Source organism: Abrus precatorius, unplaced genomic scaffold (genome assembly GCF_003935025.1).
Source record: "Abrus precatorius isolate BTA unplaced genomic scaffold, Abrus_2018 Scaffold8, whole genome shotgun sequence".
NCBI classification, from domain to species: Eukaryota; Viridiplantae; Streptophyta; class Magnoliopsida; order Fabales; family Fabaceae; genus Abrus; species Abrus precatorius.
In genome coordinates, this window is record NW_020874428.1 from 13114532 (window position 1) to 13185935 (window position 71404).

Consider the following 71404-nt stretch of genomic DNA (forward strand, 5'->3'; position numbering starts at 1 on the left):
TTGGAATCCAGTGGTCTACCTATAACCTAACAGATAAGCCATTGCCTAGACCCCAACTCAATCCTATATAAAACATAGGCCAAACTAAAATAATGTTTTTCTAAAGGGAGAAGCTTTATTGTAACTCCTCATATCCAGGTTCTGGCTAGTGAAGAATCTATATTTCATACATAACACTTGAGCCCACAGGTTGCTAGGGTCAATATGCAGCCTCCAACACAGTTTCGTAATGTAAGCTTTATTAAGCATGAATAAGTCTCTGAAACCCAGACCCCCTTGATTTTTTGGCTTATAGGTTGTATTTCAGCCTATAAAATGACATTTCCTAGTATCCAAAAATCCCTATATAAATTTTTTTATAGAGGCTATTAATTTCTTCATAGAGAAAATGAGGGATAATATTGGTTTGCATTACATAAAAGGGTATGCTCATGATGTAAAATTGAGCCAAAACCACCCTACTAGCTAGAGAAAGAAACTTTATCTTTCAAAGGGACAATTTCTTCTTCACTTTATCAATAACGTAAGAAAATTGGGACTTGGAGGGTTTGTGGCAGCTAATAGGAATATCTAAATATGTGCCAAAGTGGTTAGTAGGCTTAATGCCTAAAAACTCACCAATCTCTTTTCTAGCATCAAAAGGGGTATTCTTGGAAAAAAAATAACGAAGATTTCCCAATATTGATGGTTACACTAGAGGCTTGGTAGAAGGAATGAAGGATATTTTGAATATTAGAGGCTTGAGAAAAATCAGCCTTAGTTATTAAAATAATATCATCAGCAAAGAGGAGATGAGAAATAGTCACATCCTAGTGCCCAAAATAGTATGGGGCCTAATTCTTTTTGGAAATGTTGTCCTTAATGAGATAGTGAGTCTTTCTATACATAATACAAAGAGATATGGAGATATAGGATCTCCTTGACAAATGTCTCTAGTAGACTTGAAAGTCCTAGTAACACTATTATTCCAATTTATTTCCATAGAAGGGGAAGCAATACAAAAGTTAATAAGAGTAATCAGATCATTGTTAAAACTACCCCTTTCTAAAGTATCCTTGATGAAATTCTACTTAAACTTGTTATAAGCTTTCTCTAAGTCAAGTTTAACAATCATATACTCAGTTTTGCTTTTAAGATTATGAAAAGAGTGAATTATCTCTTGGAGAATTAGTACATTATCTATCCCTTGGCGACCTTGAATAAAACTGCACTAATTAGCAATTATTAAATGAGGGAGAGATGTCCTTAACTTGTTGGCTACTATTTTAGTAATAATCTTATAGCTGACAATACATAGAAATATAAGTCTGAACTCTTTTATTAACACATGGTCATCAATTTTGGGAATTAGGGTTATGCAAGTTTCATTGACATCCCTAATGACCCTAGGATCTTGAAAAACCTTAAGGACAAAATTATAAATATACTAGCCCAAAACATACAATTGGTTTTTTAAAGAAAAGGGCATGAAGCCCATCTAATTTTGGGAGCTTAAAATTGCCAATGCTAAATAGGGCAGCCCTAACTCCTTTAAATGAGACAGGAAGGGATAGGAAGAGTTTATAAAATTCTAAAAGAGGGGAAAAAGAAGTGTGAGAATTCATAATAAACTCAGAAGGATTAGGATCAGAGTAGAGAGTAATAAAATAATTAACCGCTAAATTCTCCAATTAAGAGGGATCATAGACCTACTTTTATGTGTCATCTTTCAGGGCTTCAATTCTATTTCTATTCTTCCTACCTATAACAACTTTATGATAGAATCTGGTATTGCAATCCCCTAAGGACAGCCAGGTGACTCTATAATAATAGTACTAAAAAGTTTTCTTTTAATTAAGAATTAACTGATAATCTTTCCAAAGAGTTAGTGGAATTATGTTCTTAAACACTTAACTTATAATCTCCCATTATGTTAAAATAATTACTATCAATTCCACACAATTCATTTTTTTTCCTATTCTAAAGTCAAATTTCCTAATTTACTAGACTTGCTAATTAGGATAACACAAACACAATTAATAAGCCACTTAAACTGTGTAATTTGAATGAAAATAAAAAAAAAAAATGAAAAATAAGAGAGATGTTATTATTTATTATTAAAATGGATAAAAATATAAAATGGGGGAGAACATAAGAAATGGATCTTACAATTAAAAAAATTCCTCCAAAAAGGCGTAAAATGGGAGAATAAAATACTTTATTTTGTTTTCTTAGTCGTTTAAAAATAAAACTATTTTTTTTATAATTTTAAAATATAAAAAAATAATCTTAAAATTCAAATTTGTTAAGTTAATTTATATTTTATGTACTATAAACGTTTTTAATATTATCTATCTATTTCTTTAAACTCATTTACTCATATAAATAAACAAAAAAATTTATCTATTTATTTTTTTATTTTTTACTTTTATTTATATAAATAATACAGTATTTTAACTTTTTTTATTTACTTATCATCCAAACAAAAAAATGAGATACGAATTTTTATAAATTTATTAACATAATTTGTATTATTTATTAAAATTTTTAAAATTACAATTTATATTTATTAAATGAATATGTTATTAATACTACTTTGATTATTATTATAAAATATAAAAATAGGTTACTGTGATAAATCATAGAGTATGATGATGGATGGTTAGATGAAGTGGATGATGGACCGCAGCGCATGGTGCATGTGCAAAAGGGCGAGAGGGCAAAGGGAAGAATAAGATTTGACTTGATTTTAGACAGTGTGTGCGCAAATATTAGAAAGCGAAAGAAACGGAGAGAGAGAGAAACAGTAGCAAAATTCAATCAGATCGAATATTATCTTGAAGTCCGCAGCAACAGAGGACTCTCTCTCTCTACTTTCTCTCTCTAGAAAACAGGCTAACTCCACGGAACCCAACAGGGCCCCTTCTCTTCCACTGAAGACACAGCAGAAGAAGAAGAAGAAGAAGAAGAAACCCTAGAGAAGAAAGAAGCAACTCAACTCAGCTCCACTCACCAACGCAATTCAAATTCTATTTCCATTCCATTCTGTGTTCTCTTTCTCACCACTGTTTTCTCTTCAATTTCAATTCCTGGTAGGTCTCGCCGAGTCCAACTCGTTCTCACTCTCTGAGTCATGGATCGTTGATTCGCTCCCCATAGGGCTCGATCGACCCTTTTATTTAGCGGCTATTTTGGTGCTTTTAGTTTTGGTTTTGCTTCCAACTTCGTTTAATTAAATTTAATTTCTTATTTGTTTTATTTATATTTTCAATTGAGCTTAAGACTTGGTTGAAAAAGAAGCTAATTTTGAACTGCTAGCTGATTTGGTAGTTTTTTTTTAAGGCTGTGGTAATTAGTGGGATATATTTTAGTTTTTTAATTCTTTAGTTGTTGTATCGGTTTCCTGGGTAGTGTTTTGTGGACTTTTGTTGATGATTTGGATCTGAAAATTCGTGTGTTGTGTAGAGACTCATGCTGAGAGCGTTTGAAGACGGCACATTTCGATGTTTGGGTTTGTTTTGGAGGCACAGTAAAAGCTTGGACTTTTGGGTTGAAATGAAGCATTGTGTGGGTTGAGATTGAGAGAGTTTGTTTGTGGCAATGTTTTATGTACTTGGTTGTTGTGCTTAGTTCAGTGATTGTTTTGAAAGGGCAGTGATAGGGAAAGAATGGTGCCTCCGGGGCCACCCACTCCGATTGGTGGTGCCCAGTCTGTGTCGCCGTCTCTTTTGAGATCAAATTCGGGAATGTTGGGGGGCCAAGGGGGCCCTGTGCCTCCACAGACTTCGTTCCCTTCCCTGGTTTCGCCGCGGAATCAGTTTAACAACATGAACATCCTAGGTAATATGTCTAATGTAACTTCCTTGCTGAATCAGTCTTTCCCAAATGGGATTCCAAATTCTGGGATCTCTGGCCCTGGGAGTAGCCAGCGCAGTGGAGTTGTTGATGCTGTGGCGGAATCGGATCCACTATCTGGGGTTGGCAATGGAATGAGTTTTGGCAATTCTTTGCAATCGAATTTGGTGAACCATGGTTCATCTGGTCAAGGTCAGGGTCAACAATTTTCAAACGCTTCTGGTAACCAGTTGTTGCCAGATCAACAGCATTCCCAGCAACATGAGCCTCTGAATTTCCAACATAGTCAGCAGTCAATGCATCAGTTCTCTGCTCCTCTGAACACTCAGCAGCAGCAGCATTTTCAGTCGATTCGTGGAGGGATGGGTGGTGTTGGACAGGTGAAGTTGGAGCAGCAGGTAAACAATGATCAATTTGGGCAGCAGCAGCAGTTGAGGAGCCTTGCTCAGGTAAAATTGGAACCGCAACAACTACAAACAATGAGAAATATGGCAACGGTAAAAATGGAGCCCCAGCATACTGATCAGCAGTTTTTGCATCAGCAACAACAGCAGCAACAGCAACAGCAACAGCAGCAGCAGCAGCAACAACTCCTTCACATGTCCAGGCAATCCTCTCAGGCTGCTGCTGCACAGATGAATCATCTTTTGCAGCAGCAGAGGCTTGTGCAATTCCAACAACAACAGCAGCAACTCTTGAAGGCAATGCCTCAACAGCGTTCCCAGCTTCCACAGCAGTTTCAACAGCAGAATATGAATAAGAAACCAGCATATGAACCTGGCATGTGTGCTAGGCGGCTAATGCATTACATGTATCAGCAACAGCATAGACCTGAAGTAATAATTATTCTCATTATTGTGTCTGTTTTAAATGTGTAAATCTTCTGTCTTATCATGCATTTGCACTTGATTTTGTGTAGGATAACAACATCGAATTCTGGAGGAAATTTGTTGCTGAGTATTTTGCCCCTAATGCCAAAAAAAAGTGGTGTGTTTCCATGTATGGAAGTGGTAGACAAACTACTGGAGTTTTCCCCCAGGTCTGCTGCTGAGAAAACCTTATAAAATATCTGTGATGCCTAGATAACTTCATCTAAGCTAATCTCTTGGTTATTGAATGATGTCCATACTCAACTCTCTATTGTACTGTATTCATTTATTAGCATCTTGATTTTGTTGTTGTGATTGGCATATTGTTATTTCTCAAGCAACTATTGTATTGAATATTCTATGGGAATCAAGGTGCAGCATGGTGGGTTCACGAAGATGAACCTAAGCATTAGTTTAAGCTAACATAATGATTTTTGAAATATTTTCAGGATGTATGGCACTGTGAAATATGTAACCGCAAACCTGGCCGTGGGTTTGGTAAGTTATTTTTGTAATTTTTCAGTTTAACTAAGTTCATTCTGTTTTGGTTGGTTTCTATGTTGGTGTTGTGAACATTTAAAATTATGATTGTGCTGCACTGTACTTTTGCTGAAGATTTTTATTTGTTTTCAGAAGCGACTGCTGAGGTCCTTCCTAGGCTATTCAAAATAAAGTATGAAAGCGGTACTTTGGAAGAGCTGCTTTATGTTGACATGCCTCGTGAATATCATAATTCCTCTGGCCAGATTGTTCTAGATTATGCAAAAGCTATACAAGAAAGCGTTTTTGAGCAACTTCGTGTTGTTCGTGATGGTCAACTTCGAATAGTTTTCTCTCCTGACCTGAAGGTTGTTAATGGGAATAATTATATATTGCTTTTAATTGAAAATGAGTGCACATTTTTATTAATTTTCTCTTCTATTTTAAAAAAAATTAACTGGCATTCATTTGTTTGTTATTTCTTTTGCAGATATGTTCTTGGGAATTTTGTGCTCGGCGCCATGAAGAGCTCATCCCCAGAAGATTGTTAATACCTCAGGTTGCAGATTAAATAATTAATTTATCAAAAGCCTTTATATCCTGTTCATGCATTGGCATATGCTTATGAGATGTTCGTTTATGATCATTAACTTATATTTTATTGAGAGTTGGACAGACTTCATATGTTTGTTTCATGTGGCTATTGCATGTTTTGATAGTTACTTGGTATGGTAATATGTTTTGCCAAGCACCACTCAGCCTTTTCATTCTTGGTTTTGTTGCTAGTTATGTTCTTTGTAGTATATACTTGCATATATTTTCAGATTATTGTTTCCACTGATAATGACAAGTTGTCATACATTTTAATTATTTATTCTTATATTTACTTTGTTGTGTTCAGGTTGGTCAGCTTGGAGCAGTTGCTCAAAAATACCAGGCATTTACTCAAAATGCAACACCCAATTTATCCGTTCCAGAGTTACAAAACAATTGCAATATGTGAGTCCTTTTTTCTGTTTATTCTTTTTGCTTATTTCTGAGCTGAAGTCTTTTCTTAATTATCTAATTGTGAATTTGTTATAATGTACCTGTGAAATTGTTGCCACACTCCTTTAAAAATTGGACTTTTGTTTGTAATTATATGGTAACTTTCTTCTTCTGGGATCATGCAATTTGCCTTGGCTTATTTTTCTTGAGTTGGGATTTCATATGTTGAAGTGTCACTGTACATATCTTCTGATATGGCTGAGAGCGCTCATCATTATGTCGAGATTTTAAGCTGCAAACAATGGTGCAACTCTTGACATAGAACACCATACATCAAACGTGGGCCCTCCCCTATTTAAGCCATTGGGCACAGGCCACCAGGTTGAACCCAATCAACTAACCTATATGCACCTCTCGTGACCCTATGAGCATATCATCTTCTCTAGTAAATTTTAGTCTGCAATTTATTGATTTTTTCTTTTTGTTCCTTCTTTTTGGCTTACCTGCTGGATCCTCTTCTATATAAATCCCATTCAGATGCCTACATATTGGTTTCTAATGAGATCTTATATTTAATTAGTTTATAATATAGTAAAAGAACATCTTGGCTTATGTCATACTTTTTTGGATTTGGATGCTGCAATCTACATATTCTTGTCTTGTACGCTTATATTAATCGGTGATGGTACAAACATTTGTCTAATCCATGTTATATCAAATTTCTATGGCTAAAATTTTTCATTTGCACTCTTCTGCCCATGATTGTCAAAATTGCACTCTGGGCCGTACAATTCAACATGTTGCTGTTTTTGTCAGAAACAGCAAGTTTTTGGTACTGTGGGCTCTGTTTTGTTGTTAAAAGTGTCCTGTTTCTTTTTGGCTTTAGTTTTTGGACACTTTTGTTTAGTCAAAAATTTATGCTGAGACTTGCAATGATTTTTGAGTTGTATTAAAGACTTCATATCTTTAATTTAAGTTTTATTAAATGTTTGTTATGATTTAAGGGTTATTTTTGTTCTATATGCTATTTTTTATGCATGTATATGTGTGTTTAAATGTAATTTAGTATTTTAGCTGACTCTTACAAGTTGTGTTACGATCCACTGCTCCTACAATCCAACACCCCTATTCTATTCTAACCTTGATTTGACAACCTTGCTTTTGCCATTGTATGTGAAAGAATATAGGAATTGTAGCTATTTTGATTTCATCTACTTGGCCAAACTGTTTTGTGAAAACATACATACATACATACATATCTATTTATCTATCTATCTCTATCTATTTTGCATATTGTTTCTCATTTTCATAGAAAATTTTGTTCCTGGGTCTTATGTAACTTCTAAACTCCGGTGTTCCTGGTGTCAAGAAAATTGGTGTGTCTTTGCATGCAAGGTCTCATCATAGTTGAGCTACAGGATGTGTGTATGACATGCCCATTTCCTATTTCACTTGTGCTACTGCTTTTCTTCTACTTATGGTCACTTAAGAATGTTTGCTTGATTTAATAAGTCTGTTTTCCCTTTCCTAATTTTACATGTTGTGCTGCTGCTTTTCCAGGTTTGTTGCATCAGCCCGTCAGTTGGCAAAGGCCTTAGAAGTTCCATTGGTCAATGATTTAGGATATACAAAGAGATATGTACGGTGCCTCCAGGTAATGCTCTACTTGTCAAGGCACATCCTTTAGAATAGTTGAATGTCATTATGATTTACTATTGTATCTGAACAGACTAATAAATGTTGATTAGGTGTGTGTCCATTTAGTGGTCAGCTAATGTTTTGCTTGAACTACTTCCTAATTTGGAGGGAGTGTATTAGAGTGTTTTATACTGGTTTGATGCTTGACTTTTAAGATGTTTTTGTATTATAATAGTTGAGGAACATATCATGTAGAGCATTTTTTATATGATTATTATAATTAATCTTCCTGCTATTGACATTTAATGTTTCAAATAAGATTACAATGCCTTTATTGTAAGAATTAGTGACATCAGTTAAGCCTTAGATCTTGTGCTTTTCCTCATTCATTGAGTTTAATTGTTGCCTTGTCTGTTGAAATACTATTTTGGAAATAAAAAAATTGTAATCTGAACGCCTATTCTCTCCTCTGGTTGTTTTTTTAGATAATTATTGGTTCAATGCTTTGGTTTGTGCCAATTAGATGCAAAATGTGGCATTTATTCTAGTTTACTGATAAATTCTACATTGATTTCTGAATCACTGTTGACCCAATAATGATTGGCTGATATTTTCATGGTGCTTTTCTTTTTAAATATTTTTTGTAATTTTTGGGAGTGACTTTCACGGCTTTTTCTTTATTTAACTTCTTGTCCTGCTACCTAAGAGAAAGTGAAAAATCCTTTCTTTTAAATTCCCATGGATGCTGTATTGATAAAAAAAAAAAACATAAAGTTATATAAATTACTTGTTATGATTTAAGGGTTATTTTTTGCTGAGTTAGCTTGACAAAACAAATATTTTTTTGTCATTTATATATGTTGCAGATATCAGAAGTAGTAAATAGCATGAAAGATTTGATAGATTATAGCAGAGAAACAGAGACTGGACCTATGGGTAAGTTAATGATCTGTTTACTGGTTGATAACATATTTGTGAATGTGATATGAATATGATTATGAAGTAGTGTCTTGCTTCATTGAAAGGAACCAATTATCTCATCCCCATTGTTGCAATGTTGATTTACTATTTTTAATTTAGCAATTAGCATTTTGGAAAGCTTACTGCATTTTCATTGTCAGTTTATATTATAATTTAAATTATTTATTTAGTCCCAATAATTTCATAATAAATAAACTCACTTTAGTCCTAACCATGGTAGTCTAAATCAAGATTCTACATAGGATCAGAGAGAGGATAAAAGATCATAACTCGTAGGATCGTAAGATCCTACAAAATTGTATAAATGCATGTAAAATAGTATAAATATAAAGATGGGGAAGTTAAACAAAGACAAATGAGGGAAAGGAGCCACCCTCAATTCAAACCAGAGACAGGGACATACTCACTAGAAACAGAGACAGAGAAGAGAAGGAAAAGATGGATCAGGTAAGGTATTCTGATGGAAAGACTATTTTACCCTTAAAGAAGACTTAAACAAAGTCATTTTAAGGGCAAAAAAGGAAAGTCAGATTATTTTTAAAAGATAAGAAGTCTTTTTTACCCTTAAAAAACCTTAAAATTTGCTTCATTCTGGGGATAGAAGGGGAAAGTTGACAACTTATACTCCAGTGGCACTTGCACTGAATGAGGCTATGATGGCTGCAAATACAGCTGGGATGGCCACCACATCAAAATGCTCTGCTTTGACAAGGTTGCCAACGCAAAGGAGAGTCACCAGAGCAGACACAGTCATTGGAGCGAAAGCCATAGGGATCGTAGAACAGAGGAACAAAGTCGCAAATCAGAGGAAAGGTTTAGGGATCACAAAATGAAATCAATTTTAGGGTTTCAAGCAAACTAGGTGACAAAGTGGGTCATTAGGTTAAAAATTGGGTTTCAAAACACGGGGGGTCATCCGAGCTACCAGTTTTACATTCTAGCACGGCAATCCCACTCAATCTTGCTAAATCACGATTCTGGCACCGAGCTAGCATGGAGAGGGGGTTGGAGATCGTAAAATCGTGCAATTTTACGATCTGGCACGCAATTTTGACTACCATGGTCCTAACCATTGTAACTGAATAGACATGTCTATATTCTTTCCAAACTTTGCAAAATGGTCCTCGCCGTCTGATGTCATCATGTCCCTATGATAACTATGTTGATTGTTGACATATAAACAAAAAATACTAGCAAATGGTAATACAACTTGGCAACACTTTTAAATTAATGACATGGCAAACGTGTCACATGTCAGAACATGTGAATCACTAGTGATCATTAGTTTTATTTATTTATTTACATCAATATGAATTGGCACATTGCATGTGCTGAAATTATTGGGGTTTAGACAGAGTGAGGAAAAGGAAATAAAAGAGACTAAATACCAAGGTAGTTAAAATCCCAATTTGAATCATAAAATCCTACGATTTTATGATTTTGGATGCCTTACTGATTTAAATTGTGGGTAAAATCGTGGCTGAGTAAAATTGTTGTAAAATTCCGACTTAAATCGTAAAATCCTCAAACCATGGGATTTTATGATTTCACCTTGACTCTGAAAATTTCTCGAAAAGTCTCATTTGTTGAATCCTAATGTAGTTGACGCCTCTTTCATATATTTCTTTTATTGAACCCAATTTGCCTCTAGCAGCTTTGAACCCTAACGTTGTCGGCAATTCAACAGTCCTCCCAGTGTGTGCAAGCCTGGTCTGCAGCTAAACCCATCAGTGTGCAACTGCTCTGAGTTTGAGTCTAGTGCTGCTATTCTTGCATCTTTTCTGTTCTGGTCTAATTTTTACTCATGCACATTGTTGTGGAATATGGATTATGATTTGAGTGCTACTTTATTTATGTGCTTTCACTAATTTAAAGGTTTTTTTTCCTGTAATTTATGCTATTTTATATGCATAATATGAATTTATAAGCATATATATGAATTTTGTAAAATGTTACAATTTGATTTACAATTTACGATTTTCTCTCCCCTTTATGATTTAAAGTAAAATCCTGATTTTAAGTACCTTGCTAAATACACTAAGATTATTGATATTGACTCGATTAGATATGATGTGTTATGGTATGATGAAAAACATAAAGGAATAACCCTTGTTTATTCTAAGAGTCTAATACTAGATCACGACCTAGCTAAACAGGGAAACAAATCATTAAATATTGAGGAATATAAAAACTATTCATAAGAGATACTCAGATACCCTACATTATTCTTAGACATAGTCAAGATATTATTAGATATTTTTCATTTATTCTAATGCTCTCCCTCTAGTTAAAGCTTATTAAGCTTTAAGCTTCTTACTTATGAACCTTTTAAATATAATATGGACTGTACCAAATGTGACTAAATATAGAAACTAATCCTAAGAGATAATCTAAGACACTAAATTATTCTTGAGTATAATCAAGATATTATTGGATACTTTTCATAAATTCTAATGCTTCCCCTGAAGCTAAAACTTACTATTTACTAAGCTTTAAGCTAAGATATGAACTTTTTACATATAATATGGACTAGTCCAAACATGGCTAAAATAATCATATAATCATGGTGAGCTGATTGGAATTTTGCATTGCAAAGGAAAGAATTCATCACCTCATGACTTATCAATAAGATAGGAGAAATCATGAAAGATCGTACCTTGTAGGATCGTAACACAGATCGCAAGATCCTACAAAATTGTATGAATGCATGTAAAATAGTATAATTATAAAAATGAAGGAAGCTAAACAAAGACAAATGAGGGAAGGAAACCACTCTTAACTCAAAACAGAGACAGGGACATGCCCATTAAAAACAGAGACAGAGAAGAGAATGAAAAGAGGGATTAGGTAATGTATTCTGATAGAAAGACTATTTTACCCTTAAAAAAACTTAAAAGCAGTATCATTTTAAAAAAGGGCAAAAAGGGAAAGTCAGATTATTTCTAAAAGATAATAAGTCTTTTTTACCCTTAAAAAGCCCTAAAATATGCTTCATTTTAGGGATAGAAAGGGAAAATCAACAACTTTTACTCCAGCGGCACTGTTGCATTGCGAATTAGGCTACCATGGCTGCAAATACAGCTGAGATGATCACCGCAGCAAAACGCTTCGCTATGACAAGGTTGTCGGCATAGACAAGGTAACCAAAGCAAACACAGTCACAGTCACTGGAGCGAAAGCTATAGGGATCGCAGATTAGATGAAAGGTTTATGGATGACATAACGAAATCAACTTTAGGGTTCAAGCAAACTGGGTCGCCGGTCATTGGGTTAAAAATTGGGTTTGAAAACATGGGGGATCATGTGAGCTTACCTGTTTTATGTTCTAGCATGGCAATCCCATTGATCTTGCTAAATCACGATCCTGGCCCCGAGCTAGCATGGAGAGTGGGTTGGTGATCATAAAATAGTGTGATTTTACGCAATTTTGACTACCATGGGAGAAATAACCATATAGGTATGTCTAACAGTATTATGTATGGTAGTTAGCTGCACAATATAATTAGCTGAAGTTAGTGCACTCAACAGCTGCCTGTTGCGGTTGGTAAAGCTTGCAGACCAAACTAGCTTGTGTATAACTATAAACTCATACGTTCTGTCAGAATGTAATAAGAAGATTCATTATCAATAACAGAAAATAGATTCAAATTCAAACACTGTAAACTTTAAATCCCTCTCTCTCTTTAGAATTCTATCAAGCTGTAAGAATCACCCTGAGAACATTTAGGGCCTTACTGCCATAGTGCATGGAGATAAACTGGCAGCGTCCTGACTGCATCTAGGACTGAGATTGGGATGGGGCTAGATCACATCTGCAAACAAAGAGCAGTGGGCCAACCATGTCTAGGACTGGGATTGTGGTCGAACCTATCCAGATTTTTCTCTTAAAAAAGTTGTGCTCTAGATTTTACGGAACTCAGGACTGGAGTATTGATAGGACAGCCTGGACAGGTCTCAAAGGATGGTAGATAGTTAAAATTAATTTTTAGGCTTAGAGGGAGGAAAAGGAGATAATGGAGACTGAATACATTGAGATTCATGTTGACATGATTTGGTTTGATATGTTTCAGTATGATGAACATAAAGCGATAACCTATGTTTCTACTAAATACTAGATCATAATTTATAATAAATAAGGGAAAAAATCATAAAATATTAGGAAATATGGAAAATAATCTTGAGACAATCTAATATACACTAAAATATTTTGAAGAAATAATCTAGATACACTTAGTCTCTTACATATTTTTCATATATTATAACAGCATGTATCTCGTTTTGCTTCCATATATTAAAATATGCATGTATTAACTAATCCTTTTCCTTTCTGTGCACTGTTAATTAGGATTATTTTGCTCACTCTGGAAATTATAAGTACTTATGCAATTGGTTTCGAATGGTTGGAACCAAGTTAATTTAGCTTAAAAAAACATAGGGTCTGAATGAATAGATTAGACTATTTTAAAGTTGTTTTGGACATTCATACTTGTTAAGATGTCCCACATTGGCTATGAATAGAGCCAAAATACTCCTTATAAGGGATAGGGTATTCCTCTTCTTATAAGCTAGTTTTTAGGAGTGAGTGAGGCCCAAATTTCTTAACAATAATGATTCCTACTAGAACTCCATTGTTCAACCTTTCAAAGCAACGCTAAGAAAATTAATTCCCGAGAAGAAAAATGTCTATGTTAGTCAACAATAATTTGTTGTAATTGAGTACATTCCAAGGCTATGAAGATATATTCATTCAGCACTGTGAGGCTTCTTACTGCAATAATTTCTTTTTCTTATTCTAGGAAAGTATGTTTGTTTTACTGAGATAAACAGTATGGTTCCAATGACAAGTGGGAAGGGGGATTTTTTTTTTTTTTTGGTTGTTGGGGGGGGGGGGGTGTTGGGTAACGGGTGGGGAATAAACTAAACTCTAAAGATAATTTCGTCAGCTCTTCCATAAACGTAAAGCATTTCCCATCCCCTCAATTGTCCCCAAATATAGGAGGGGAGACAAAAATGTGAGGAAAGGGATTTTAGACCCCTTATTTCCCCTTCCCTCTCTGTTTTCCTTCAACTAAATACATGAAAAGCTGGAAGGTATAACTATGCATCTCTTTTGTCACTTTGCACTTAGTTGGAGAAATGAGTACAAATTCTACAGTGTCATGTCCCTGAAACAGGAAATTTTGGTCAAGATAATTGGAGTTGGAAACTGTTGCAATTTTTTTTAATTAATAATTATTACCAGCTGTTGATTTTTATGATACACTGATAGTAGAATGTTTATTCTTCTTGCTTTCCTTCAGAAAGCTTAGCCAAATTCCCTCGGAGAACAAGTGGTTCATCTGGGCTTCATAGTCAGGCACAGTCTGAAGATCAATTACAGCAGCAGTCACAGCCACAGCAGCATATGGTGGCCCGCACTTCAAATGGTGATCAAAACTCTCTGCAAATTGCTTCAAGCAATGGTGTGGCTAGTGTAAATAACCCTGTCAATTCAGCATCTGCATCAACCACCACAAGTACCATTGTTGGACTTCTTCACCAGAATTCAATGAATTCTAGACAAAGTTCAATGAACAATGCAAGCAGTCCTTATGGAGGTAGTTCTGTTCAGATTCCATCCCCAGGTTCCTCCAGTAATGTGCCACCAGCTCAACCAAATGCATCTCCTTTTCAATCACCAACACTATCGTCATCTAACAACCCACAAACATCTCACCCTGCCTTAATTTCTGCAAATCACATGGGTAGAGCAAACTCACCAGCTAATATTTCCTTGCAACAACAGCAGACATCTCTTTCTGGTGAAGCTGACCCTAGCGATACTCATAGCTCAGTCCAGAAAATCATTCATGAGATGATGTCCTCACAGATGAATGGCACAGGTGGAATGGCAGGTGCTGGTTCTCTTGGAAATGAGATGAAAAATGTAAATGGGATTCTACCAGTGAGTACCAATACAGGGCTCAACAGTGGCAATGGCCTGGTGGGTAATGGGGCAGTGAACAGTAATTCGGGTGTTGGGGTTGGTGGTTATGGCACAATGGGTCTTGGTCCATCTGGTATGACCAATGGAATGAGACCTGTAATAGGACATAGTTCAATCATGCATGGAAGGGGAGGAGGAATGGCATCTATTGCTCGGGATCAAGTTATGAATCATCAACAGGATTTGTCAAGCCAAATACTTAGTGGGCTAGGAGCAGGAAATGGTTTTAATAATCTTCAATTTGATTGGAAACCATCTCCATGAGAGCCTTTGTAATCTTATGGATGTTGTGGTTCTTGGATAGCTGCTTGTGCAGCATGAGAAATGCTTTAATTGCCTTTGGCCCCCTTACGATGGCAGAATGCAGTCGGGTAGTGATAGGTCTTTTGTACTAATCTGTTATTTTATATATATATATATGGAAAATGAAAATTTGTTGGCTGGTTGTTTTGCCGTTGGGGCTGAATTTTCTTTTGAATTCAAAATGTAACTTCTAATTTTTGTACTATTTTAAATATCTTTATTGCGTTCACAAACTTATCCTACAACATGCAAGAAAGCTTTGGGCTGCCAACTGCAACTAAGTAGGAGCAATAGCCGTGTGCGTCAACGGTGGACAAGTCTGGCACCATGTTTGGTTTCAGTCCCAAGTAAAGTTTACATTTCAATTTGAGACCTCACTTGAGTGGCCATGAAGACATTGGAAACTGGGTTTTCTCTCCCGAATGTGTAGCCAAATTAACATGGCGGGACAAATTTTTTGATCAGTAATCTAAATTGGAAAGTAAATTGTAATGGAACATCGGTGAAAAGAAGGGACTGAAGATTTTCCTCCGTGGGGAATTTATACATTGTAATCTTTACAAAATGAAGAAAAAAGATATGGATACAAATACTATTGTTGAAACCGTAAAATGAATGGTCCATAATTTATGATCAAGCTTTCCTTCCTTATAACATTTCGTTTTCCAGCTTATATATCGACATATTTTTCCACTGTTGCGGACAAAGTTGACTTGGGAACTGCACCAATTACGCTTTCTTTCTTTTCTCCATTTTTGAAGAAAAGAACAGTTGGTATGCTTCTGATCCCGTACTGTGTAGCTATGTTGGGACAGTCATCGGTGTTTAGCTTGAAACATACAATCTTTCCAGCATACTCTTTCGCTAACTCATCAATCACGGGGGCTATCATCCTGCATGGACCACACCATGGTGCCCAAAACTCTACCAACACTGGGGTCTCACTAGCAATGACAAGGTTATTCCAGCTTGAATCTGTCACTACTCGCACTGTAAAATTTGTGCATACACATACCATTATAAATGTTTCTTATGGAAAAATAAAATTATAAATTCAATTCAAGGAAGGCAGATTAAGGATACTCATTCAATTAACTAAACACATCCCTCAAGCATGTATTTGGCTGCAAAATACTGATGTTTTCATGCAATGATATTTTTTAATGCTATACTCTTTAATTTTAGGGTTTTGTTAACCAATGTTCTTTATGGTGGTTGATGCAGATGCTGAATTGGCAGGGTTCTTAAAAATATTGGTTAAGAAGTTAATAAATAAATTTATTTTATTTAAATTATGTTAGGATACATTAAAAGATATAACAAGTGTGTTATTAATATGTTTAAATAAAAAACTTTATTTTCCTTAACTATTGCTCGTTAGAATTGCCCATACTTTTGATGCCGTTTTAGAAGAGATGGAAATGTGTAATGGAGATAAACACGAAAACCATGTGATAGAAAGAAGATTGTTCGAGTAAAATATAATGAATTAAAAGGCAACAATCAGCAGAGTGATGTGATGTGTTACCTTCATTTACTGCTTCACGAGCATTGCAGATAAAACGAGATTTTCTGTAGCTAATACCAGGAAGAGAAGAGTAAAGAGGAGATGGGTTTGATAAAGCTGATTTTGACAAGGATTTCTTGAACCCTCTGAAAGTAGGGCAGACAAGTTTTTGTCTAGAACTGAATGGATGAAGACATTGGGGTGTGGTGGCTGTGCCTACTGTGGTTACTCTTAAACAGGTCTCCAAGGCCATTCTGCTTCACACGTAATCAACTTAACTGAGAGAGAGTGGAGAAGGCAATGCAGGTTTCCTTGAGTTATGGATAAGACACTCTCCTTGTTTTCTGCTCGATTTTGATCAAGTGGATATTATTGTTTCAGGATTGTAAGGTTCAGATAGGCTCAAATTCATGTGGATGTCATTCATGTTTTGATACCTTAAATTTTGTCCTCACTAAATATAATCCAATCTGTAGGAACCAGAAAGCAGAGGCGTATATAACTGCACAGAAAGAGTAGGGAGGGGAAAGTCTCCACGTATTTTTGACTCAGAAAGTTTAGCGAAAAATGGAAATATTTTGAAGAGAAGTGTTTTTTTGTACTCCTACCCAGGAATACCTGCAAATGTGTCTTCTTATGTTTTCACGTGTATTTTTAAAATGATTGTACATAAAAATAATAAAAAAAATAAGAGAGAAATAAAATAATTATATAAAATTCACATGTAATATTATTTTTCGGGGATTTAAATAGAAAAATTAATTTTTAAATGTTCCGTTAATTTGAGTAAATTTTTTATACATGTAATATTTTTTTTAACAGTTGATTTACTATTTGTTATATATTAGGGCAAATTACATTCATGCCTTTTGAGATTTGAAAATATTTTGCTTGATACCTGTTCCTTTTTATATATTACTTTAATCTTTCTTCATTCATTTAACTTAGGAGTAATTTTTGTAATAAAAAAGAGTACGTAGTATTATATAATTATATAAGTTAAAGAGATAATTTTGCCTTATAGTTTAAGTAATAGTTGTTGGATTGATTAAACTCTCTTGCATTAGTTATTTACATAATTGTTAAAAATTAACCTATAGAAAATTGAATAAAAGCTTGTTTGATACTAACATTTGAATTTGAATTTCTTTAATTTAAATCAGTGTAGGGAGCTTTAAAAGATGAAAATTAGAATCAAGCGATAAATAAAAAAAATAACACTATTGAAAAAGAATGTGACTTAGGAGATTGTAAAAAGACTAAGAACAAGAAGACACTGAGTGGACTGCAAATAAATCTATACTGTTAAATATTGATAATACTCTTGATCAACAGAAGGTCAAACTAACAATAAAATATATATATATAATAAAATAATAGAACTTACAATATTATTTTTTTTCTGGTGCTATTTTCTTCTCAGATAATTTCATGAGTTTGCTTGAAAATCTCATCAAGCTATGACATTATTGATGGTGAAAACAAAGTGTGAAAAATGAAGAAAGTTTTATATGGCTTAAACAATCTCTTTCATTATTTTTTTTTTGTTTTCTTATGATTTACCCCATAAATTCTTAACCCTTCTAATATTTCATCTACTTAATAAATACAAATCTTCATATACCTATAGTAAACAACAATGTTTTAAAATCAATATCAAGAATTTCAAAACCAATAATTTGTGTAAGGTTTTTTTAAATAATTTTGAAAATGTATAAATAAACTAAAAAAAGTAATTACTTTAAAAATTTTAAATATAATCTATTTTTGTTTGGTTATATTGAAAATGCATACAATTTTTTTAATTCTAAAACTACTGAAAGTAATTTTTAAAATAATCATAAATTTGATTTTTTTTCATGTTCTATTTTTTATTTTTAAACAAACAGATTATCTTTTTCAAAGTTTATAGTAACAAAGGCTTAAGCAAATAGAAAGTTTTGCAAATAATTATTTTAAAATTTTCTCTTAAAAGGGGGACAATTGATTATTTTATTAAATATGTAAATTTTTATTTAAGCATTTATTGAAGTGTATCCAATATTATTTGAGTCATCCTATGACCTAACAAGTGTAGTTAGTGTAGTTAGAGTTAATGGTATCTCATGTAACATCCTCATTTTCTTATCTAAATTTAAATAAATTTTTATAAGCAAAAGAGGAATAGAATAATTTTTGTTCTATTTGATAGATTTATAATTGAATAAAAACAAAACTTATATTTCTTCAATGAAAATTTTATCAAATTTCACAGTATTTAAAATTTTTAAAGGAATAATTTCAAGACTTTAAAGTAATAAATAAACTTAAATTTACACCTCCAAATTACTTATTATAACAAAATTCACCAAAGCATTATAATTTATAAAATTTGACATTAAAGAAATATTTATATGACTTGGTTAACATGAAATGTAATTAGGATAAAATATTATAATTTCTCAAATGGTTCTAATTCCTATAGAGCAGTCTTTCTCCCAATATCACTGGATTATGATCTTAGAACGAACTAGCCCTCTTTATCTCTTTCCTGTCATTACCTGAAAATATTAGTAAGGGTGAGTATCTCCCGCTCTACTAATATTGAAAATGTTATCTAATGTAGATGTGCTAGATTAACAATAACACTCAAAGCATACAAATCATTATTACAGTAGAGCCCATACATGCAATCAATCAATCATCTTTGTAAATATTTAAGGCATGCATTTTCATACTAATTTGTATGTCCTGATACATGTATTATACCACATCAATCAATATGTCATAATACATGTGTCATAATCGCACCGTTCAATATGTTACAACACATATATTATAACAACATCAATCGATATGTTACAATGCATATATTATAATCATATAATTTTCATACTACTTTATATTCATCACACTTTCACATTCATTATACTTTCATATTCATGGCCCCTGATATCCCTTGAGGACTTCATAGCATAGATAGCTACTAGTTAGTCACAGCAACACGGATACACGTTTGCCAACCTGGCCCCTTTTTAGCAAAGATATAGTCAGGAGTCTCGTCAGGATATGAGTGTGTGGCCTGTGAATGCTTTCACTTTAAGCAAATCATTATGTACTCGTTTATACTTAGCATTCACCACCTTCATTTCCCCAATATTTCTCAAATCTTCTCCGGACTCTATACTTTTAGTGTATCTCTGTAGCTATTTATACTTACAACAAACATTTCTCATTCTTTTTCATATTCTTCTCACAGGTCAACGTGTCATAATACGTGAGTCTTGACCACATAACTTGGTATATATTACAATACATGTACTATGAATACACCCTTTGAATGTACCACAATACCTATATTATAATCACATCCATCAATCATTCTGACTCCCTATTATAATCACTTTTCTCACAATTCCACCATCATGTCATATCATTTCATTTCATACATCAAACTATATATTCATTTAAGAATAATATAACACTTTTAATTAACAACCTAATTTAACCAGTTTCTACATACCTCAATCATAAAAAAAACCATTCATTCAACACAAAAAATCCTCAAACAAGTCCATACATCACATAGATCAATACAATGTGCTGGAGGTCGGATACCTCTTGACTCAGTCCAATCGTACGATCTAACATATACATTTTCTCAGTAATAATAAGGTCGTCTATCCTAAAGTTTGACATAATCCATTATTAATAATATGTCCATTATTCCAAAAACATCAAATAACAAATCTTAACTACTCCTAAACAAAATTTGCTTAGTAAAATTGTAATATTCCTTAAAGATAGTTTTATTTAGAGTGAAACGATCCAATTTTTGTTAGTTGGCTATTAGCTCTTGATCTTTAATTATTTGCTGATGCCGAGTTGCTAGTATCAGAATAATTGGATAGATGTTGATTTTTATTTTAGAATATTGATTTATTTCTGAATTTGGCATTTTAGGGTAACGACATGCAATATTGATTTTATTATCGCCCAAAAATTTCTCTGATTACGTCCAGTTGTACTGTCTAAAATACCCCTGAGAATTTTATCTGAAAAGTCAATTTTTGTCTTATTTAAATAATTGTCAAATCATAATTATCCGCCTCGAAAAACATAAGATTTAGTAATCATTTTATTAGATTTTCAATCATTTCTTAGCTGTCAAAATTCTTGCACGGAATCTCACGAAATCTAGTAATCATTACTTCTAAGATTTCCAAATCTAGCATCGGCCACTAGATTTTCATGCAACTAAACCTTGTCTCCCAATTTACAAACATCGTGATTATCCAAATCTTCTGAAATCTAGTATCGGCCACTAGAAATACATGCAACATATTTTGTCTCCCGATTTATGGACATAATCATTTTGGAACTTTCTTTTCATGTCTTCCGATATGCCGACACCATGATTACTTTAATCAATTACTTTTCTTAAATTTAGCACCACATCAAACGTCTCGTCCACATGTCAACCTAGTCATGTCGCATTCTTTTCTGGCCAATCAAATTACATGCAATTGATGCCCAAAATCTCGTCTTTGAAATTTTGTGTCAACTGTTGGGAAATTGGGATATCCATAACCATTTGCATGCAGCCCAAAATTATTCCATGCAATTGCTTGCTGAAATTGTACTAACTTTGCTTGCAAGTTTCCCTAAAATTCACTATTCCTACACAAAAAATCGTGGCACCCTTTCTTATCTCATTTTTCACCAATTTCACCCAAATGAAACCATGTGCAGTTCTTAAACTTGGAAGCCTTGCCAACTAAGCCAAGCCATAAGTGTTTAGTGGCAATTGGCCAATCTAAACTTAACCCTCCATATAAATAAGCTTGTCAAACTAAAATTGCACCCTTTGGAAGCCAAAAATCGTGACCTCACTTCTCTTTTTCTCTCACTTGTTCTTCATCATTCTTCATCCTCTCAAAATCTCAAACTCTCTCAAAACTCTCTCAAGAAACCAAGAGGTTCCAGCCCACAAATCTCACCAAATCTTCATCCAAATCACCCAAATACTTCACCTTTCCATCACCAACTTCTTCCTCCATCATCCCTCCAATTTTCGTGTTGAAAGAACTCACCTAGGAGGAAGAACTTGAAGGTCTTGGTTGCTGTTTTCTCGGTTCAGCAAGCACTCCTTGGAGATCCACCATTTTCAGCCCTTCCTTCTTCAATTTCACGCCCAAAAAACTCAAAGGCAAAGGGGAGTTCTCATCCTTCTATCTTTTACTTGCTTTCCTTGGTTGAAATTGTGTAAAATCTTGGAAAGGTTTCATTTTTATCTTCAATAATTTTGAATAAGCTCATTGTACCTTTTGCATGTTGAGTTTCACTTGATTTCTTCACTTTTATTACCTCTAAATTTTTGGTTTTATGTGTGAATGAGGTAATCCCCTTGAAAGCTTGCATTTTTGACATTTGCATGTGGTTTCCTCCTTGTGCATGTCTCAATTTTACACTTCTCTTGCTGAAATTCTTGTTTAAATGATGATCCACCCTTGTAATCATGAAACTATGAACTTGGATGACAATTTCTTTCAATTGCATGTTGAGTTTTCACTTTGTAAATTACTTCCCTCACTTCTAAAGTCTCAGTTTTTTTTTGCATGAAGAAATCTTTTAGAAAGTTTGAGTTTTTAACCGTTGCATGTGATATTCTTCCTTTGTACGAAATTTTGAGCTTGAAATGTGTTGAAAATCCCTTGTACATGTCTCGGTTTTGAGGTTACCTTACTAGATCTCTTGAATAAATGATAATCTACCCTTTGAGACCTTAGAACCGTGAGCTTGCATGTCTTGAACATTTTGTTACCAAGCTTGATTTTATAAAAAGAGATTCTTTCATAATTTTAAGAGTTTGAGTGCTAAGTTGGCCTTGTGTTGCCTCAGTTTAGACTTTTTAAACATAATCCTTCATTGAAAATTAAAGTCCTGCACTTGGATGATAGAACCTTATGTTTGCATGTTGATTTTCCCCTTTTTTGCTCATTTTGGACTTGACAAAAAATTAAGTTTTAAAGGCTGGACAGTTTTGAGTATTATGAGGAAAAAGGTTGAAATTAATGTATTTTGAAACCTTGAAATATTTGGAAAAGATTGGTATGAATAACGAGAGAAAATTTTATAAAGGAAAAGGTGAAAATTAGCTTGGATGGTCTCGGTTTTGGCATTAAAAAGTGTTGCAAAGATTTGAAAAAAAAAATCTTGTATGCCTTGTTTTGTGTAAGGAAGCAAAAGTGAAATTGAAAGTGTCTTGCCATGACTTGATTTGATTGAACCATGCTGAAATTACTTGTTTGAAAGGTTGATGGTTGCTTGTAAATTTTGCATGATTTACCTTGGATGAAAATTAGTGCAAGACTTGAATTTACTTGATTTTGGATGTGAAAATTCATGAAATTTACTTGAGTAAATTGCTGGAAAAAAAAAGTGATGATGTGAGATATGTACTATTCATCCTTAGTAATTGTGTTTGGAGAACCTTGAGGTATGTTTAAAGTGATGCTTGGCTGGAAATTTAGATTACTTACTATTAATTATGAATTATGCTATGGAATTGCTATTTGAGAGCATCACATGCATCATTGGCATACCTTTATGAAAGAATAGATGAATCATAACAATGTGCAGCGAAAATGATTGTGTAATATTGCAATGTTGATAATCTAGAGCCTTTGAGGGCTCTTTGATGGAAATGGACCATGAATATGATTGGATTTATTGGAAATGATATAATCTAGTTGTGTTATGAGTGATTGGGTATGGAGAATGAAAAATCAGCATGTGACCTATGAGGAAAAATGTGAAAAATCGAGAGGATAGGACTTTAAACATTTGTGAATTAAGTTGATTAAGTTGGTGGTATAGAAAGAACCTAAATTTGATTGATCTTCCCTATTCAAGAATGAAAAACCGAGAGGTAATACCCTAAGATTATTGTGAATCAACTTTATTAATTAATGGTTTAGAGAAGAATTAAGTTTGAGGATTTGCCCTTTCATGGAGTGAAAAATCGAGAGGAAGAAATCAAGAGAGCAAGAGTTTGAGTGAAACGATTTATGGTTTAGAAGGCGTTAGAGGTTGATGGAAATAAATGTAAAGGTTAGGATGAACTTGAAAGGATAATTTACAATAGATTGAGGAATGAGATTGTGCTAAGTGGAAAGAGAGATTAGACTTGAAATGTGAAAGAAAGAGTAACTTGAGAAAAAGGAAATGAATTATGAAGGCTTGAATGATTTACCTAAGTTGTGGTCCAATATATTACGTGCTGCACTAAAATTATCCATGATTGTGAAATTATAAAACCATGAGACAATGAAATTATGATGAGAAATCTATATTATGCCCTGAGTTCTTGAAATATATTGTTTGAAATTATTATGAACTCAATGAGATTTATTGTGAAACTCATGGTATCTATCTATCCATGCTAAGGCATGTGACTCATGGAGATTATCTATCCATATTGCTAAGTCTATGATGACTTTTAGCTTATGCTATATGCTATGATTCTAAGTCCATGGTGACTTCTATTATTACTGTGCAATAGCCCAAGTGGCTAAATGATATGAGTTGAGAAAACTATCACAAGAAAACTAAAAATACTACTTCATGCATCATATATTATCTTGTGAAATGACTTGATGGCATTACAGAGGCACAACTGTAGGTATTGGAAGTTTGGTCCAAAGTATACCTTCTTGGGGTGGCGAAAGGGGGAACATCCGACCTAAGTGGCACATGGCAGCTGAGCTCCCTGTAGCTGGGTCGTGACCCGCTTACCAGACCTTAGCCAAACCTGACATGAACTCCATAATACTAGAGTCGTAGAGGTCCATTCCTAAACGTGCCGGATGGCACTACACATCAATGATGTGCTATTATTCTATTTTCCTATCTATGATATCACTGTGCAGAGTAGGGAATGGAGTCCTCCGATCGCCATATGACTTGAATCTATCTATCTATCACTATGCTAAAAGCTGGGGAAGTCGCCAGTCATAGAGGAATGAGATCCCCATGCATCATTTGCATGCTATTAACACATGAGTGACTATATGGGTGAGATTGAAACCTGCATTCATGCATCATGTGCATTATTATTAGGGATGATTGACTACTTGTGATGTTGGCTATGATTGTGATTACATTTATCTCCTTATTATATGATTGAACCTTGGATGATGCTGAATGTGGATTGTTAAATTGAATTGTGACTATGACGCCGCCTTCCTTGGGGTATGGCTATTGAATGATGTTTGTGTTTGGAGAACTCACCCTTGTGTTGTGTTGTCTTGTATTGCTTTTCTTTTATTTATATAGATGGACAGGAACAGGGTGAAAGTGTGGATCCTTCCTTCTAAGGAGGATATGTGGGTGTTCGACTCCGCGGTTCAACAAAGTGTCTTCCGCGGGTTCGCCCACATGATTCATGGATTTGATAGTGGAGGCTCATGGATCACCCAGTACGTTGCAGACACACCCATTGCGATTGTCTTTTCTGTCCCTCTTGGTGACACTTAGTTACCTTACCCTGCCTTGTTTACTTCCCCGACTCTCATGTCGATTGATCCTCGTACTCCTACTGCTAGGCCAGCTCTTGCGCCTGTGCCTGTGCCATTTACTTTGACTACTCCTACTTCTCCACCCGTGCCAATAGAGAGAGATATCCATGTGGTGGAATCCTCCATTAGGTACACTACTATGCCTTCTTACATGCATCCTGCATACCTGTCCACTTTGGTTTCACCTACTGTTGCCCCTTCACCTCCTCACACAGCTGGAAGGATGGAGGAGGATGGTGGAGGTCATGGCACGACCGCTGCTTCTAGTTCTACTTTCTCGACATCATTTGATGAGTCTGATCCCATTGAGGATTATTCGCCTCTTGATTGATGTCGTTATTTACTTATGTTTTAGTAGAACTGCTCTTAGGGAGTTTGGTCTGTTTCTACTTTGATTATGTTGTATTTGAACTATGTTGACCGTATTGTTAATCATGAACCTATCGTTTCCGCAAACTATGATTAATATATTTGAGGTATTTTCTGATGATGAGTTATGATGATCTTATATGGGTATATCATTAAAAATTGGATCATGAAATGATGAAAAAAAAAGAATATATATATATGCATGCATGTTAACTCTCTCTTAGAGAAAGAGAACTATACTCGTAAACTACATGAAGAAAAAAAAATATTACCAGATTTTGGTGTTTTCTAAACTATCATGTTATATAGTTGGTACCAATGTTTTATGAAATTGGGTCGCTACATAGAGCCTTTACTATAAGTTACATTTAGATAGTTATGAAAGTAAGGGTTTTTCAATTCAAACTACCTAAGAGAAGTTAGGGTTTGGGATCAACTCCCTATACCTTGGAATGAAGATCCAATCACGAAATAACAGTAGAAAACGTCCCTCACATAGTGTTTCACCCTAGATACATTGAAAAATTACATGAGAAATCAAAAGAACAAGGAAAAAGGTAAAGACTGAAAACCCTAGCTCACAATACTTACCTCCAAACGTTCCAAATGTGATTCCAACCTTCAATCTTACACATAAACATGTTTGGAGGCAATTCAATCAGTGAAAAAGGGCTAGGGATTGTGAGAATCAAGATAGAAATGAAAGGGGTAGTGGGAAATGCGTATTCCTCAACCTTAAACCCCTTAAATATCCTATGAGTCACGACACTCTCATTACAGTGAGGCACCTCTTGCTACAGCGAGACTCCTCGTTGCAGCGAAAATATCAGACGAATCTGCACTCAGTTTTCTGCATAATCTCGCTACAGCGAGACTAAGCCCAGAAACTTACCCCCCCTCTCTGTTTCTTTCTCGCTATAGCAAGAACGCAATAGAGGCAGCCAACTCGCTCAGGACCTTCTCGCTACAGCGAGAATGTCCTTGCAGCACACACTTAGCCTATTTCTCAATCAACTTTGGCCAATCCAAGTCAATACTCACATATATTATTATTGGACTTATTTGTGATAATTAGGTTAAGTGATAATTTGATTTTATTCAAGATCTTGTTCAATTAAGTTATTCGATTGAATTGATAATTGGATTGAGTAATTATTCAAATTCAGATTAAAATCTTTAGATAATATGCAATTAGAATTACATGCATTTGAGATTCTGTGAATTGATAATTTTTAATCTATCTTTTTCTTCAAGTTAATTGCGTTCACAATTTTAATTTAATTGATTGATTACTTCCTTTTGTTTTAAATTTTGCTCTATCGATTTTTGTTAAATTTCCCCATTTAAATTTTAATTTAATTGATTGATTACCTGCTTTTGTTTCATTCCTTCCTCCTAGGGCATTCTCGCTACAATGAGAAATTTCTTGCTACAGCAAAAACACCTTGCACCACATACTCAGCCTATTTCAATAGTTCAATTCCAACCACAAATCAACATATATATATATATATATATATATATATATATATATACACACACACACGTATTAGCATCCTAAAAAGGTCACATACACACATTCACATCATCATCGTGTAAATCAACACACCACATATGGCAATTCACATATATATTAATAATTAAACAATATTACAAAATTCGAGGTGTTACAGTGAGTGCACCAGTTGTAATTTGAAATAGAATATATGGAAAGTGTTGTCTGTAATTGATTATGTTTGCGTAGAAAGTGTTAGAATACATGTGGAGTGTGCAAGGTGAGTCTTTATGTTTATGTGTGTTGGATAGTGTAAAGTACTTTCCCTTACATTTATTTTTAGGTGATCAAGACGATCAGCACCGAGCTTAGTGAAGGGATGAATGAAACTGCTATAGGGCTTATATTTTATTTTAAAATTATGATATAATTGAATTAGTCATATAACAGTCATTGATATAAACTTGTAATCCCTTATTATTTTGAAATGCTTGATGAAACTCTGTGATGGAAAATTATATTTAAATGAAAAATTTATTATTCCCATTTTTGTGAAATTTATTATTTTGAAATTAAATTAAGGTGTTACAATTTTGGTATCAAAGCAGTTCATCCAAATCGGACTAGGGTATCGGGCTGAAGCGTCCAAGCTGAGTGTTGATGTGTTTTGATTACCTGAAATTTGATTGTTGTTATTGATCCAACAAATTCAGTGTGTTGTTGCATTATTTGCTAGCTTGGATTAGAATGGCTAGTAGAGGTAGAGGAGCTAGAGGCACCAATGCTCTCATAGAGCGTATGGCTCAAATTTTGGAAACCTTGGCGCATAATCAAGGCGGAGAGCCAGCTGAATACCGAGGGTTGTCTGCCTTCACTAGGCATGATCCTCCAAAGTTTGAGGGAGGATTTGACCCTGAGGGAGCCCAAAGATGGTTGGCCAACATAGAGAAGATCTTCCATGCAATGGGGTGTTGGGAAAAGCACAAGGTGAACTATGCCACCTACATACTATGTGGGAAGGCAAAAGATTGGTGGAGGTTTGCCAGTCAGACGTTGCCACAAGAGGGTGGCTACATCTAGTGGGAGACCTTTAAGGCGATTTTCCTAGGAAATTACTTTCCCCAGGATTTGAAGAAGCAGAAAGTTAGAGAGTTCTTTGAGCTGAAGCAAGGAAGCATGACAGTGGGGGAGTATGCAGCAAGGTTCCAAGAACTGATGAAGTATTGGCCTCACTATCAATATGAGGATGAAGAGGAGGACTTGTGTGCTCAGTTTAAGCATGGACTGAGGTCAGACATCTGAGCTGTAGTCACTATGTTTCAACTGACGGACTTGTCCACCTTGGTAAGCAAGAGCAGAATCTTTGAGGCCAATTCAAAAGGGAAGATAGTGGAAACTAGGGGAGCCAGTCCAATGAGGCAAGAGAGAAGAACCCCTAGATTCTCTAAAGGGCCATATTTGGGCTCAAGTAATTCACAGTCCAGAGGGACTTCATCACAAGAAAAGAGCAGTATGAGTGACTTAGGATTAGACTCTTTCAGAGGGCTGATCAAATGCTTCAGGTGTGGAGGGCCACACATAGTGAGGGACTACCCACAGTCACGGACAACTTGTAGCAACTGTAGGAAGTTGGAACACACTGCCAATGTGTGCTGGGCTGCTAAGAGGAGTGAGAGTGCTAGTATAGCTCAGAGGCCTGAGTTGAGAGGAAGCACGGGGTCAAGCATGGCGCCGAAGCTGAGTATTCCTGGTAGGGTCTTTGCCATGAACGAAGCAGAGGCTTCATAATCTGAGGAGTTGATCAGAGGAAAATGCATTATTAAGGGTCGACTGTTGGATGTGTTGTTTAATTTGGGTGCTACGCACTCTTTTGTATCTGTGGATTGTGTGAAGAGTCTAAATTTGTGTGTGACTGAATTGCCATGTAATATTGTGGTGACTACCTCAACGAGTAAGCCAGTTGTAACGTCGTGCGTGTGTTTGGGGTGTTCAATGATGGTGCATGGTAGGGAGTTTGAGGTGGACTTGATCTGTTTACCTCTTTCCCAGTTGGATATAATTTTGGGGATGAATTGGCTAGTTGCCAACCATGTACTGTTAGATTGTAGAGAGAAGAAGACTTTGATCTTCTGTGTGACAATGACAGAGGTTCCAAGGCTTATGAGCCAAGATGCGTGGGAGAACACGGTAAACGCCAAGGCCTTTATAATCATGTTTTCAATAGAGGTCGAAAGCATGGTAGAGCCGAAGTCCATCCCAGTGGTGAGGGATTTCTTAGAAGTTTTCCCTGAAAATGTTTCTGAGTTACCGCCTCAGAGGGAAATAGAATTTGCTATTGACCTCATTTTGGGGGCAAGCCTGATTTCTGTGGTACCTTATAGGATGTCACCAGTGGAGTTGGCAGAGGTCAAAAAGCAAGTAGAAGACTTATTACAAAAGCAATTTGTAAGACCGAGCATGTCACCATGGGGAGCATTAGTGCTTTTGGTGAAGAAGAAAGATAGGAGCATGAAGATGTGTGTGGACTATCGACAGCTGAACAAAGTGACGATAAAGAACAAATATTCACTCCTGAGGATCGACGATTTGATGGACTAGTTAAGAGAAGCTGCAGTGTTTTCTAAAATTTACTTGAGATCGGAGTACCATCAAATCAGAGTGAAGGATGAGGATGTACCTAAGACGGCGATCAGGACGCGGTATGGTCACTATAAGTACTTGGTAATGTTGTTTGGAGTGACCAATGTGCCTGCGGTGTTCATGGACTACATGAACAAGATCTTCCATGAGTTTTTGGATAAGTTTGTGGTGGTGTTCATTGACGACATCCAGATTTATTCGAAGACTCAAGAGTAATAGCACACCGAGCACTTGAGGATTGTTTTGCAAATTCTGAAGGAGAGGCAGTTGTATGCAAAATTCTCCAAGTGTGAGTTCTAGCTGTCAGAGATCAAGTTTCTGGGGCATGTAGTGTTGAAGGAAGGAATCATGGTGGACTCTGCGAAAGTGGAAGCGTTAGCTGGATGGCAAAGACCGACGAATATGACTGAGGTGCGCAGTTTTCTGGGACTAGCAGACTATTGTAGAGAGTTCATTGAAGGATTTTTTAAGTTAGCTTTGCCTTTAACAGGGAATTTAAATGGAGCAAAAGGTGTGAAACTTGTTTTTTAGAGCTAAAAATAAAGTTGACTTCAGCACTTGTGTGGGTTCTGCTTGACTCGAAGCGAAAGTTTGATGTGTACTGTGATGCATCCGGGTATAGACTTGGGTGTATTCTGATATAAGATGGATGAGTGGTTGCTTATGTCTCAAGACAGTTACGCCCATATGAAGTCAACTATCCGATGCATGATTTGGAGTTAGTTGCGGTGGTTTTTGCTCTTAAGGTATGGAGGCACTATCTATATGGAACAAGGTTTGAGGTGCTCAGTGACCACAAGAGCTTGAAGTATCTGTTTGATCAAAGGGAGTTAAACATGCTACAGAGGAGGTGGATGAAATTCCTTAAGGACTACGACTTCACGTTGTCTTACCACCCTAGCAAGGCAAACGTGGTGGCTGATGCGTTGAGTAGGAAGTCATTGCACGTGGCAGCAATGATGGTAAAGAGATGGAACTGATTGAGGAATTTCAGGACATGAACTTGACCATGGAGGTGACGCCGGAGAGTTTGTATCTCGGAGCAACGACGATTCATAATGACTTATTGGTGTACGTCTAAGATGCTCAGCAAGGGGATGCTTTCTTGCAATACATGATGAGGCAAAAGAGTGAAGGGAAAGACTTGGAGTTCTATTGTGATGAGAATGGGGTGATCAAGTTTCAGAACCGAGTGTGCATTCTCCAAATGAATGAGTTGAGACAGATGGTGCTTGAGAAAGCACATAAGAGCAGGATGAGTTTTCACCCCTGTGTGACCAAAATGTATCTGAATCTCCGGAAGAGTTTTTGGTGGAATGAGATGAAGAGGGACATAGCCGAATACATGGCTAGATGCCTAATCTACTAGAAGGCGAAGGTAGAGCACCAACATCCACCTAGGTTGCTGCAACCATCAGAGATCCCTGAGTGAAAATAGAACAGTATTTCCATGGACTTTGTTTCTGGTTTGTTGAGGACCAGGAACAAACATGATGTCATCTAGGTGATAGTGGATCGATTGACTAAGGCTGCACACTTCTCCCGATTAACATGAAGTATAAGTTGGAGAGACTTGCGGATTTATATGTGAGGGAGATAATCAGGCTCCATAAAGTGTTAACTAGTGTGGTGTCTGATAGATACCTGAGGTTTACCTCAAAGTTTTGGGAGAGCCTATAGAGGGCATTGGGTACTAAGTTGAAACTTAGTTCGGCTTATCACTCACAGACCGATGGTTAGACGGAAAGGACTATCCAATCCCTAGAGCATCTTTTAAGAGCCTGCATAATTGAGCAACAAGAGATTGGGAAGAATGCCTGCTGCTAGTGGTGTTCACGTACAATAACAGCTATCATGCCAGCATTGGAATGGCACTATTCGAGACTTTGTATGAGAAAAGGTGTAGAACTCTATTATGTTGGTATGAAACTAAAGAAGTGGCTTTGTGTGCACTGGATATGATCCAAAAGCAGAATAAGCATATCAAAATGATCAAAGAGAAGATGAAGGCCACACAGGACAAGCAAAAGAGCTACTATGATAAGAGGAGGAAGTCATTGGAGTTTTAGGTGGGTGACCATGTGTTTCTGAAGTTCTAACCTGTGACTGGAGTTAGGAGAGCTCTGAAATCTTGGAAGCTATCTTCTAAGTTCATTAGGCCATTCAAGGTGCTGAGTAGAATTGGTCCTGCCACGTATCGAATAGCGTTACCTTCGAATCTCTCAAATCTACATATGGTGTTTCATGTGTCACAGCTCAGGCAGTATGTGCTAGATCCTTCTCACGTGATCGATCTTAACCCGGTTCAAGTGAGAGAGAACTTGTCCTACGATGTGTACATAGTGAGGATTGTTAACCACCGTGTTAAGAAATTGAGGGGCAAGGAAATCTCATTGGTGAAGGTGATTTGGAGCTCAAGTGACGAAGGAGATGCCACATGGGAAACAAAGAGTAGGATGAGAGAGATGTATTTATAGTTATTTGTTTAGCTGGATTGAATTTCGGGGTCGAAATTCCCTAAAGGAAAGGAGAGTTGTAACGTCTTGGATTTTGTAATAATATTTTAATGTATTAATGTAAATATAATTGATATATTGAGTGTGCATTTGATTGTGTAATGATTTGAATATAACTATGATTATGAAGATGCATGAATATGTGGTTAAAATGTGATGTGGACTTGTGCTTAAGCATGATTGTTGATGGTTGACGTCTGTTTTGGGTTGGAGTTGTGTGAGTATATAGGTTAAGTTTGTAGTGCAAAGGTGTTCTCGCTACAGCGAAAGGACCCTGAGAGGAAGGCATGAAACTACCGCCTTCTCGCTATAGCAAGAAGGTCTTGCTGTAGCAAGATTTTGCAAAAACCAAGGTGTTGATAAATCCACATTTACTATATTTTTAGCCTAGTTTTTGTTAGTAAAGAAGGAGTTAAATAGTAAATAAACTTGAAAATATCATAAAAATTGCATTAATATTCATAATTGTACAAATAGTTTAGAATTTTATATTTTATTCCAATTCTGGATAATTTTGCTTAAAAAGACTTAATTTTGTGCAGAAGCTTGAGCTGAAGATGTTTGAGTTGAAGATTGAAGTGAAGAAAGTAAAGGAATTGAGCTTAAAAGATGAAGAATCAAGTGTTACGTGTTGGGTGTAGCCACTTTGAATGCATAGAGTTAACACTTTGAAGAAGAAAATTCATGAAGATCAAGAGAGTAGCTACTTCAAGTGTTCAGAGTAGCTACGCAATTGAGCGCGTAGCCACTTCAAGTGCCTAAAGTAGCTATGCAATGCGTATAGCCACTTCAAGCGTTCAGAGTAGCTATGCTCAAGGCTAATTCAGAACTGCACAATGCGCGTAGCTACTTCAAGTGATTAGAGTAGCTACGCAATTGAGCGCGTAGCTACGTCAAGTGCCCAGAGTGGCTTCGCAGTCAGCGTGTAGCCACCTCAAGTGCTCAGAGTGTCTACGTAAAAGTAACAGAATTTTAAATATCACTTCTAAGTGTCAACTTTGGACGATTTGAGTTCCTAATTCAGTTATAGAAGCTTCTAGAAGACCTTTCATGCTATAATCCTCAGAGATTAAAGTGTGGAAGTGGAAAAGGAGGGAAAACATTATAAATAGAAGTTAAGAGTTCAGAATTGGAGGTCTTTTGCCATTTTTTGTTTTCTTTTCATTTCCACACCTTAGGAGAGTTAGAGAGGGAGATTGGTGGTGACTTCCAAGCTCTGGACCTTGAGGAATCAGGCTGGGGATTGGATTTATGAAGAAATTCTGCAGTTTCTCTTCTTCTAATCTTTCTCTCCCTTTTCTCTTTTAGGAACATATTATGATTTCTTTTTGTTAGGGATCTATAGATCCAGATTTGATATTGTGATGTAATTTTAGATCTGGACCTTGAGGTTTTGATTGAATTGAGTATATGATTCTGTTCTTAATGCAATTGTGAACTAATCCTTCATTTAATTGAACCTAGAGGAATTTTCATCAATGGAAATTGAGTTTATTTCTCATATCTGAATCATATGCCTAGGTTATTAAGATCTTAGGAATAAGTATCATAATCTAGTAATCCTATAATTTCCAGAACTTAATGCAATATTTGATTGAATTTCACCTAAGGAATTAGGGAGGTTTAATTAGGTATTAGGATCAATGAGACAAGGAATTGTCCTTTGGTTAAAGAAGTGAAATTGATTATCAATCAATTAGAATTCTTAAGAGTCCAGAACATGATTACATTGCAATTGAAAGTCTGGTGAAATGATTCCTAACTATTTTTCACATAGCATTTTAATACAAAATTCGTATTCTGTTTTGCTGTATTTTTTAGATTTCTGCACTTTGTTGCTTTTGTTTGTTAAATGATTCAAAACACTTCAAATTCGTTTGGCTCAACTAGTTATTGATTTGTGAAGTGGTAATTGATAAATCTAATCCCTAAGGACGATACTTGGGACTCATATTGATTTCCAAATTTTATTACTTGCTACATCTACCTAGTACACTTGCTAGTTAGTTCTCCAAATTTGTGACAGGTGTAGTTTCCTTTGAGATTTTTGCTATAACGACAAGGGGCGTCGACGAGAGTATCTCGCTGTAGCGAGAGTATCGCGACCAGAGGATATTTGAAGGGTCTAGAATTTGAAAAACACATTCCCACTTTTCTCACTTCATCTCCCTTTCGATTCTCTCTATTTCTAAGCCATTCTTACCAATTAAACTGCCTCTAAAGTCGTTCGTGAGTTGGATTGAAGGTTGGAATTACGTTTGGGGCGTTTGGAGATAAGTGTTAATGGTTAGGGTTTCGGTTTCTCCTCTTTATTCCCTGTTTTCTCGGTCTTCTATGGTTTCTCATGAAGTTTTCTATGTGTTTAGGATGAAATTTGTGTGGGAGCTCCTTCCTTGTTGATTTGGTGCATAGGTCTTCGATTTGAGGTAAGGAGGGACTCTACCCTATCTCATTATGTTTGAATGTCATGTGGATGGTTTGGAATGTGTGTGTTTAGTAGAATTAATTGATTGATTGTGGTGAGAGTGCGGTGGAAATATTGAATAGAGTATAGTGTCATGAATGTTGAATAGCGTGTATGATGAAATAAATTCATGAATGTGGATTATGTTGAAAAATGTTGTATGTATGGAATTGTTGTGCGTTAAATGTAATGCGAATAAATGTGGGCATTTTTGCCGTGTAATGTGAATGAATATGGGCATATGTGCCTGTATGAATATGAATACTGTATATGGCTGAAAATGTGTGTGAAAGGGCATGTTAAATACAATTGTGAATATGTTATGAATGGCTCAGCGATATAATAAAGGTGTGGAAGATGGGGACGATAGAAATACCTTGGGGAAAAGAGAGTGGTGGTGACATCAACAATGAGTGTGGGTGCACCACAGGCCATACACTCTTCTCCTGACTAGATCTTGGACCAGCATCTTTGTCGAGCTACTCGTGACTGCACACGTGGTATCCGTAAGGTGAGGGTAATCGGCGACCATCCATGGTATGAAACTGTGATTATAGTACCACGATGAGCGTGGCTATATGCAGTGAGAGCACGTGTGTGAAATGTGTTGGTGCAATGAGCGCACTGATTGTAATTTGAAATGGAATGTGTGGAAAGTATTGTCTGTGATTAATTATGTTTGTGTAAAAAGTGTTAGAATACATCTGGAGTGTGTAAGGTGAGTCTCTATGTTTGTGTGTATTGGATAGTATAGAGTACTTACCCTTACATTTATTTTCAGGTGACCAAGACGATCAACACCGGGCTCAGTGAAGGGATGGATGAAATTTCTATAGGACTTAGATTTTATTTTGAAATTACGATGTAATTGAATTAGTCCTGTAGCAGTCATTGATATAAACTTGTAATCCCTTATTATTTTGAAATGCTTAATGAAACTTTGTGATGGAAAATTATATTTAAATGAAAATTTTATTATTCTTATTTTTGCAAAATTTATTATTTTGAAATTAAATTAAGGTGTTACAACCATTATATGTCGTGGTTCTTTTTACTTGATCCATTATATGCTAGTTAACTTATTGATATGACACTAAATGGTTCATATTTTAGGGATTATTACCAGTCATTCAGGAGTTGTTTCCTGGAGTAGAACAAAGGTTGTGTCAGACACTTGTATAATAATTTCAGAAAGATATATCCAAGTAAACAATTAAAAGAGCTTATGTGGAAGGCAGCAAAAGCAACTTATTTACAAGAATGGGAAAGACATATGAAAGAAATAAGGACCACTAATGAAGAAGCATTCAAACATCTCAAAATTCCTTCAAGATATTGGGCAAGTCAAGATTTTCTTTCCAATCTAAGACTGTTGTGGTGGTAAACAACATGTCTGAAACTTTTAATAGAGTTATTGTAGAACCTAGAGCAGAGCCCATTATTACTATGATGGAAGACATTAGGATTTATTTAATAGAAATGTGGGCTGCCAATAGAAAAAAGCAACATTGTTAACAAGAGATATATTGCCAAATATACTAAAAAGGCTACAAAAACATCTAGTTGAATCAAGATGATGGTTGCCAAGGTATAATTTTCATGATACTTTAACTTTTTAATACAGTTCATTTTAGTCCTCTAAAATTTAAATTAGCTTTATTTCAGTCCTCAAATTATTTAAAATGAATTATTTTAGTCCTTTAACTATTTCAAATTGATTCATTTTAGTCTTATATTACAACTTACACTTATTTTCATTTTTGTAAGGTGATCTAGACAACATATGTTCGAGGTCTGACATATTAATTTGAAGGGAGATAAGTTTGTGATGAACCTTGAACTAAAAGAATGTTCTTGCAGAATATAGATGCTTACTAGAATACCTTGCTGTCATTCAATTGCTTCCATAAACCATGTTAATATCAATCCTGAAGACTATAATCCTATTTATTATAGGAAACATCATTATGCAGCAGTTTATAAGTCTATCATATATCTAGCAAATGGACCTAATTTGTAGAAATCTACTGACTACCTCGACATTTTACCCCTACCAATCAAGAAAAAATTTGCAAGGCCAAAGAAGTCAAAAAATAAAGATACATCTGAGAAGGTTGTTAAGGAAAACAAATCGAGTAGGAAATGAATGACCGTTAAATGCAACAAATGTGGAGTAAGTGGCCATAACAAAGCTACTTGCAAATTAACACAACCTACTGGAACAGAGGCATTGACAAGTTATACTCAAAGTTCAGGCACTTCTCAAGTTCTAGTTGATGGTTAAATACGAATGAAGATGTGTACTTGAAAATATCAACACAGTTAAATGTATTATATAGGGATAATGTGTTTTTTTTTTTTTTGCTTTACGTTTTGTTCAGTTTGGTTGGAAAATATATTATGTGGGGCTTGTATTTTGTCCTTGTTCTTTTGTTAATGTCATAACATTATATGTTAATCAATTTTTATTCTCAGTCTCAGCGAAGATTTCTTATCTCACATTCATATTTCAAGATAATATATATGCTGAAAATATTATTGCATTAAAGATAAAAGAATCCATAAAAAGCAATAACATAACAGCAGGACCATGACTTAATCAAACCACTTTTTCATAGTGCATTTACAGAAATTACATCCCTAAACAATAGTGGTTTTCTGCTAAACAACGTGAAAAATAATAACATTACTACTAATACATTAATAAACACACTAATACTTAAAATATAACTTAAAATTTTTTAATTTTTTCTTGCTAATTTTGAGTAAGTTCTGAAGATGCACAATTCTTCTCCTTTGCCTCAGTATAACAATTTTATTATTTTCAACTTCATTGTCTTCTCTCCACTTGAAAACCCACAACTCTCACCAAACTGAAAAATGATACAATAGATTGGAACACAAATTGGTTAAACTTATTTATACACAAATATAAAATTCAGTTATTTAATCTTACAAATTTACCTCATAGTTTCTACATCTTCAAAAATCCCTTCCCATATTTATTGTTGTAGTTGTTATGCGATAAACACTCTTTACACCGTAGTAACAAAATGAATGGCCAACCCCTCTGCAAGCAGAAGTCGTCGATGATTATGAGTCCATCAAAGCCCCAGCCTTTGTTTTGTTATTTTCAAGAGACGTAGAATCCTAATTCATATACCCTAACTCGATTGTAAAAAGAAGAGACATAATATAACATTTTTCAATCAATTTTTAAATAAAAATTTTCAGGTAAAATTAAATGAACGCCATTAGTGTCACATATGATGCTTCTGTTATATTCTTTAACAGTTGTTATGGAAAGGATTAACATAAAAAAAAAAAAAACTTAGAGGACTAAATAAAAAAAAAAAGAAAGATACAGAATGAAAGTGAATTTTATCCTAGAGACTAAAAGACTAATTTTGTCATATAAAAATAAAATAAATTTAATTTCTTGGATAAGTTAATAAAAATAGAAAAATATTTGTATTTAACTTCTTCAAAATTTAAGATCCATGTATTAATTTTAACTTATAAAAAAAGTTTAGTTGATGCTACTTTTTTTATTTTTTTCTTTGGTGAGTAATTATTTAAAACTTTATCCCAGTTGAACCTTTACTAAAAGTGCACTTGCTTTTTTTTTTTTTTTTTTCTTTTTAAATAATCACTTTTTAGTTTAATAGATTGTAGCTGAGAATGATATGGTTTTTTTGCTGATCAGAATGAATGATATGGTTTTAACTTTTCGGAAGAAGTTATTTTGAATAGCTTATAGAAAAATATAACTACCTACTAAAATAGTATTTTTATATAAAAAAAATAAAAAGTAACTTCTAACATTTATAAAATTTCTAAAAATAAATCGCTCTTTATATATCTTAAAGATAATTTTTTTAAAAATCATAACCAGTTCGAGTTTTGCGTAAGATCAGGCATGCAAATGAATTCAAACGGGACTTTCAAGATAAACTACTGAACCAAATTAAACATGTATGGAAAGTTTAATATTTATTTATATATTTTTTAATTAAATAATTAATTTTACTATTTATTAATATAAAATTAATTATGACAGTACAATAGATTTTACCTTTATCTAAATACAGACACATGTTTGTATTTGTTTTGAGACTATGGTAATGTGAAGGTGGGCTTGTGGGCTGAAGATGTATTGTTTTAGGCTGAGGCCCATGATTTTAGAAAGCGCAGGAAAATCCCTAACTGACCCAGACCACTTCCCACCCAATTTCATGGCATCTGGTTATTTGAAGTTGGGGACAGTTTGTATTTGTGTTGTCTCCGAACAAACTCACAAGGAGAATGAATCCCGCGGAGGCCGCAAACGAAGCCCTCCACAGCGTCGAAGAGGGTTCTGCTGCTAAGACGAAATGCCCTGGCAAGTTCTACGATGTCTATGGACCCCAAGTATGTTTTCATGTCTTTATTTTTCTATTCACATGCGATGCTTCTTCAGAATAATGTTTTGTTTTTCTGTTTTTCTTTTCCTCTTTTGGATGTTAAGTCTGAGCTTTTGTTTGATTAAAATGTGGTTTTAATTCTGAGGAGGTTCTTGTAGATTTGAGCTACTTTGATCTTCAAGTAGTAGTTTGAGTTAAGGCAAAACCGTTCATTTGAATAACTATAATATTATAAATGGGCCTTGTCTTCTTAGCTGATTCTGGATTGTTTGTGCAATACAATTGGGGTGGTCGAATGGTTTCTGAGTTCTCAATTCCTAATTTCCCGTTTCTGTTCGCTAAGGAACTAGTCTTTTTATATTTATTTAATGCTGGTGTTTCATTAGTTGATCCTTTTTAAGTAGTTATGTTGTTCTTTGTGTACAGATACTCAATGTTACTGTCAAACTTGAGAGTTTACGTAAAAATAATATTTAGAAAGCCACAATAATGAAACAAACCACAAATTACAAAGTTAAAATCATACTTAAGTAGTCAAATCATATAATGACAATGTGTTCTTGGTGCCCTAATTCCAAACATTTTCGCAACTTGCAGAGAGGAAAAAAGAATGGTGCCTTAATTCCAAACAGTATCATTTTGGTGAAAAAATGCGATTTCCCTTTTGTTTTACTGAACTCATGGAATCAGGTGTAAACTTGCAAGTTTATCTGAGTTTACTCGAGTTCACTTGAGTTTACCTAAAAACAAGTTTACATGTGATGTGATACAATTTCCTTATTTGAGATCTTAAATCTGTGAGTTAAAACACGACTTTAACAACCATGCCTATACAGTTAAATTGTCCCATCCCATGAAATGCTGAATTACTATGCTGTTATTTTGTTAACTCTTGTACATAAATGGGCTCAGGCATAGATAAATGGTACATGGTAGTTGGTCTTTTAAATGTTGTCCTAAACTGGCATCTACAATAAGTTTGCTATGCTATACTTTTCTTTGTTTGTTTCGTCATGGGGTTTTGTTTTGTTAGTGTATAATTAAAAGGTGTTGGCTAATTGGTTGTGGTTTTGCAGGGCAAGGCAGATGTTGTTTTCAAGTCACAAGAAGATAATTCAACTTTGAACATAAGTGTATGTTTTAACTGCTGTTGTGTAACATGGATTTTGAATCAAAATACTTGTGACGGGGATTTGTATTGTGAAACAGGATGTTCAAGGACTTATAACATGGGTGCTCGGTGAAGGATTTATGCCATCATGGGTTTTTATCAAGGTACAAATTGTCTTTTTTTTTTTTTCTCCAAATTTTTCACGTCAGAAAAATGACCAAATGAATTTTGTTTCTAATTGCTTAGCACTTCTAGTATTCAAAATTGCTTTCATGGTAGGGGCCTAGGGGGAATCACATGAATAGTATCGTGAGTCTTCACCCAATTTAAACAGATTGAGTGTATTGTTTTGTCACTGGAATTGCATGTTGAATCCTATGAATCACATGAATCTTGATTCTGCTGGGATTCCTGCGAAACAGATCATGGTGGGGAAGTGAGGCAAACAGCCACTATGCAGTGACAAACCAATGGTGTGATGCTGTATGTGGACAAAATGTTGTCAATGGAGAAATATTTGACTAAGATGTGTCGTCACCCATTGTTCTATCAGCACATATTGGGGTGTGCTGCCACTCCAGCGGTAACAAGCCTCTTGTGATTGTACAGACTTGAACTGGTGGTGAGGGTGGTTGGAGATGAAATGTGTTGAGTCCAAGCCAACTGGGCCTCCACTTAAGACATACCAGAGAAGGAGGGGTAAGACAGGGAATGTGGGCAGGGAAGCCGTTATGCAAGATTCTAACAGATTAACAAATGAATGACATGGCAAGAGTGAGAGAGCGCGGCTGAGGGAAGGATATATGGTAGATGATCAGAGTGAATAAGGAGGAAAATATCTGGGAGGTTATCGGGGGTGGCTGCTGCCATAGGAGAAGTTTCATTTGTCATTGCTGTCTTTCTGTTATTTCTAGCTTTCTACTTGTATTACCAGGGTATTCCCTGAGCTTTCGTGTTAATACAATAATGCACTCAGTTCCTATCAAAATGCATCTCATATTTGCACATAAGACATGTACAATGACAAAGGAGAGAAAACAAAACAGCAGCCGAACATGAAAGTTAATTTTCTTGCTAGGTTTTAAATATCATTATAAGAGATAAGCTCATGGAAGAATTCCAATTATTACTGTTATAAAAAGGAAATAAGACATTTTTATTATTTCTATACTTGTTTCTAGGGGTGGGCAGCAAACGCTCACCTGCCCGAAACCGGCTTAACCAAAGGAATAAAAAATTAAGTTGGGTGGATCGGGTTGGTTGTTGGGTTACTTAGATTAAAGTGGTCGGCTGGTAGGTTTTGGAATTTGATTTTATCATTATCCAAACTCGACTGAAATACACGCTATATATAAATTTTAAATTATATAATGTGTAATAATCATGTGCATATTGCTGACAAGTGGCTTGGGAACATGGAAAAATTAATTACTGCATGTGTACTATTCTGAAAAGTGTGCACTAATTTGAAATACTTGGCACACCTTACAAGAAGTAGGGTGAATGGATGAATGCATCAGATGTGTTGCAGAATGGTACATTACCATTTCCCAAGCAAATTGGTTGAAATGAAATTTAACATTTAAATTTTAAAATATTTAAAAGGAAAAAATTTAAAACCCCAAATAAAGAATTCTCTTTAACTTTTTTAAGTCCATTTTTAGTTCTCTTTTTTGCTTGTTGCATTATCTCTTCTTTCGTTAGTCATCATTTGTGCCAGTCTCTGAACTATCTATGCTTGTGTTCAATTATCTCAATAGCGGCACTCCTTGCTTTCTCCTTTGGTGTCCCTACACTTTCACTTCCACTTCCACTTGCTTCTAGTTTGATGTTTTCATTATTTTCTCTTTCAAAATAACCTGTCTAGAGAGCATATCTGACCTCTTGTATTTTTTTCTTTGCTTCTCCTCAAGATAACTTTTTGACAATAGACAATGAGCAAATTGAAATATAGAAAGATTAGAAGTGCAAGTGAATAATCTAAATTTGACATATTACCGTAGAATTTAAGTTGAAGGTGTAAGAGAAACTCTTATGATAGACAATGGTAAAGTAGTTGACCTTGATAATATTCCTATCAAAGTTTGAAAAAGTCCTGAAAAACAAGGAATTGAGTGACTTATTGAGTTCTTTAATTAAATTTTGAGATCTAAGAATATTCCAGATGAATGGAAGAAAAGCACTTTGGTCTTTATATACAAGAACAAGGGTAATATTCAAAATTATACAAATTATAGAGAGATTAAACTTATGAGTTACATTATGAAAGTTGTGAGAAAAGGTGATTGAACATATATTACGAGATGAAATTAGGATTGCAGAAAATCAATTTGGTTTTATACTTGGAAGTTCTATAACATAAATTATATATCTTTTATGAAAGTTGATGGAAAAGTATCGTTGCAAAAAAAAAAAAAGACTTACATATGGTTTTTAATTTTTACTAACTTGTAAAAAGCATATGACTGTATATCAAAAGAAGTGTTATAAAAGGCTTTAGAAAAAAAAAAAAAAAGAGTTTGTGTAACACTTGTTTAAGCTATACAAGATATGTATAAGGAGGTAACTACATGTGTGAGAATTTCTGAATGCATATCTAAGGACTTTTCTATAGGGATAGACTTACATCAAGATTATGCATTGAGTCCTTACTTGCTTAATTTAGTCTTAGATGTGTTTACGAGTGACATATAAAAGAATTTCCATAAATGCATACTCATTGTAGACAACATAGTGTTAGTTGAAGATTCAAAAGAAGTTGTTAATTTTAAACTTGAGTTATGAAGGAAGACTTAAGAATCTAAGGGTTTTTGCTTGAATAGAAGTAAGATAGAATTTTAACAACAAACAAGATGAAGATTATGTGTTGGATTTGGAAGTTAAAATTAGAGATGATAGTTTATCACAAGTCTCCAAGTTTAGGTGTTTGGGAATTGGGATCGATTCTACAAAATGATGGCGAAATTAATAAAGATGTTACTTGTAGAATACAAGTTAGGTGGTTAAAATAGAAAAAAAAAATCAAGAATTAATTGTAATCGTAAATTACTTATCAAGTTAAAAGAAAAGTTTTATCGTACTGCCATATGACCAACTATCTTATATGATAGTGATGGATAAGTGATCACACGAGAATAGACAAAATAAGAAATTATTATATACATATAAATGTTGAAGCATCACCTATTTTGGAAAAGGTGACTGGAAAACCATTTTATAAAGTTTGGTCACGTAAAGAAAAGACCTTTGGAGGCATTGGTGAGGAGAGTGACTTTCAATCCAGTAAAAATGGGTAGAGATAAACTCAGAAAAGCCTTAGAGGAAGTTAATAAAAGAGATTTTTTTTATTTATAATACTTATGAAAATTTAGTTTTTGACTGTGTTCAACAGCATTGTGTGATTCATGTAGCTGATTTCACTTAGTAAGATAAGACTTCATTGTTGTTGATGTTATTCTCCTCAAGATAACAAAGATTTCTTCCTTCAATTTTTCTTCTCTAAAGATGAAAAAGTGTGCAATGATTGGCTAAAACATGCACCAACCCACCTGTTTTGACTGAGCTAGTATCGCTGCTTTTGATTTTCATTGAGTTGGTCATTTTTAGTTCAAATCTGACAAGACCTGACTATTTTTAAAGTTTTATTATATTAAATGGAAAATGTATTTTATGTTATTTGTGTATTTGATCATACAATTGTTGATCCTTTTAAGTCGCTCTTCAGCTTTCTGACGTGCAATTCAGTACTTTATATGGAGTCTCTTTCTCCGTGTAAGAATGTTTTCCCCAAGTATAGCATCTGTCACTCCATAGTTCAATGCATCTTGATATACTCATTCAGTGTAATATGTTTTGTAATACAGGACATCCCTTTTACTGGAGCAGTTGTGCAACATTTAACCTTTACTCCTTTAGGTCTTAGATCCATTTTTATTATTCAAGAGAGAGAGAGAATTCGTGGAGGTTGCAGATGAGAATCTAGTTATTGATTCTATCGATATATTTGAGCAAATTGCATTTGATTTTAGTGTGTAGGACTGTAATCTGTTGCAGTTAGAAGGCATTTCAATTTCATTAGCATTAATGCATGATAAATAAGATAGCAAATTGGGGGTCAAAATCACTTCACTTGAAAGGTCTAGTTTTGATTCCTTTTCAAATGGCAGCTATGGTGCTGCAATTTTCAAGCCCTCCGCCATTTGCCATTTGTTTTATTTATGGCACTGCCCCTCCATTTTTGGTTTTGCGGCAATAGCAGCCATGGTGGATTTGGATCTCTTTGTTTTTTACTCAATTTTTATAAAGCCAAACTAGGGTTTTTAAGTCCCTTGTCACCTATTCTTCTGTGGTATCTCACACTATCCTACTCCCACTGCCACCACCTACTGCTGACTGGAACCCTGAAACCCTGAAACCTTGAACTCTTGAACCACCACCAAGATATATTTCCTTTTTTTCCGGTTTTTATTTCATTTCTTTCTTTTTCTCCCCCCATTCTTCTTCATCTACACTTCTTTACTTTCATTTTTTTTATTCAGTATTTGTGGTCATTTTCATATCCTTCTTCCTTTTATTTTGATCTCTGTGTTTTTTTCCTATTCTTTTTTCTGTTTCTCTCATTCTCTCTGTTTTTTGCTGTTCTTCTTCATTGTTTTTCTTTTTCTCTGTCCTCTTTTTTTTTTTTGTCTGTTCCTCTCCTTAAAAGATATGTCTTTTAGCCTGACAAAGCGGATGATTATGTGGAGGAAGAGAAAGAGGATTAAATCTTTCACTTATTTTGGTGTCTTGGTTTGGCTTTTTCTGGTTTGTGACTGCTATCTTTCTTGTTAGTGTTGTCATTATGTAACTCTATGCATATATATGTTATGCTTGTGGTAGTGGTACAAGACTTTGTTGGATTTTATTTCATAAAATATATTTTTAATTTTGTTATGTCTACATGCATTACTAGTTTTTGTTACTTATTGTATTTAACCGATGTTGGAATTATATACACACACAAACACACATATATTTGTAGACCATGCTTCTGCTATTTGCCTGCAATGCCATCCCCCTTATCATATGGTGGATTTTTGTCTTTCCGATATGGTCCATCATCTGCTGTTGATAACATAATGCCAGCAATCTCCTTTGGTGTTTGATCTGTAAATGCCACTATATAAGCAATCACTGAAGTTGGTGTCATGAGTCCTGACTTGAACTTTTAATGGGCTACACCCTCCCCCTTCTTACTAAAGGAAGAGGATAGTAATGATTGATATAGACATTGAACACTCTAAATTGCAGACTTTCTCTGCCTCATTGGTAGTGATCTGAAATTTCTGTTATTATGCCTTTAGCATGTTGCACATCTTCATTATTTTCTCAAGATTGTAACTTAGTGGTTCTGCTTAACATAATTTGTTGGGGCCCTGAACAGGCTTTTAATGTCTGTGTCTCACTCACCAGACTGGTTTTTTTGTTTGTACAACAAAAAGACAAGTTCTCTCAGTCTTTATGCTTCTTAAAGAGAGAATATCATTAAACATGGAAAAGATTGTAACTCACAAAACTATCTTAAGAAGCATTAAGATTAAATACCTGTTGGTTAATTGTTTACATCCACAAATAATTTGGTCACTCCTATCAAATTAAAAATAGCAATAAACATTCAATTTTTACCACATTTGGCATATCACTTTTTATTTTGCTACAATCACTAATGAAGTGCTCTCGCAATTTGCAGAATAAACCTCTTATTCCCAAAGTGGTTATGCTCTACGTCCCTGGCCTGGATGCAGCTTTGTTCTTGTCGCAGTCTAAAATGCTTCCCAGTTTAAAAAATTTTTGTGGCAAACCAAGGCCAGTCTTGGCACTTAGGTCTGTACTCTGTAGAAGATGTATTTACTTCTTATTTCCTTCAAAATGTTATTTCTCTGCACTTAAATTTTCTCCTTTTTTTTTTTTTTATTTTTTATCTGGCTAGTTGTGTATCAGATGGTATGCAGACTATAGATGCACTACTAACATGCAAGGTGAAAAGAAAGAGGGATCAGAATAGTTCAATAATGAGGAAATCTGCCTGGACATCTCGACAAGGTCTTCATTCTTCAAAGCATTATATAAAAATTTCTGTTGCTATAGCAAATTAGGTCTTGAATTTGAGGTTCTTTAGTTAAGTTGTACAGGGAGTAGAATGGAAAAAAATTTCAAGAGTGGCTATGTCTAAATTGTCCTCTAGTCAATAAAGCTATTTGGACTGCCTTGTTATTTTTTGTACTCTCCTGGTCAAAGTACAAGTGTACAACTGTGGCTGGATGTCCTCAAATCGTTGATGTCAGTGCCTGTCAGAGAAAACAATAAGTAGGTAAAATAGATCAAATTTCTTTCACAAGTTAACAACTTACGCACATAAACTTTCTTAGCTTTTTCATCCAACTTCTCCAAAAGCTGATGTGTACAAGTTGATTTTTTCTTATGGGAGAAATTTGATTCATGTTACCTATTAATTTTTTCTCCTATAAATACTTGTTAGGATATTATCCAAATTGGGCCTTGATCTAGAACATATTTATCAATAGAGGAGTGGAGCAGCCATAGGCCACTGCAAAATTTGAACAGTGGAGTAGTTTTGACTTTTGAATGGCAGCGCTAGAGTGAAACTTATAAAGAAAATTCAGTTTTGCTGTTAAAAAACACTGTTTTACAGGCTTTTTTACTTTTATTATTATTTACTTGTATGTTTCACCTAAGAACTATGACTTGTTATTTTTAATTATGAAATGTCATAGATTTTGAGTTTATTTTTTTTTAAATCTTAGCATTTATATATAGTATAAATTATTTAATTTATATATAAAAGTCTAAATAGCGGTTGTCCCATGCTATCCTGCTAAAGCATTTTTGGCATTGGCTACTATGCAGTTATTCAAGATTGATAACTATGATCTCGAATTGTTTCAGTTCAATTATTGTTTATTGTTGATGAATATTGATTGAATGATTTGACAAAGTAAGCTAGAAGTCAAGAAGCAAAATTGGCTTCTTAGCAGTATGATCATTTGGATATACATAGTTTAATTTTCATTTCTCATTATTACGGAATTACATTGGTTACTTAGATCAGCGATGTACATCTTGTAACTTTTCTCATGGTTCTCTCAATTGTGAAGTTCTTGAGATTTCACTCCTATGCACCTAATTGCTAACCCTTCAGTATTTTCTCTTAATTTTGATCAGGACAAAACTTAGAAACAGTTCCTTTAGTGCTTTTGGTGCTGTTTTCTAATCAAAATTAGAGTTTCACATAAGTAAAAAGTTTGCATTTAATGTTGTTGTGGGCATAGCAGTCAATAGTGGCTATCATGTCGTCGTCGTGTCACATTTCAATGTAGCGGCTGTCATGCCTCGAATTGCGGCCAAGAATAGAGCAAATTGGGGCCATCCTAAGTCAAATCCCTACTTTACCTTCCCTTTCTTAATGTTGGGTGACTTTTAAGGGTTGCAATCTTGAGATTTTACCCGTTTACAATTCTGATATGTTCTCCCTGGTTGAGCTAGCCCTAAGCCCTTGTCTCAGTCTCATCTCTTATTTTTTTCTCCCATTCGATTCTTCATCTTCGTTCTCTGCCACATCCTCTTGCTTTCCATGTCCTTCATCTCTAGCAAAGCTTCCACGCAATAGAGCCATTCTCTGGTCATCTTTAGCTTCAGCGAAGCTTCTGACGTGATCCAAATGTTGTACGGTCATCTTCTTCATCTCCAGTTGTCTCTTCAACTCAAGCAAAGCTTTCCACATGACCCAGACATTTTATGGTTATTTTTTTCATCTATGGTGAAACCTCTAATGAACCTAAACGTTTTTTGGTGATTGACCATTTTCTGTTTTTTTTTTTTCTTCTCTGTTTTGATTTTCTTGCTCTATTTTGTTTTAAATTTCAATGCCTAAAATAGAAGCAATGGCTACTCCTGCCAATCAGTCAAATGGTACTACCTCTGTTTCAATTTCTCTCTGTGCATTAGTAAAGCCAACAAGTAATAATTTGGATATAGGTTGACAATGGAACAATTTGAAATACAAAAATAATAAAAAGTCTATTGTAACTTTTGTTGAAAAACTACTACTGTCAATATGATCCAAACAAAGAGACATTAGATGGGAGTGAAGGGAGATATTAATAGCTGTCCAATGACTTCTAAAGAAATAAAAAAAACACTAGTAGCAGTTCACAAGAAGAAGAAAGCTGAGAAAGAGGCATATTTAGTTTATCCTGATGATGGTGAGGAAGAAGAGGTGCAAGAAATTCAACATATTTGTAGTGAAAAAAGACTTGCAACTTTAAGTGCTGCATCAGCTTATGGTAGTGGCTCTACTGCCATCAAAAAAGGAAAAAATGTCAAGGGTCCCTTTGATTTATTGTGGTTGAAGAGTCTAGAAACAAGCATCAAATTAGCAAAGGCAGAAATACAAACAAGTATAAATGATGCTTGTATTTTTCAGCATATATATGTATGCAGCTTAAAATATATTAAGTATATTTAAAACTTTAGTATAGTAGTCATCCTACTATCCACTATCCTAATATAACATTTTTGGGGTCAGCCGCTCTGCGCCGCTGTCGAAGATTGACTACTGTGGTTGTGGGTTATTTAGGTGAAAATCTTTTTTTGATTGCAAAACAACATCAAAGTACTCAAGGAAATGTACCTAAGTTTTGTCCTTTTAATTATATTTCAAATAAAAAGTTTTGAATCTGATGATTCAAATTCAAATACAGGCCCATGATAGTTGTCTATGCACATCTAAAATGATTAATCGTAGTTCCTGTTTTTAGTATGTTTCTTGTCCCACATGGACAAGGTTTATTTAAGATGTTCTTTTGTTGGCCACAAACATGATTGCATTGCTATCGTTTTTCATTAGAAATTATATAACCTGTATAAATTTGGTCACTTTATGAAACATGACATTTTCATGCAGAAGGTTGTGGTGGTACAGACAATCTATCGTTTATGGAGCTTACAAAAGACATACCTTTTCCTGTTACATACTATACACTAACAGAGAAAGAGCTGGAAGAGAATGGATATTTTGTTAATAAGCCAGGTGATTATTTCTCTGCTACCAATTATATATGTTAGTATGACCAATATTTTATATATTAATCTTTTTGAACATTTGCTTACTGGACACCCTTTTCTTTATCCATTTACAACAGATTTTCTTTGTACATTGCCTGCTCCTTCAAGATCTCCTTTTTATGAGATGTTAGCACTTGATTGTGAGATGGTAAGTCAATCTATAACAGTTTTGCTTTAAAGACTGTTATTATCATTTAAAAATAGAGTTTTGGATGATTATAAACTTGTCCAAAGGAGCAAGTTTCTCTATTTATAGAAATATGCTAATATTATGTTACTCCTTATGCTTATCGAATATTTGCTTACTAGAATGATAATGAACTTGTTTAAATTGGTGATTTATCACTATCTGAGAGGGATATGGTATAGATTTTTCTTCCAGTTTCCCAATTTACAAGAGATTGATAATATTTTTCAAATGAAGCTTGAAAACTTTTGACAACCTTTTTGAATCTGGATATATACTGAGACAATGATAATTATTTATTTCCCCAGCATTTAATTTTTAATTTTTTTTAACTCATTTATCTCAATGCACAATTGCATCATTAATTGGGATGACTGTTTGATGTAACCCAATTTTACTTGTTTAAGACAAAACTCAGTACTACTGGGTTCATTTCATATTCATGAAATTGAGACGGAGATAGCTTATTGAGTTTAGAGGAAGAGAAAGAGAGAAATAGAGAGGAAAAGGGGGGGGGGGGGGGGGGGAAGGGAAGGGGAGAGTTAGGCATTGCTTCAGTGAAATTGATTGATAGTACAATACTTTGGTTATGCAGAACATCTATATAGATTCATAATAGATTAAGTGGAGGCAATTTCTTAAAGAATACATGCGTGCTACTTCCTAAATACTAACTCCTATGAAAATTAAATGCATTTAACATGTGATGCATGTACTCATTTAATGTTTGGTACATGAATGGCTTGTTATTCTAAAATAGCTGAAAATCATATTGACAGAGGTTTTAGTGGAATAAATTGACAATTTAAAATAATTTCATTCTATACAACAATAACAACCAAGTCTTATCCCATTAGCTGAATTAACTTCATTCTATATTGTGACAAATTAAAGTAGTTGACATGTTTTTTTACAGATATCCTAAATATGTAATCTTGGTCATTCTTTATTTCTTTTTTCTTTATTTGCTTAGTGCATAACAAGTGAAGGTTTTGAGCTGACAAGAATTACTCTAGTGGATGTCAAAGGACAGGTATTCACTGAATTATTTTCTGACCTAGTTTTGTTTTGTAAATGCATCAACTACTGATTTTTGGAGGAATGATCATTAGTTTTGCAATTTCAACAGATAATTATCAATATTCTATTGCTTATATCTTGTGTTGTGTTGGTTTCTACGTATCTAATTCCTTTGAGGTATATATAAATTGTCATATTTTTAACTGATGGTTGTTGAACTTGGAATCAGAAGTTGTTTTTTCAGAATTTTATTTCACAAAACTGTGTTATGTTGCTCATTGTTGCTTATTCATGGATATCATTGCCTTTTGGCCCATAGAAAATAACCTAATTTTTTTATTGTTAACGAAGCTTTATATATGTGCCATCAAAATACTTCATGCTATTGCATCGAGAATTTTGGGTGTCTTTTATCCTGTCTCATTTACATCTTTGAGAAATTGTGAACATTTGGTTGCACAGTGATGGCTTATTTTCTAATATTTATCTTTCCAGGTTTTGATAGATAAATTGGTTAAACCAACAAATGCTATCATTGATTACAACACAAGGTGAGCTGTTGTGTGTATAAGTCAGTGTGCCTAAGTTCAATATTTAATATTTGAAATAAAGAAAATGTTATTGTTAAATAGATTTTATTATCTTTTTTATGGTAATCATAAGTTAGTAAAACTAATCAACAGCTATATTATAAATCTGAGTCTTCGTAATTGAATGCCAGACATCTTTTTGACATACTCAATTTTATGTGACATGTGGCTTCACTATTATATAGCACTTGTTTTTATATTTTCAATGATTCTTAAATTGTTGAATTTTTTCAAAATTTCCTTTTACATTAAGATTTCTTTTTTTCCCTGAAATTCCAGCTTTAATAACTTTAAATATATCTTTTTATGTTAAAATTTCCTTTTCCAGCTCAAATCTTAGATATTTATACCCTCAAATTAATTCTTTTCATTTTAAAAATTTTTTCACGTTGTCCCCTAGATTTAAGTTAGTTATTTATTTTACTGTCCTTAGAAGTATGTAGTTGTAACCAATGTTGTCAAGATTGGGATCTTACCTAGGATTGGGAGGGTGGTAAAAGATCGTAAATTGTGGGATCGTAAGATCTTATGAACATGTAAAACTATACTTAAACATATATATATAAGCATAGAAAATCACATACATAAAAAGATTAACATCTAAATCACAATTTAATTAAACATAAACTTAAGATCCTAGTATTGGAAGCCATGCAAAGATGAGAGAACCCAAAACAGAAGACAAATGGAAGACCCACAAATTGAAATAGCAGCAGAGCACGAAGAGAACACCCACAAACCACCAAGAGAACACACACAGAACAGCGAACCAATGGCAAAATGAAGAGCAACCAAGAGAACACCACAATACAGAACCAATGGCAAAAAGAAGAGAAACCAAAAATGCTGGCAGCAGCACCTAGGTTGCAGAAAATAGAAGCTCAATGCAGAGAGGAGGAAGCTTGTTTTGAAATGTAGAGCAGAGGTCGCAGAAAATGAACTTAGAAGTCAACAAAAGAAGTCGCAGAAACCAAATCCAAACTTGCAAACAACAGTAGTACAAAAGTTGTTCCAAAATAGATAAAAGATGAGAGAAAACTTTGTGACCTAGCTGGAACAGTCGTCGTCACATGAGAATAAGGGAATAAAAGTGCAAAATCAGGTCAAAAACTACCCTAGAAACATGTTTTTAAAAACCGGGTCACGAAAATCCAACCGGAAAACCTGTGTAGTGAAGATCGGTAAGATCGAGATCCTATGTGATCTTGCCAATTTCTGATCTGTTTCTGATTAAGATTGTGGAGTGGGGGAAAGATCATAAGATGCATGATCTTGCAATTAAGATCAAGATTTTGACAACATTGGTTGTAACTATTTAAATTTTATTTATATTTTTTAAATTTTACCTAAATTAAAAAATACTTATGGTTGGCATGGGATACTTTCTACTTGCTTCTAATGCCACCCCTTAGGGCAACTTTGAGCAATCTATGTGCTGGGTGAGTTATGTGTGTACTCTATTTCTCTTTTCAATGCGGTTAGTTCAGTGATGAGACTTGCCTCATTGTAAAATATTCTTATAAGGGTTATTATTTTTTTAATTGCAAACATATATATGTGCTACTTGGTTGTTTCAATCTAAGGTGGGACTGAATTTTTGCTGTAAATGAATACCTTAACAAGATGCTGTTAGGTAACCCTAATAGACTGGTTCTGTTCATTAAAGGAGTTACTGAGAGGACATGTGAGAATGTTTTTAGTGCAAGAAATTCCTAAACAGATTAGGAGACTACTGGATGATGTTCTTCAATCTTAGGATACTTGTAATGAGAGCAGACAAGTCAAAAAGTAGGATGTAAGGTGAAATTTAATAAAGATAAACAACGGTGAAATTTTATTCCATATGATCCATGTTTGTTTCTTCCTTGGATTTGAAACAAATTTGTCAAAAGCAAGTAATAATGATGTTGTGCAGATATAGTGGAATAACATCAGAGATGCTAGACGGGGTGACAACAAATCTAAGAGACATTCAGGTTCTGTTACTTGAGTTAATTTGATTTGTTCTTTAATCTTATTTCAGGCTTAAAGCCTCAAGCTGCTGCTACAGACACAGTGCTGAACAGTCAAAACTATTTGTTCTGTTGATTTAATTTCAGTTGCTTCCCCTTTTCAGGAAGAGTTTCTAAAATTGGTTTATAAAGAGACTATCCTTGTGGGGCATTCTTTGGAAAATGATTTATTAGCACTGAAAATATCGCATGACTTGGTCATTGACACAGCAGTATTATACAAACATCCCCGAGGATCATCTCATAAAACTGCTCTACGGTTTCTTGCTAAGAGATTTCTTTCAAGGGAGATACAACAATCAGGGAATGGACATGACAGCATTGAAGATGCTAGAGCTACCATGGAGTTGGCACTACTGAAGATCAGAAATGGCAAGTAGTTCTTCTGCATGTATTAATGCTGCAATTTTTATGTTGGAAGGTTTAAAATGCATTATAGTTTTAAATACATACACTATTTTAGTATATGATCTCTGAAAGTAGATACTATTTTTAATTTAGATTCATATAGATCATCTGGTAAAAAGAAGTAGATGGAGATTTAAAAGATTTTTAGAGGATGTTATTAAAAGAGATCTTTAAATCAATAATATTTTTGAAAATTTGGTTTCGACTGAGCTCAATGGTGTTGTGTGATTCATGTAGCCAACCTCACCTAGTGGGATAAGGTATCGTATTAGACAATGCATTTTATTTGGTTGAACCATATCTTTTTGCGCATCAATTAAGCACTTTTTAATTTTTTTCACTTTAGGATCAGGGCCATCTTCCTTGATTCTTTATATTTATTTCTCTTCATCATGGGTGAACAAGGAATTAGGGTGATTTGTTGAAAATTGAAAGTTTCTTATAATGTTTTTAGACTATAATAAAAGATCATATGTTTTCTTGTCATGGGGAAAGCATGTCTCGACTCCTTAGTATAATTGACCTTGTTGGTTTTGTTTCTTTTGTCTTCATTCTATTTTGTACTTTCAATTTTAGCTAATTCTTTATTTAAAAATTTAATCAGTTTCCTTTCTCTACCAATACAAGTTTAGAGTTACAAATCTATGGAGACTTATTTTATACAGGTTTTACATGGTCTTATTATGTTATTATTAGAAATTTGTGATAATGTATTTCTTGACTCTAGTATCTTATCAGTATCTTGTTACTTTCACAAAGTGTACACTAAAGTAATCTCACTAGCAAGTGTACTAGTATGGTTGTAACAAGTTATAAATTTTTAGAATCAAAGTTGAATTTCAAGTATCGTCCTCAGGGTTTAGTTTTCTCAATTATCACTTCACAAATCAACATTAGTTAAGTCATACAATTGATTGGAGAGTTTGTATTATGTAAAAATCATAAATAACAAATATAGACAAATGTAAACTTGAAGTAAAACAAAACCATGAAGTTTGTATTTAGAACATGATTAATGAATTTGAGTTAAGAAATTACTTTACCAAAATTTTAGTATTAATTCAACCATGTTCTAAACATTCAAGTATTTGAATTGATTGACCATCAATATCACAAATTATTAGTCAAAAGTTAATTCCTTAACTCAATGACCCTAACATTCAACTCAATCACCCTAATCACTAATCTTGGTAATTAATTCAAATCTGAGAAACAAATCTAACTTTCATTGATAAAAGTTTCTATTTGTTTAGTTAATTGAATTTCCATCCAAAAACTACTTTATTAACAGAATTAACTATTCAATCCAATCAAATACTTAAAGTTCAAATCCAAAATCAAATCAATACTTCCATTTCAGATTCATAAATCCCTACCTACAAAGAGTTTAGAAAGTCATTATAATATGAGAAGAGAAAGAAAAAAGAGATAAGTAAAGAAACATCTTTAATCCAATCTTTAATCTAATTTCTCAAGATGTGAAGCTTGGTGTTCGTTTCTAATCTCTCTCTCTGATTCTCTCAAGATGAGAAAATGAATGGAAAAAAAAATGGCAAAAGATCCTCAATTCCTAACTGCATCTATATAATTTTTCTCGCTCTTTCTAATATGTGCACTCTGAATGGTTAAAGTGTAACATAGAAGGTCTTTTGAAACCTTCCTAAGTTGAGGTGATCACTTTAAACACTTAGAGTGAACACTTAAAGTAGTTCTTCAAAGTTCTGTCATGCGCGTTTACACTTTAAACACTTGAAGTGTACACACGCAACCTTCTTCTATCCAAAACCTCTCTGAAGTGAACACTTCATGTATAGAAAGTGGTAACGCCCAGCCCTCTTGATGTGTGTGTTAATTGAGCACTTGAAGTGTTAACGTGCAAGCTTCCTTTGAATTTTAACCTCTAAAGTGTTCATTTTGAACACTTAAAGTGTACACTTTCACCTCTTCTTCTGGATTAAAGTTCTGAAGTATTCACTTTGAGTACTTAGAATGAACATTTTTGCTTCATTTTGCTAAATCTACTTCAAAGTTGTCACTTTATGTGCCCAGAGCGATAACTTTTAAACTTCATTATTTGATTATTCACTCCTTAAGTCTAATTCTTTCATTTTCTTCTATTTCTTCCTTTGATTCTCAGCCTCATAACCTCCGGTTCAGATTTTCTGCACAAATCCATCTTAATCAGCAGAATTATATAAAAAATTGGATCAAATCTAAAACAACTAAACTACTTAAGGAACCTTGAACATTAAAGTTTTATGTGATTTTCAGTTTTACCAATCAACTTAACTACTTAATAACTATTAAAAATTATACTAAAATGCTAGTAAAATGTGGATTTATCATATCTCACTTCAATAAAGCTGTTGATATGATACTTTTTTTATTGTGGTTGTCAATCAGCTTCTGATTTGACCATCTTATATATGATGGACTGTTTTGTATGAGACATGAGTTATGATTCGTGTGTGCCACTAAGGACTAAAGAATGCAGGGAAAGTAGTATTTTCATTTTCTAACAAGAAGCTTTATTGTTTTGTCTTTCTGTATTCCTTTATATTTTCTTGGTTTGCCGGGCATGACTGCTGTGACACTCTTGAAACAGGGCCTGACTTTGGTTCCCCTCCATCCTTTATGCGGAAAAAGCTCCTTTCCGTTTTGAGTGAGTTTGGCAGAACTTCCTCCTTGATTGATGATATATCCATAGTAAAACGGTATGTCTCTGAGTCCTCTCATGCAATTCCTGTGACCTCTGATGATGAAGCACTTGCAAGGACCAACAAGGAGGTAGATGTGTTAGCTGGCTATATTTGCAATTGTTTTCCTTCCTGATTAGTAGTTATACTATATGTCTTGTTTCATGCCCCCTTTTTCTCTGTTTCAGGTGAAGAATGAAAAGGTACATTTTATCTGGACTCAGTTTTCAGAGTTACATTCATACTTGAAGAAACAGGCTGAAGATTCAGAGAACTTGAATAGAAGACTTGCAGAGATGATGGCATTACATACATGTCAGAATAATTTTGCAAAAGGGAAAGGCTTCAAGGTCAAAGCATCTGCTGAATTGAAGGAAATTCTGGCTCGCATGGATGCTAGAATTCAAAATCTGTATTTGTCATTACCCACGAATTCTATGATGATAATTTGCACTGGTCATGGAGACACAGCAGTTGTCCGCAGGTAACATGACTTTTTTAAATCCAACCTGACAATAATGTAGGAGCAAATTAATGTTTTGGCCTAAAATAAGGTAATATTTCTGTAGAGTCCTCGTATTCATAATCTCCTCAACTGGGTATATGCAAGTTTCTGTTTGGGTAAATTCAGAAATTCCATCAACCCTAGTCTAATTTGACAGGCTGATTTCCTCGTGTAATTTATTGATTCCTCTTGTGGATGATGGACCTTGATCACATTGGACTCACTGATCACATGTTCAAAAGAAAACTAACATGATATTCGGGCCTGAAAATATCCTTTAGAGGATCTTTAATGGAATCCCCTGAATTGGCTAGGGGATTTTGATTGTCTTTAGCTCATTTAACATTGATAGGAGCAGACCCCATATAATGGCGTCCTTTGCCTTAGGTGACCTTCAATTTTTCATAATCTCTTGATGATATGGGATAAAGTCGCACCATTTATTAGGACTTTATGTATGGTATCCACACATCCATGGAAACGAACCCATTTGTCCAACTCAAGAATGTGATCCTGGCTAGTTAATACATTACAGATTGAAACTTGCTGATTGAGGTAGTTATACATGGGAGGATTCTGGTAATTTGTTGTCAATTTGGACAAGACCGAGCATAAACAAAGCTAGGGTTGTACTCTTTTAGCTTGTTACTTGTTTGGCAAATTGACTTATTTATTTTTCATTTTTTAACTTCCTCCATTTTGAAGGCTGAGAAGAATGCTTACGGAGCAGAATGATAGTACTTTATGTCGCGAGGAGATTGTGGAAATATTGGAAGAGGTTCAGGCTCGTGCTGAAGTAGCTTTGTGTTTTGTAGGCGTAAAGCATTGAATATAATCAATACAAAAATGAACTGAAATGATTTTTGTCAACCTGTGGTGATTACCCACAATTTGATGGGAAACATTGTAAATGTAAATATTGGCAAGTCTCACGGCAATAGATCTACTTCATGTATGCAATATTATCATGAAAAAATATGCAGAAGAACCCTAATATTTTAAATGGTTCTGCTTGTCTAGAATTATTGTTCTAGTTTTAACGTAATTTTTTGTCTTCAGATACTTTCCTATGTACAATACGTTTTAAAGTTGTTTTAAAGTTTTAACGTAATTACGTTATTCTAGCATGTTTGGGTGAATATTTTAATTAAATACTTGTTCAATAATTTTTTTTTATCAAATTACAATTGTTTATAAATTTAACTTTGAAGTTTATTGTAACAAGTATAAGAGATATTTTATGTAATATTATAACGTTAAGATATTATAAAAAAGTAATAAATTATTTTCCTACGTATAACTTTGTAAATGCTTCCCTAAAGCTAGGTTTATGGTCAGTTGATTTTGCGTTTCAATAATCTTCAGTTGAAGGAGGGATATCGATGAAAGTAATGCGTGCCACCGAAAAATGGATTGGAACAGCTGCCAAATAGTTGGAATATGAAAGAATTGGCACCAACATACATTAATTGCGTCTGAATGTTTTTACAATCAGTTCATCATCACATAAATTACACTGATAAATGCTAAAGGTTTAAACATTTACTAATGATTTTAAAAATATATAATAATAAAATAATTTTTTAAAGTTTTATTTTATTAAAAACTAATTTTTTGTTTTGGTTATATTTCTTGATTTCTTAAGAACACTCATCAGTAGTACTCTTTATATCAACCTTCTCTTTTAATATAGTTTTGTAACAGTCCTACTTACCAAATTTGATTTGATAATTTTTTTAATCTATATAATTAAGGTGATACAAGATGACTTGTTATAATATATTTTAAAAATTATAATATTTATAATTTAATCTTTAATAAATTTTACAAAGTAAGAATTTCTAAGTATTATATATTTAAACCAAGTCCTTTAAAAATATTTTTCTTTTAAAAATATAATTGTGACAATTATAAAATTAAGTTTTCTTTTTCATTTACATAAAATTTAACTATGTTCTCTTAAAATTACTTTCTTTCATCTTTATTTTTAAAACTAGTTCAAATATTTTCTGTAAGTTCAAAAATTTAATAACTCTTATTAAAATTTGAAAGGAATATATAAAACAAGAAATCAAATAATTCTTGCTTAGAATAGTGTTGTAAAAGTTTTGTTTAATTTTTTTTATCCTACTTCAGTTTCTCTTTATTTTTTCTTCCAAATAGAATGCAAACTTATTCCCAAATCTAACAATATAAACAATCATACTCTCTTTGCATTGTCATACTTTGAATTGTGATATTTGTAAATTGAACCAATTAAATTTGTAAATATCATATATTCATTTCAATTATCTTTAAAATGATCTATTTGGCTAGATTGAAATATAGATAATGACTAAAGAGATATAATTGAAAGCTAAAAGATGCAAAAAAATCATTTTCTATAATTTTTGCTTAAGTTATATTGTATTCACTTAAGCTAATTTTATATAGTGATAAACACACAAATTTCGTCAATATTCACTTAAACCATTATTTTTTGCTAATTTTTATAATGAATTGAGATTGTAAGAATGGATGCAAAATTTTAATTCCAAAAATCATGAACTTCACACATAAGGTTTGCAGAAAATCCTAAATATCTAAATTGCTATTCAATATTTTATCAACTTAAAAAAGTCATTTTTTATAAATTGAAACTGCATCAATATATGTGAAAGAAAATCTTCTTAGAATTTGAGCCTTCATTTAACTTATATATAACGGTCAGTGAAATAATAAATTATAACCTGTTAGATGTAAGTTAAATGACAATAACACACAAATCATACAATGACTATCACAATATAGCACACATAGTAAATCAATCACATATGCAATATTTATAACTTATATTTTTACACTGATTTGAATGTCATAATACATGTATTATATCACATCAATCAATATGTCATAATACATGTGTTCTAATCGCACATGTCGGTGTATTACAACACATATATCATAACATTAATCGATATGTTTCAATACATATATTAAATAAATCACACAATTACTATACTATTTCACATCCATCATAATTTTACAATCATTGCCTTTAAAATCGCTTGAGATCTTCATAGTATAGATAGTTGCTAATTAGCTGATGAACATGGATACAACATGTACTAACCCGACCCTTTTTAGCAAAAGTGTGGTCAGAAGTTTAGGTCAGGAAATGAGTGTGAGGCTTATGATGTCTTTTTCCTCCATTTTCATTAATTATGCGCATTCAAAGAAAAATATCTACCACCCTCATTTCTTTTAGATTTTTCAAAATCACTCTCATCTTCCACATCTTCAGTGTATTTTTGTGACTATCTATACATGTTCTCAACATATCTCATCCACTTCCATATACTTTTCACAAATTAGCATGTCATAATACGTGGGTTGTTATCATATAAATTAATGCATTACAATATATGTATTATGAATACACCTTTCAATATATCACAGTACCTGTATCATAATCACATATGTCAATCTAGTATGATTCACGTATTATAATAACACATCTCACAATTCCACAATCAGGTCATATTATCTCCTTTTACACATAATAGTTTTACTTCATTCAAGATCAGTCAAACACTTTTCATCAATAATATGAATCCACCAATTTTAGCATATATCTGTTATCAGACAACATTTATATTTATTGTATCATCTAATACATAAAACTATCAATCAATTTCGCACCACACATATCAATACAATGTGCCGAAGGTCGAACATCTTCAGACCCAACCCAGACATACAATTTAATAAAACTGCCTATTCTATAGTTTAACATCATCCAATGTTCATAGTATGTCTATTATTCAAAGTATTAAATAACAATCTTAACTACACATGAATAATGTTTAATAGTAAAATCATAATATTTCTTAAAAATCATTATGTTCAAAGCTTTTACGGTAAAATTGTATTTGGCTAGTTCAGAAGATAATCGTGGGTTTTTCATGTCTAAAAATCTTTATTCCTATACCTAAGATTTTAAGAAAACATTATGGTTCTGTGTTTCTAATTAAAAAAACTTTCAAACCAAAATACTTTAATAGGAGTTATGATTTGGGATCAACTCCCCTTACCTTTCTCAGATTGAATTTTCCTAGAGATCTAAGAGAAAGGTATAACAGTTCTGATGGAGGATATCATCTTACATATTAAGATTTTCTCAAGTATTACAAAGCGTAAAACTTTAGATTAAGAGAAAACTGAGAAATAAGAATGAAGTTTGAGAATTAAGCTATAAGAAACTTATTTGTATCTGAATGGATAAATGTTCGAGTTCAGATCTGAGAGAGATTAAGAGTTATAGAAGGCTTTCTCTGATAAAAGAGAGGAAAAGAATAAAGAAGATAGAGATAGAGAAGTGATTTTGGTGAAAAATAAAATTTTTCAACGTGAACTCCCTTAAATAGCCTTCAAACCTACGCGTTCTTGATGAGTCATTGACTCATGTTGTAAATTGAATGCTTATGGCACATTTCATTGCATAAATTATTTAAATTAATGTAAATTAATTGAAATATTCATTGAAAAATGATATTACTGGGAATGTAATGAATTGTTCAATTATTGATAGTTGACAACTGATCTTTGAAAGATTTAGAAGAGAAATCGCAATTGAATCTAAAAAGAAGAAATTGAATTGCTGCAAGATATATTTGTGAGCACATGCATGATTGATTGTGGGGACACAAGCCTGATAGAGCATATAAAAACAGAATTTTCTGCTAAAGGCCATGTCTTTTATTACACTCTTTAGACACAAAATTCTAGGTTTTCTATATATTCTTACATACAAATGTCTTTCATTCCATTTTTGCTTTGCTTTTGTATGGGATTTTGATAGGAAATAGGGCTACATCCCTCCATTCCTTTTACTTTTTAATGGAACAGTAATTCTTACATTTACATTTTCCTTGTAGTTTGCTTTCAGTTGAATAGAAAGTTTATTTTTGCAGTATATTTCAATTTTTTCTTCTTTATTTCTACTATGTTTTGCTAATTTTATTGGGATTGAGAAAGGATGAACTAAATCTTTTGTCTATTGCAATGAACTGAACATTGCTTGTTATGGATTATTTAGAAATAAGAATTTATAATGATGTGGTCTTGTTAATTTCTAAATTTAATGTTGATCATCTTCTTGGTTACCTAAGGAATTGAGAATCTAAAACTTGTTTAGAACCAATCAACCAAGGAATTGGTATTAAGTATTGTAGAAAATCTGGTTTTAGATTGGATTGTAAACTGTGTTATATATATTTTTTTATGCAATGGTAAAGGATTAAGTGATTCTGAACTCAACCCACTTCTTAATTAATTTAAAACTCATTTTCATTCCTTTACTTAGTTACATTCTGCAGTTTAGTTTCATTTATAATCAATCCCTTACATCTGAATTTTTATTCTTATTATTAATTAAATTTTCCAACACTTACACTTCATTTTTACATTCTGTTCATTATCTAAAATTCTCGTTTACATTCTCACTCTGTTTTATGACCTAACTAGTAATATTCTTGTGGTTTGATACTTAACATTAATCTCAGTATACGATAAAATCTATTTTGTTACTGTAAATAATTTGGTACACTTGCCAATTTGTTTATCAATTCTCACTTGAGCGAGCTGATTTTCACTTAAACGAGCTCGATTCTCGCCTGAGTGAGAAAATCAGACAATGATTTTACTCAATTATCTAGTATTCTTGCCTGATTGAGAAGTATTCTCGCTTGAGCAAGAATAAGTCCAGAGAGCTCCCTATTTTTCTAAGATTACATGCCTAGGCGAGAGGACAGTTGGGACAACTTTATCCTATCTTACTTGAGCGAGGGTGCTCTGAAATGGTTGGCCCAAAAACCTTGTTTCGCTTGAGCGAGACATATCTCGCTTGAGCGAGAAACCTTGCACCAAAATTCCTATTTTTCCATACAAAGGCAGCAAAATTAATGGTATTAAACATCACTTATTTGCTAACTCATGTTAGTCTAAGTGTATCTATAATTATCTGGTGCTATGTGGGATTCGAATCCCTATGTCTCACTAGCTCTCACATCTAAGTTATTAAAGATAATCGTCTTTATGCATTTCTACATAGTTAAACCTCTAAAGCATCTAATTTGGCTTCATTATTGCATTACTTGTGACGCTCTTACTTAATAATTCATTTTTACATAATTCATAAAGGATATATAATATTCATTAAATTATTAATTGATTCTTTTTGGAATATAATACGAGAAAACTTAGCAAAATTTTTAAAACTTTTATTTGTTGCCACTTGATTCATAAAAAGTTTAATAATATTTGAAATGATAGAATTTAACATATAATTAAACAATTCTCATTGCAACATAATTTGCTATATAAAATACAATTTGAACAACAGTAAATAATTATTATATTTGGTATTACATAAATTCAGGAGTTCAATATTTACAAGTCGTAAACAAAATATATTATGACTTAATTTAAATAATTACAAGATCAAAGAACATCAAGTCCTAATGAGCAGATCATTCCTACATCAAATCCTGAAAAATATGATCCTAGTCTGGATTAGTCAACCTAACTAGTCTGAGGGATGGTCATTTTCATTGCCTGAAAATGTGAGTAAAGATGAGTCTTCTCTTCACCACTAAACATAACCAAGATAATCAATTTGATATTTTACAATGACAAACAAAACACAATAATAATCATGTCAGCAATATCATAACACATATACTAAAATCACACAATTCAATACGTATACACCATTTTCTGTACAATATGATCATAATCTTTTAGTACTTTAAACATTCTCCTAGACTCTTATCATGACCAATCATTGTTCCTGTGATCCCTTGAGGTCTTCTACATGTATGGATAGTCGTCAGTTAGTCGTCATACATGGATATAACGTATACAATACTCAGCCCCTTAGCAAAAATATAGTTAAAAGTATGGTCAAGAAATAAGTGTGTGACCTGTGTTATTTTTGTTAGCTTTTATGGCACCGAAAAAAATAAAGAAAAAAAATGTACAAAATTGTGAGAAGGAATAAGAAAAACTCAATTTTATTGAATAGTAATAGTAAATTTATAATAACTGAAAGAAATAGAAACTAATTATGTAACTGACAGATTGATAACAAATTTGAATAAAAAACTAAATTATTCCAAAAATGTAAAAACTACTATTGACTATAATCCTGATCTAATAAACTAAAACAACCAAAAGCAGTTTTAAAAGCATATTATTAATAGTTTTTGTTTTTATTACATTATGCGCAACTATGAATAACAGTCACCACCTTGTATTTTCTCCAGATTTTTAAAATCATCTCCATTTTCTATACTCTCAATATATTGATATAACTATCCACACTAAATTTTCCATCATTTATTCCTCGTCATTTGACTTTTTATAATGGAATTTCTCCACTCTTATCATACATTAATCTAATCATGTTGAAGGTCATACACCTTCGAACTCAGTTCAAATTGCATATAAATCACATTCCAATCATTTAAGAGACAATAAAGCATTTATTATCTAGTTCATCAACTTAAACAAATAACTAAATCTCATTCTTCTCTTAATCTTCTCTAGAAAATTTTCCAATTCAAGGGATCCTCGAGTTGAATATGAAATTTAGCATTCAAAGAATCCATTTGCAAATTATACTAATAGAATAAAAAGTATATAACCATATACAGAAACAAAGAGTATATAGTTGATGGGTTAGAATTCTACTCACTTTGAGTAGATAATTCACCTAGAAGTTTTGGGTGAAAGATGTCCAAAAGACCAAGTTCTTCTCAAGCATTATAAAGTAGAGTAAACATTTGAGAAGAAGAAAAATGATGAAATAGAAGGAAGATTAGAAGTATAAGCTCCAAAAAACTTACTAGAGATTGAGTGGAAAGAATATCGAAGCTCAGATTTTTGAAAGTAAGGGTGTTTTTTAACTAGCGAAGGGAATGAGAGAACTAAGAGTGAGATGAGAATGATTATTTACCTTTTGATACAAGTTTAAAATGATAAAGTCACTTAAATACTTCTTTCTCGAGAATTCTCGCTAAAGCAAAGATATTCTAGCTTGAGCGAGAAAATCAAATAAAATTTTCTACACATTTGTTGATATTTTCACTTAAGCAAAATTGGCGCCAAGCGTGAGGGAATGCTAGACGTTTGGTAATTTCTCCTCTTGCCAAAAGAAAGGATCCCATTAAGGTTTTGATCCTTTTGTTCCAGGGGAAATAGCTTCTCATCATATTGTAGCAGGAACATTGGACATATTAGTGGGTCTTTTCCATCTTAGTGTGCGTCCACCCCAACGTCTATACAAAAGATTGCGTATGGGAAATATTGAAACCGTTCTTTTCAATAGTATCGTTGCTGTCTTTTTCGCAGCTGAAACTATGTGGTATAGTTCAGCAACTAGCCCCGTTGAATTATTTGGTCCCACTCGTTATCAATGGGATCAATGATACTTCCAACAAGAAATGTATCCTATATCAAAAGCTTAGTCTAAAATTCTCAAAAAATTAGTTTTTTATGATTACATCAGCAATAATCCAGCGAAAGGGGATTGTTTAGAGCGGGCTCAATGGATAATGGAGATGGAATAGCCGTTGATTGGTTAGGGCATCCATATTAAAACTGAATGAATCTCTGTATGAACTTGTTAAACAGAAGAGGAAATACAAAATTATGCAACAAGGACTGACGCTATTATAAACCTCTAAGGCTCTAAGCAAAAGCATAGCTCTTTATACTGTTGTATACTTCATTGTTCCCCAGTCATATTAAACATTTACACAAGTATTTGATTGGAAGAGCGCAGAGAGGAAGCAAAGGGAGAAATTTTTATAATTTATTCATATTTGACGGAAGAGGAAGAGAGAGCTAAAATTCTTCCTTATTCAACTTTAGGCTCTCCTTCAAATGTGGGAGAATTTGAAGGGAAAAATATATTTTAGACAAGTTAATGTTCTTAGCTTAATAGATATATTTAACCATTATAAACATATAATAACAAATTCATTTAATTTTCCTTTCTTCTCCTTCTATTTCCTCGTAAACCAAACAATGTCTCTCCGGTCAGTTAAAATCCCGTTATTTCCTTTCTTTCATTTAAACTAAACAAAACAGTAGTATCATGAAAGTTCGTATTAGCATAGTATTGAACGTTAGTATACATCAGGGTCTGAACCAAGCTTAAACATACATAGATACATAGACTAAACAAACGAACAAATACTACATTAACACTACAAGTATGAGCCTCACAAGTAACAAAAGAATTGTCTTGGTCACTTCCATGCTGAAGCCACAATTAAGTTTTTGTCATCCCACCCAAAATGAAGACCCCCCATTTCCTCCTTCATCTTGAACCTGTCACAATACTGCTTAATGAGTTTCCTAATTGCTTCTCTAACATTTGTGCTCATTGGTGATGAAGTGAAACCAGCCATTGTCAACCTTGCCCTCCATTTTCCTGCAACTTCATACCGTTCTATTCTATCCTCGCCCTCACACGCAACAATGTTGACAATGTCCTTTGCCAAGCATTGCCTTTCTACATTCATCCTGTCCTGGCTCTCCCTAGGGAGAGTTGCATCAAGTGAGTCAAACACATAAGAGTAGTAACTGTAGGTTTCAACAAATCTCTGGAGAAAAGGCGAGGTGTTTGTGTTCATGTCTTGTTCCACAACCGTTACAAGTTTTGGATTCAGGCTCTTAACCATGCGAAGAAGCTGGTCTCGTTCGTTGACAGTTGATACACTTTCATCTCGCATGTGATGAAGCTGGAATGCAAAGTTCACCACAAGTGCTTCCCCGGGACGACAATTGAGCATTGATGGAGTGACAATTGAGGTCCTTGATGCCACTGCTCGAAACTCAAATGGCAATCCAAGTGCTTCTGCCAGCTTTTCAAGTCTTTGTCCAATGATATTTAGGCCACCAACGGATCGCTGCACTGACTCAGGATCATCAACCCCAGTTAATCTCACATGAGGTGGCTTACCTGGCATTGAAGCAAGTGTTTGTATTAGAGTTATGTATTGACTTCCTTGATTGATGTCAAAATCTATTATGTGAACCTTCTTTTCATCTCTAACCGCCTCAGCAATTGCGCCATTTGCAGCAATGAATCCAAATTTAAAACAAGGGCACACCTCAAATAGTATCTGCATAGCTGCTAAGCGATCCGAAGAAGGAGGTTCCTTGCATCTCAAAGCTTTATAGATACATTTTCCGGATGAAGCCACACGAGCTGCAAGTCCTTCCACCATATAAGCTGCAATTCTTTGAGAAGGATCACCCTGAATTGAGACCATTTGTCGAAGATCATTTATCATAAATGAGGCTCTGTCTTTATTTCCTTCTGAAAGAGCTAAAGCACAGTCATAAAGCATTTTCTTTGGGGTCCGTAGCGAGTTTTGTGATATTTCTTTGGTGCTACTAATGCTACTAATATTGGAAGAATCTGAAGATGAAGACTCCTTTGGTGAGTCATGAAGCAGCATATCTTGAATGGGATTGACCCACTCAGCCATGTCAGGATCAATCTCCATGCTTTGAACAGTCTCAAATATATCTTCCTCCTCTTCTTCATCATTATTATCAGAAAGCAAAGCCCTCTCCAATTCTTGTAGTTTCAATCGCATTTCACCATCAAAATCAAGGCAATCTGGGCTCCCATTTTCCAAGAAATCTGAACTGAAGTTGGACTGATAAGCATTGCGATGCCTTGTAGACAAGAAAGAAGTATCAAACGGGTTATTAGTAATCATAGAAGTTCCCGAGCTAACTCTGAGCGGGTAAGAAGAAGCACCATCAGGGTGAATTGAATTTCCAGATATGCTGGAACTAGATGATTCTATTAGTTCTTCAGTAGGTGAATCAAGGAAGTACTTTTCATAGCTTTCACTGGAGTAAGAGTCTGTCATGTACATGTTTCTGTGCTTATCAGGAGCAAAATTGTGGGAGGACAAGTCAGGTGTAACATTGGTTCCCTTTAGCGAGTAGAGCTTGGCATTCCTATATGTTGTATCACTCAGCTCCGTAGATATAACCAATGACATAGTTTTCCTTTTATTCAGTCAGATCATAAAAAGTTTCAATCTGTAACCAAAACATCACAAATGTTTTGTCAGAAAAATTGCGGCAAGAACTGCCATCAATCAAAACTGCCATGCTTTTTCTATTTATTTTTCTGTTCTCACCTTGAGAATTAGTGAAATAGGTGCTCACTGATGAAATCTTGTTCAGCCTTTCAGAATGTCTATTCTGAGATTGGAGAAACAATAGGAGAAGACAACAGATTTAGAAAAGACTTTCAGTCAGAATTAGAACAACCAATCTACATAAACAGGACAAAACATAATGAATGCATTTGCAAGTTTAGTGCTTCACAGAATAAGTCTCATGAATAACCTGGTTGATAATTATTTCAATTTACAATAATACTATGATTTTGAGTGTATCCAAGAAGTAACTACAATCTCACTTTGCCAGCAAAGAGTACTCAACTTCCTCATCAACAAAATTTAGATATTAGCTTTGGTCACATATGAAACTACATGGCAGATGAAGTTCCACCCAGTGTAGCAATTAGCAAAGAATGTTCTTTCTGACATAGAGGCCTCACTATATTTGGAAGAGAAAAATAAAAATTGAAGATTTGTATTTCCAGCCACATACACAGTATATTTATTCTTGGAATCAAATCAAAATGCTCAGGGAACAAAATCTTTCATATGGATCCAAGATTCTTCATTCTTTAAACTTATCTGCAGCTAAAATTTGAGGAAGTTCTATGACTGAGAGGTTGACAAAACATTTGCTCTTCGAATATGACATGTTTACTCTAACCAGAAACAACAAAGAAATGAATCTCCTCCTCCTATGAACATAAATTATGATGTTAAAGCATAAGAGAGCGATGCAACAACTAGTCAACTACGGTTCCAACTCACTTTGATAATTGATTACATAGATGACATTAATGACCATGTATAAAACGTTTTGGATAGTAACCATCACTATGTGTTTTGCCGGGAGGATCTACCGGCTAAGTACCTCTATGACAAGACAACGTTATTTTAAGATAACAAAAAATCCTGCCAAAGTCCAGTTTTGTTTGAAATTCCAACTTGTTGCAAATGCAGAAACAGAAAAGAGGTTAAACCAAACCCCTTTTGGAGAACCCACCAACACATCATAGAAAAAATCAAAACATCCTTTAAGAAACATAAAAAAAGCAAATTCAGAAACAAAAGAATTAAAAAGACGATTTATTCACAAATAATCACAAGGATTGTACCATATAGTACCCGTTATTAGAATGAAAGACAAGTTGCCAAGTTTAAAAGCATAAATCAAAGATTCTAGACACAGAAATCAAGAGACAACAGAAGTGTACCTTATGCAACTAGAAACCCAGAAGAACACACTTCGACCACAGCTTTCTTCCTGCCCTGTCAGCGAAGATGAGGATGATCCTGAGAAATTGTTTCTAGAGGTAGAGAAAAAAAAGAACTAGGCTAAGGATTTTGACCAAGTGCAAGAGAGATTACAGCAAAGCAAAAGGCAAGACAACCTCTTGAAGGCTCCTTAATATAATAAAAAAATTGGTTTCGTTGGGAAGGTCAGATTGGTGGAAAAGCAACAAATTAGATAAACCAAAAATAATTAACAAGAAGAAACTTGAAGAATTGATAAGCACAATCAATAAAATTTAATAAATACAGATGTGGACATAGGAAGAAAAATAAATAAATTTCAAAAACTAGACTTAAGTTTCAAATTTGAAATGAATTAAAATATGGGGGTGAATTAAGGGGAATTGAGCAACCCAATTAAAGAAACAATGAGTTATGAGCATACGATATATTCTAAAGTGGCCCATTTATTTAACTTATTAAAAAAATGGTAATCATGAAGATAATCACATCTTCTGGAACCGAATGAAGTGGTAAGCAAAGTGGAAAAACCCACCAAGAATTAACGAAACTTCTTGCCTTGCCATTCACAGCAACTTGTCTATCTCTGACTTTAGCATTGGCCTCACGAAACTATTATGGAACAATGACAAAGATACCCATCACGCGAGTTGCAAACTGCAAATGAAAACACTACACTACTCTTTTTACTATAAAAATGTTAATTTTTTTTATTTATCAGTAAATTTTTATTAAAATTATAAAAAATAGCGCAATTTATTAATTTGAAAATACAATCTACATGAATTTTATAATTTATGACAAAATTTAATTAATAAAAAATATATTTAAAAGAATAAGATTCCTAATGTTAGGCCCTACAGCAACCAGTGTAGTGGCAATTGTGGCTTTTCATTCCAGAGGCCATTGAGTCCTTTCATTCTACCTCAATTACAAACCCTGTGAAAACTAAGTTTTATCGACACAAACTTGTTATATTAATCGAAAAAGACAACTCAAATTAATTTTAGGTGTAAATATGGTTTTATTTTTTAAATATGTGTTCAGTCTTTTAAATCTTTTTGTCAGTATTATTCTTTCATAAATTTTATGATATTAAAGATAATTTTAGTTATTAATTAATATAGTATAATATACATGTTACTAATTATTTTAAATTGATATATGATGCAATTATCAAATGATGGCAGAGATTATTTAAAATTTTTTAAAATATATTATTTATTATTTATTTTGATAATATTATGGAAGTTTCAGTATTTGATAAATCTCATACAATACCCCAAATTTCTTTTTCAAAATAAATTTTATGTGTTTTTTTAAATAATTTTTTTCATCATGCCATCTTCTAATTGTCCATCTTGCTTCACAAAGTAGTAGTTACTTAGAAGTAGTAATACATAATAATTTTACAGTATATTAGAGTATTTAAGTTATATCCTTATTGTAGAAAAAAGCCCCGTTACTAAATGAATACCTATATATATATATATATATAATTTATTATTAATATTTTAATTAAATATATAATTTGATGTATCTGGTATTTTGATAATGAATAAAATAAAATATTAATTAAAAATGAAACATTTCAAATGAAAACATTTATTTTTTTCAAAATGTAATTAATATAACATATATCTAAATATATTTATCAATCTCTTTTCATGTAAAATATGATTTATAATTCTTACACGAGAATGCTTTAAGAGCTATATTAATGAGAACGTTTGTAAAAATTAATTCTCATCCTTATTATACTACATGACTTTTTTATTAAGTATTTAATTTCTTAATTAAATATTTATTTTAATATTATTTTTTAAAATTTATAATATTTATTAAATTTTAAAATAATAACATCCGAATATAATGCATAAAATATTACTAATTACTAATATATATATATATATATATATATATATATATATATATATCAGATTTTATTTTTATTTTTTTGTCGTATAAGAGAGTTTAGGTAAGTTTAATTCTAGAAGCTGACTGTGAAGGATTTGAACCTTTATTCCTGTAAAATACGAATCAAATCCTTACTAATCGGTCCAATCTTGGTTGACAAATCTTATTTATTATATGTATTGGTTTTATAAATATAAAATTCATTACAATTTGCATGAATAAAAGGTTGAGTGTTTTAATTAATTTGATTAAAATATATATATATATATATATATATATATATATATATAATATTTTGCTGCGTCATTTCACATCAAAATGCTAAAAACAAACGAGTGGGACTAGACATTATAACA

The 71404-nt window shown here is 33.6% G+C and overlaps 6 protein-coding genes across 16 annotated transcripts; 4 read left to right on the plus strand and 2 right to left on the minus strand.

The window, feature by feature from the left end:
* Positions 1-2675: 2675 nt before the first annotated feature.
* On the plus strand, positions 2676-15747 carry LOC113874087 (transcriptional corepressor SEUSS-like). Of its 3 annotated transcripts, XM_027512286.1 has the most exons (11): positions 2760-3071; positions 3445-4283; positions 4377-4670; positions 4754-4873; positions 5153-5201; positions 5337-5551; positions 5674-5742; positions 6085-6182; positions 7731-7824; positions 8675-8744; positions 14090-15281. In XM_027512286.1, exons 2-11 carry the CDS (start codon positions 3648-3650, stop codon positions 15037-15039), a joined length of 2595 nt encoding a protein of 864 aa, XP_027368087.1. In that variant the 5' UTR covers positions 2760-3071; positions 3445-3647; the 3' UTR covers positions 15040-15281. The 3 variants fall into 3 exon arrangements, with proteins under 3 accessions (XP_027368085.1, XP_027368087.1, XP_027368086.1); XM_027512284.1 differs by having other exon boundaries at positions 2676-3071; positions 3445-4670; positions 14090-15747; XM_027512285.1 differs by lacking the exon at positions 2760-3071 and having other exon boundaries at positions 3301-4670.
* Positions 15281-16928, minus strand: LOC113874088 (thioredoxin M-type, chloroplastic-like). Of its 2 annotated transcripts, none has more exons than XM_027512288.1 (2): positions 16607-16910; positions 15281-16068 (listed from the first exon to the last, which is right to left on the minus strand). In XM_027512288.1, the coding sequence occupies exons 1-2, from the start codon at positions 16836-16838 to the stop codon at positions 15749-15751; spliced, it is 552 nt and encodes a 183-aa protein (XP_027368089.1). In that variant the 5' UTR covers positions 16839-16910; the 3' UTR covers positions 15281-15748. The 2 variants fall into 2 exon arrangements, with proteins under 2 accessions (XP_027368089.1, XP_027368090.1); XM_027512289.1 differs by having other exon boundaries at positions 15590-16053; positions 16607-16928.
* A 10826-nt stretch (positions 16929-27754) lies between these two features.
* LOC113874252 lies at positions 27755-28795 on the plus strand. Its single transcript, XM_027512484.1, has 3 exons — positions 27755-27994; positions 28133-28296; positions 28357-28795. Exons 1-3 carry the CDS (start codon positions 27755-27757, stop codon positions 28793-28795), a joined length of 843 nt encoding a protein of 280 aa, XP_027368285.1.
* A 2403-nt stretch (positions 28796-31198) lies between these two features.
* On the plus strand, positions 31199-32124 carry LOC113874254. Its single transcript, XM_027512485.1, has 2 exons — positions 31199-31296; positions 31764-32124. Exons 1-2 carry the CDS (start codon positions 31199-31201, stop codon positions 32122-32124), a joined length of 459 nt encoding a protein of 152 aa, XP_027368286.1.
* A 6738-nt stretch (positions 32125-38862) lies between these two features.
* Positions 38863-57699, plus strand: LOC113847175 (small RNA degrading nuclease 5). 3 transcript variants are annotated; one of them, XM_027476093.1, is made up of 14 exons: positions 38863-39037; positions 40107-40163; positions 40240-40305; positions 45870-46003; positions 46110-46222; positions 49104-49229; positions 49342-49412; positions 50425-50484; positions 50967-51022; positions 52977-53037; positions 53178-53445; positions 56087-56268; positions 56366-56661; positions 57388-57699. In XM_027476093.1, exons 1-14 carry the CDS (start codon positions 38933-38935, stop codon positions 57509-57511), a joined length of 1719 nt encoding a protein of 572 aa, XP_027331894.1. In that variant the 5' UTR covers positions 38863-38932; the 3' UTR covers positions 57512-57699. The 3 variants fall into 3 exon arrangements, with proteins under 3 accessions (XP_027331894.1, XP_027331896.1, XP_027331895.1); XM_027476095.1 differs by having other exon boundaries at positions 38899-39037; positions 45870-46009; positions 49107-49229; positions 57388-57602; XM_027476094.1 differs by having other exon boundaries at positions 38899-39037; positions 49107-49229; positions 57388-57602.
* An 8081-nt stretch (positions 57700-65780) lies between these two features.
* Positions 65781-69719, minus strand: LOC113846209 (scarecrow-like protein 1). 6 transcript variants are annotated; one of them, XM_027474212.1, is made up of 4 exons: positions 69667-69719; positions 69092-69146; positions 67893-67956; positions 65781-67791 (listed from the first exon to the last, which is right to left on the minus strand). In XM_027474212.1, the coding sequence occupies exon 4, from the start codon at positions 67749-67751 to the stop codon at positions 65976-65978; it is 1776 nt and encodes a 591-aa protein (XP_027330013.1). In that variant the 5' UTR covers positions 67752-67791; positions 67893-67956; positions 69092-69146; positions 69667-69719; the 3' UTR covers positions 65781-65975. The 6 variants fall into 6 exon arrangements, with proteins under 6 accessions (XP_027330013.1, XP_027330015.1, XP_027330012.1 ...); XM_027474214.1 differs by lacking the exon at positions 69667-69719 and adding an exon at positions 69246-69621 and having other exon boundaries at positions 65812-67791; XM_027474211.1 differs by lacking the exon at positions 69667-69719 and having other exon boundaries at positions 65812-67791; positions 67893-68029; positions 69092-69621.
* Positions 69720-71404: the final 1685 nt, after the last annotated feature.

Excerpts from the sequence above, each read along its gene's own strand:
- LOC113874087 (XM_027512284.1), top strand. The coding sequence starts at position 3,648 with ATGGTGCCTCCGGGGCCACCCACTCCGATTGGTGGTGCCCAGTCTGTG. Across the intron at positions 5,202-5,336 it reads CAAACCTGGCCGTGGGTTTG|AAGCGACTGCTGAGGTCCTT; the intron begins GTAAGTTATTTT and ends ATTTGTTTTCAG. Across the intron at positions 7,825-8,674 it reads GATATGTACGGTGCCTCCAG|ATATCAGAAGTAGTAAATAG; the intron begins GTAATGCTCTAC and ends TATATGTTGCAG.
- LOC113874088 (XM_027512288.1), bottom strand. The coding sequence starts at position 16,838 with ATGGCCTTGGAGACCTGTTTAAGAGTAACCACAGTAGGCACAGCCACC. Across the intron at positions 16,069-16,606 it reads TCGTGAAGCAGTAAATGAAG|TGCGAGTAGTGACAGATTCA; the intron begins GTAACACATCAC and ends CAAATTTTACAG.
- LOC113874252 (XM_027512484.1), top strand. The coding sequence starts at position 27,755 with ATGGCTAGTAGAGGTAGAGGAGCTAGAGGCACCAATGCTCTCATAGAG. Across the intron at positions 27,995-28,132 it reads GGTGTTGGGAAAAGCACAAG|GATTTGAAGAAGCAGAAAGT; the intron begins GTGAACTATGCC and ends TACTTTCCCCAG. Across the intron at positions 28,297-28,356 it reads CAGTTTAAGCATGGACTGAG|CAAGAGCAGAATCTTTGAGG; the intron begins GTCAGACATCTG and ends CACCTTGGTAAG.
- LOC113874254 (XM_027512485.1), top strand. The coding sequence starts at position 31,199 with ATGAAGTATAAGTTGGAGAGACTTGCGGATTTATATGTGAGGGAGATA. Across the intron at positions 31,297-31,763 it reads GTGTCTGATAGATACCTGAG|GAGAGCTCTGAAATCTTGGA; the intron begins GTTTACCTCAAA and ends GACTGGAGTTAG.
- LOC113847175 (XM_027476095.1), top strand. The coding sequence starts at position 38,933 with ATGAATCCCGCGGAGGCCGCAAACGAAGCCCTCCACAGCGTCGAAGAG. Across the intron at positions 46,010-46,109 it reads GTCTTGGCACTTAGGTCTGT|TTGTGTATCAGATGGTATGC; the intron begins ACTCTGTAGAAG and ends TTATCTGGCTAG. Across the intron at positions 56,269-56,365 it reads TTGCAAGGACCAACAAGGAG|GTGAAGAATGAAAAGGTACA; the intron begins GTAGATGTGTTA and ends TCTCTGTTTCAG.
- LOC113846209 (XM_027474212.1), bottom strand. The coding sequence starts at position 67,751 with ATGTCATTGGTTATATCTACGGAGCTGAGTGATACAACATATAGGAAT.